The sequence below is a fragment of the Glandiceps talaboti genome, chromosome 17 (genome assembly GCF_964340395.1).
Source record: "Glandiceps talaboti chromosome 17, keGlaTala1.1, whole genome shotgun sequence".
Lineage (NCBI taxonomy): Eukaryota > Metazoa > Hemichordata > Enteropneusta > Spengelidae > Glandiceps > Glandiceps talaboti.
The window spans coordinates 11,581,270-11,653,358 of record NC_135565.1 but is presented as its reverse complement, the minus strand read 5'-3'; the positions used below and the strand labels follow the sequence as shown (position 1 = coordinate 11,653,358).

The following is a 72,089-nucleotide window of genomic DNA, read 5'->3' as shown; positions in this document are numbered from 1 at the left end:
TAATCAAGTGGCGAGGTAGATTATGACACTTACGTATTTGGATTACTTTTTTCCATCTGTTTCTTCAGTGAGTCATATTGCGTGTGCTGCATACGATTTTGAATGCGTTCGATGGCAACGATTTCGGCATTCTTTACGTGTCGACTGAAACGTTCTTCAACATTCTTGTATTCATCGGATTCTACACCAAGACGTACGATTAGAGGCTTATGGTTAGGTAGGTCTTCGGGAAATTCTGTCCATGTAGGTGGGTATGGTTCAACTGAAAAACAATATTGTGATATACAAGAAATTGGCAGTCCAGAAGCATACAGTAATACCCACTCTTCTACTTGGACAAGATGTAAACATTTAACAAGGATCATCAACATACCTGAGAAGTTTCTAATTATTTCACTATCCTTAGCTTAAGTTGTAGAGTTTGCGTCTCACCTGCCCAGTGAAATAAAAAGCTGGTACCACTCATACCCATTACATCTGAATGCGTTCTACTGGGTGACGTGTCACCTCAGCTGCTCACAGAACTCAAACTAGAATTTAGAGCTGGGGACGCGGTGTCGAGGCCTACATGTGTAACCCCTCTTTCAATTATTTCATCACAGACAGACAAACATGATCCCCTATATGATAACCAAGAGGGATATCGATATCTAATCTAATCTAATCTAACGAGAGTGACATGGCCTAATCCTGTCATCATGTGAAATTGACGGGCATAATTAAGTACAAAAAGAAAAGATAACCAACTCGGCTCCGCCACGTCTATTCTGTCCATTGTGAACATACAACACATGCTCTCGGTATTTGTTTTGAGATAACCCATGCAAGTCGACAAAAAATAAATGTACACTTATCTGGGTTTTTGCCTTCCGATAACATGGCCTCGGAGAATGTGGTAGGTAGCTAGGTCAGGGTTTTATTTTATTTTTATCTTTTTATTTGTGCTTTTTTTTCAAAAATATTGCTTTGACTCAAAACCAAACGAAATGTCAGTCAGAATACCCCTTCTGTGATAATTTGATGATATACACATGCATGTATCACTGGAGAAAGAAAACAGATTTACTCGACTGTCCAGAAACAAAGAATGTCTTCTCGTTTTGTTTTAAACGTTTGTTTGTTTGTTTGTTTGTTTGTTTGATGGTTTTTTTTAATGGGGTCGGAGGCTTAAGCTAGAGTCGGTCGGGTTATCAGAAACACACACTTAATTTTTATTTTGCCTAAGTATGCAGAGTATCTTACTTGCTTTCTTCTCACTCAGCTGTTCTTCAAGTTTTCCTGTCAATAAGATGAAAGTAACAAAAGGTTACCTGGAGGTATAAATCCCTGAAGGGTTTCGAAACTGGCAAACAAATACTGTACATGAAGTACTACATTGCGGCAGTTTTGACATGATATGGAACGGGGTCAAAGTTTCCTGTGCCCAAGATCTTTAAATACTGGTCACGTTTAATTACCATAAAGTGTCTTTAATATGTGATAATTATATTAATCACGATAGTTTACATTGAAAGGCGAGGTCAGGTTCCCAGGTCAGGTCAAACGTCAATGTGTTAAAAGAATGGTTACTCCTGATAATGTGAGCTTGGACATTGGAATGGAATCTCTATGTAGTACAGTTGTTGAGTTAAAATGCAGTCGTGATGTTTCACTATAGACATACATGTATAGCTATAGTGAAATATCGCTAGTGTTCAGTAATCTAAATGTTACATGACCAGCAAAAGCAGTCTTTAGTTATAATTCTCTTCTCATATATTGCCTGTGAACAGGATTGAGAATATTGTCATCATTTAAATACTACAACGTGTATAATGATAACTAAACTATTGCTTTATTTTCGCAAATGACCCTGAATGTCAAGGTCAAAAGCATGTCTTTAAAAAATATTTATCTGATAGTATGGGATGGATAGTTGAATGGAGCATGTACGTTTGTAACTGGTTTTGAGGTATGCAGTAAAATTGTATTTCAAATACAAATATGGCCACCAAAATAACAAATTTTCTTTTGTCGACAAGACAATTGAACTATATATGTCCTATTTAATATTAATTTGACAGGTTTGAATAACATTGGATATGCCATGTCTGAGAAATGTCCTATCACAGACGGATGGAGGAACCCATTGTAATCGTTCCCCTTTCGGGGAACCAATTTACAAACCTGTGTCCAATATGTATCTGTTAGCTATCTATTTCCATTCAAATACCATTTCTAACCTATCCGGACTACTTTTGAACACAAAATCAGTAGTGGAAGAACCTACGTATTGATTATCACTTAATTTTGAGAGAAACATCAAGTCAACCGTGGGGTTCCATCTGTGCGTCAGTCTGTGCATCCGTCCGTGCATGCGTGCACCCCTCCATCGGCAATACATTCTGATTTCTCGGACATGTAACACCTAATTCCTACAAACCTGGAACAATGGTGTCATCTGACATGGCGCATATGCACATCACTTTGTTCCCTGTCCCGACATATGCAACGTAACTGGCGTAATTTTCACAGATCTTAAGAATTTTTTTTAGTTGATCATGGTTTTTTAATTTTCATATAAAATACAACTATGTGGACACCGCGATTCTGCTCTGGCTTGGCCATGGATTTTTAATTATCAGGTCGCTCGAAAGTTGGGCAGTTGAGTTGTACAACCTTGGCCTGGGTATGTGATAGTTACAATGCTGTGGGGTTCAATGGAGTGGGTTTTTCCCATGTAATGTTCTAATCAGAAAGATTTCTGACCATATCGTACCTATCTTATCTGTCATAGTCTTCATTTTCTCCTCAGCTTCTTGGTCTTTTTTTCGGTTGTTTTCTTCCATTTCCTCCTGCAGCCATTTTGGGAAAATTTAGACTATTGTCAAAAACCATGTTCATGTATCATGGGTATCATTCACCGAAAAATCAGCATTAGGCTTTTAGAATATTTCGAACAAAAATGTCTCGCAGCAACATATTTTATTCGGACAGCATATACTACTGAGAAGTATGACATTTAATATTGTACCATTCGATCATTAAGGAACACATACTTAATTCACCGAGGATGATATATATATATATATATATATATATATATATATATATATATATATATATATATATATATATATATATATATATTTATATATATATATCATCCTCGGTGAATATATATATGTAACTATTACGCTCTGCCACTGCGGTATAGAGCACTGTCTTAGCAGATTGATACTCACCGAGTTATATGTATGTATATATATATATATATATATATATATATATATATATATATATATGTGTGTGTGTGTGTGTGTATTATATATATAATATCGTAAACCATACAGTGTTGACCCAAATAGTTCACCAATTCTGTCAAAGAAATCTAGTTTCAATACTCATTAAATACTGAAGACATATATACATATTTTGTGTACCAACTACAGAATGTTTCAGCATACACAAATTAAAAAAGACTATATATATACATATATATATATATATATATTATATATATATATATATATATATATATATATATATATATATATATATATATATATATATATATATATATATATTATTTTCTAATTAGTGTATGCTGAAACATTCTGTAGTTGGTACACGAAAAGATTGGTTTACCTTGAGAATGTTCAGTTTTTTCTCGTTCGCCACTTTCAAGTTCTCAAGTTGCTTCCTGTTTTGCTCTTTGAGACGTTCACGGTCTGCCTCTCGTTCGTCCTTTTCTTTTTTCAAACTTTCTGCAAACATGTTGTTCTAAATAAAAAAATAGTCATATTTTATATAACACCACTTACATTATTCCTTGTAATAAGGTCATGTAAACGGATTGTGCAAATTTTAAATCCTTCGACATCATTTGAAGACACTCCACGACCAGTTATAACTTTTGAACTAAATTTGATATTGTGCAGAATGAGTGAAACTGTATTTAAAGAGAAGACGACCTTATAGTTGAGACTGTGTATATTAAAATTAGTTTACTTTGTTGCATTTAATGTAATGAGATAGAAATGACACTGAAGAAATAACGAAGCTGGATTTTTTAAACTTAAATTTAATGGTTACTGTGTCCCAATATTGTTCAGTCATGTAACAAGACATGTTATATGTATCTGTGCAGCCAAGTACGAGAGAAACTATTTCTTTGCACATTACGTTGAATCAATAGTATATAACCTTAATGAATTTTATACGGATTCCATTCAATCACTTGATTATTGCCTACAATCGTTATATGATATAACCCACCTGTTGTTGCAGTTCACGTTGTTTCTGTTCTGTTGTTGCTAATTTTGAGCGGGTTTTCTCCTGCAATATTAATAAAGTTGTATGCATCAACATAGATTCTGAATTTAACTATTGAGTCACTAGCTACACGCAATTGATATCAATGAAAGCAAGACAGAAACTTTCATCTACAATTGTGGACTTGTTCAGTAGTGATGTGCTGGTTGGTCACATGACTCATCACTTAAATCATGTGACAAATTAAAAGAATGGGATTTCAGATGTATAAAAGGTGAAAACAACCCCGGCTCTATCTCTCAAGACTTTATTTAGACGTCCTAATATAGATTGCTTCTTTTACATCATGTTCAAATAAATGTCGGTCCTTGTCAAGTATTTTAATCGTGTGACTTATGTACACTGTGTCGAACCTTCTGAACTTGCAGTACTTGGACGTCGACCGTTGTTGCTAAGTTTGTTTGGATAGATTAATGTCTTTTCGAAAAGAAGACGGACATGGACTAGCGGACTATAGCATGCTTATAAGGATGAGTCACGTGACCCACAATAATCTCGAGGTGCACCCATTGGGGCTACAACTCACCAATTCCTCCAGCATACAAAGTTGGTGTTCAAACTTTTTCTTTCGGTCAGCTTCCATCTCTGGTGGTACAAAGCCATCTAGTTTCTGTAACCATTCAAGGTTGTCGAAAAATAGCTGCTCAATCCCCTGTTAGAATATCAAACGGTTCAATTTTAGCACACCTTACTTAAGAACAGCGGTGGAATGGGCATGTAGATCTGTATGTGTATTTGGAAATTGCCACATGTGCTCTGCCCCCTTACCAATCCCCAACGCAATGAACAAACATTTAGGATATAGAACAACAAGGACTGTATACCTGCATGAGAACAGTTCGTCTTATTTCTATTTTCTTCGGACCTTTGGCCATTTCCTCGTATTCAACATCAGCTTTCTGTCTTAGATTTTCAACATCTTCGAAAGATGAACATTTCTCACAGGAGAGGTTGTCCTTCATTTTCGACAACAACGAATTAGCAATATGTATGCAATGGCTAGAAGATAATTCGATGTTTTTGTCGATGCATTCTTTCAACAAACCCCCAGTTACACTATCACCACTGTATGTTGCCATTGCACCCTATTGATTGATAAAGAAATGTTTTAAAACAAAGACATTATTAATATAATTCACTTTTAAATATTGGATATTCCTTAAATAAAATAAACAAATAATAAACAATGAGAGAAACCGTCAACCCATTCAAATTTGATACGAGCTTGACGAAAACTCATGAGGCAAATCTCTACCATATCTTTGCTGTTCAAACACTTACCTTCGGTTCATTGAACATAATTACTTGCAAACAACAAATATTTTTTTCTCATCGCGTCTGGCCAGAAACACCTTTCTTAAATATATGGGTTTTGCGAACCAAGGTTGTGCGGTGGAAAGGCCTGACATTAAACTGGCATTGACTCATTATTTGAATCCTGTAATCACATACACTGACAGAGAAAACACTGACAGAGAAATATTATGTTATGCATACATAACGTATCAAGTTAGTGAAGAGAAATAAAAACAAAGTCGAATTGTAAGTTTGATCACAGAGTGAACGGGATATCGACTGATTCGCCAGTTATTTGTTACTTGCTGTATTTGGAAAGGAGCATTGTACCATCAACAAACTATTACAATACATTGTCTTCGAACAGAAACTATGGCTAATATACCACGGTCGATCAACATCACGGCTACCCGTGCCTCTATCGCTGTTTTTGCCGTGCTCGAAATACCAGTTAAAACCAAACCGCATTATTGTACTAGATGTCTAATGAATTATGTTTGAATAGGTATGTTATATTATTCCATAACATTTCTCTTCATTCAATAGATACTCGTGAACTAAGTGTTTGTCAATACTTGTCTAGCGTCTAACATCTCTCAGCTATTTCTTGAGAAAATGATGCTGGATACACCACACGCAGTCAACATATAAATGGTGTACGATTTTGCACAAAATATTAACCTCTAATAATGGTAGTCAATCGATTTCATTCGAGGGGTCGTTACGTACAAATTTTAATCCACAATTACGGAGCCTTCAGTATTTACAAGAGGGGTATCAAGCCCGGTCTGTGGCATAAAGTGCTCCTCCCCTAGTCCACAGTGCTGAAAATTGACCCTCCCTCGATTTATTTTCTTTAAAATATGCCCCCCCCCCTGTTTTTCCCAACTATTACCACCACCACCACCACCACCACCACCACATTGAGTTTGTTTGTATTAATTTAATGCCTGTGGTTGGATCTAATTGAGTGAGTTGGAAACCGGATCTGGAACTGCCAAAGACTAGATGAGCGCACATCTGACAAATGAATACCGCAATCCACTCCACCACATTATTCCAATATATTGCCACACTCTTCCAATTTTACTACAACTTTCCAACTTCACTACAATTTGTAACAGATGACTACCCCCTAATTCCCCTGGTCACCCCCTTGCAATTACTTAAGGCTCCATTATAAATTATTAACTATGAACATGAGAAAAACGTACTAACCTGAAGTTTCTCTAAATATTGATTTGTCATTTCTGCATCGTTGATATTTTTCGTATTGGTTTTGTATTGCTCCAGACAGTCACGATTAAATATCACATGTTTGTCTTGTAAAGTTGATTCTTCACATGGAAGAATTCCCTTTGAGAAGGAAGCCAGTTTACCTGTATACAAACTCAGCACCTCGTTATAAGTGTCCGTTAACTGGGCCTCTACCACTTGGTCCCACGTGGACTGTATGTTTGGTATGGCTCCGGGAATGTTAAGTTTATCGACATATAATTGTACGAGCTTTGCAAAGTCTGATGAGTAAGAAATTTAAAGACGTTAAATTTATGATAGATGTAAGGAAAATATAGTAGGTCGTTCTACGTCACTGCAACTCACGTTTTCGTAATTTCTAGTGGTGTTTGAAATATAGGTGAAACTTTTTTCCTCTATATCCTTACCTTCCATGAGAAAGGGCCATGTTATGCCCTATCTGTCTGTATGTCTGTCTATCTATATGTATTCATGATTGTCTGTCTGTCGGGCGGATGGACACACACACACACACACACAGATATATATATATATATATATATATATATATATATATATATATATATATATATATATATAATATATATATATATATATATATATATATATATATATATATATATATATATCTGTGTGTGTGTGTGTGTGTCCATCCGCCCGACAGACAGACAATCATGAATACATATAGATAGACAGACATACAGACAGATAGGGCATAACATGGCCCTTTCTCATGGAAGGTAAGGATATAGAGGAAAAAAGTTTCACCTATATATATATATATATATAGTACTCACGCCATCCCTTGACCATGCCAATTTTAGGCCAGGCGTTCTTAGCTGTCATCAAAGTTGACACCTTTTCGCAGAACAGCTTCACCTTCCTGATAAACTGTGGATTTATTTTACCCGAATTTCTTCGACTATTCAGGTCTTCTACTACCTTGGGCTCAACTGAAGGTGGGGGAAGTTTGAATGCGTTAAAATCCGGGAAGAACTTCAGGATTGACTCACCAACATCTCCTCTAAGTACCTGCCCACAAAATCATAAGTGAGAGAAATCTGATAATGTGTGTGATCAAAAGTATGCATAAGAGATGTGTGAAAATGAAGGTTACTCTGAACGATTTTGATACGTTGGCCATCTTGGAAAAAACGCCAACATATGAAAAGTACGAATTACCTGTTTTAGAAAATACGTCTTAGTATCTTCACTGTTATCTTCGGATTCATCTTCCGATAACTCGTGGGAGGTAATATTTTTGGACCTTTCCTCACTAGCGTCTGCATCACTGTCATAATCATCATCGATACTTGAGCCACTAGATTCGACTTCTCCTCCATCTCTACTTTCCTCCTTAGGTATTTTCAGAGTAACATCTCTCAGTAGCCATACGAAATTCGGAAAGAAATATCTGAAAGATTTCTTGGCAGCAGCAGTATCACAGTCCTCGGGGCTTTCGGGTTTCACCCCAATCTTCGTAGCTAGGTCTCCAATTAGTCTGTGTACAAGATAAAACGGCAACGTAGTGGTTGCCACTTACTTAATGAAGTCTAAAAAAAGCCTCTATTGAGGTCACACATTTTAATGTCACTTAAACCATGTATACATATCCCAAAATTATAATCTTTACATGTGCTTTTACAATACGTAAGTGTCATGATTTTCACACTGTGAGGAGGTGAAATTTAACACGTCTAGAAATTTGTTATATGTGTAAACATGCATTCTCTGGATGCAGATGTATTTTGCTTCCAACAAAAACTTAAAAGAAAGCGAAAACGTCACATAAACAGCTATTGATTTTATGCCATTTTTACCTTAGTTTCTGAAGATCGTTGGCTTTGGGTATATTATTGCTATTGTAGATAAGAACTGACGATATAAGAACACTGAGCGTAAACAATGGATCATCCCCTTCTCCCATCGTCTCAACAGAATCGAGGCCCTCTGTGTCTAGTAAGATCACGGCAGCCTCAGTCCCATCACTTAATGTCTTCAGAAATATCTCACCATTCATCCATATGCCTAAATACATAGATGGGGAAAACGAACACAAATGAAAGTAATACATTGTGTATAGACACATCATCATGTCGTGATATCTGAAAAGTAAGTATGGATTATATTCCCTCGCGTTCTACGTATACGTCACAACAAACCAATGTCGACGTCACTGGTTCTGCGGTGCTCAAGGTATGAGCCATGATCCTGACGTTCCAATTCGCTATTGTTGTATGTTTTATTTTTAATAAATGCTGCTCCAATAGTTTTTCTGAAAGTACTAACTCGTGATCTAAGAGTTTGTCACGACTCGTGTCACGACTCCTAGTGACAATGCCCCTTAGCTCACTTGTATTTTGCTTGACTGGATGAAAACAAACACTAGGGAATACTGTCTAAACATACCTATGGTATTCGCTCTCATGTCTGAAGAAATGTTAAAGACACACTTGTCCCGATGTGGTTCTTGCAACTGACTTAGAATGTAGGATTTTCCTGTTCGACGATCACCTGCGATGGCAACAACACACACTGGGTGGTCTTTTATTGACTCTATAAGTGAGATGGCTTCTTCACAAACAATCAGTTTTTCTCTTTGTACATTTTTAAGCGGTATAAGTCTCCCTTTCCTGCCATCCCACTTGTAATTATTTGGATAGCAGAGTGGTAGGGATTTGTAGCCTAAATAATAAAACATATATTAACCCTGTGAGATGTGTCATGTCAATGATTATATGTCTGCCAACAAATAGGCCTTTGAAAAATATGTCATTGTGGCGCTCTACTTCCTGTCTTTGTGTCCTTTAGGGGTATTCATGGCATAGGTTACTTGGTTAACCATAAAGCACTGCTGCTTTCCTCGATATCGCAACAATACGAAAAGCATACCTTATTTACACATCTACAGAATACCAAGGGGTAAAACTCTTAAGAAACAATGCTATGAGGTGATGATAACCCAATTCCCTGCTTACTGAAATTGCCTATAGAATATGGATCATGCATCCAAAATGCCCAGCTCAAACCTTATTGCACTCTAAAATATAAAGTGCAAGTCATACACTGAAGAGGATTTCTACTACTAAATATTACATTGCTCTTTCGAGATTAGAGTGTACAAACATGACTTACACATTCTGCAAGTAGCAACAATTATGTAATTATGTGAAATAGTATCATTTCCGTTCTATTGCTATTCATGCATTGGGGAGATTGTAACCTCTATGTGGAATCAAAATGACTGTTTTGTTTACATTTGAATAATTAATATTCACTCACCCGACTCGGCAATCACGCATACCTTTGTCCGACTACTACTGCCAAGCCTGTTAGCATCCGTCATTGCTACATAATAAAATATGCTATTATCAGAACTATACACATAACTCAATTTTAAAAAGTTTGTTTTTATTTTTAATTAATCAATATATAGATAAGTTGTTATTTTCATACAAAACTCCTCTTATTCTACTTAGAATGTGCATTAGACACAACTATACTTTGCATAAATCTGTCGTTCCTCATCGAACAAATTGATTAAAATGAGGGTAGACAATGTCAGGAAGTGTTGAATACAATATAGGTGTGCAAATGATTGAAATACGTGTCAGATAGGTACATATAATGGTTCACCTTCTGTTGTAATACCTTAGAATATCAAATTTTCCGACATAATATATTTTAACTGGATCTTAAACTACAATATCAAGTCAACATTACCAAGCAGAAAGGTGCCGGTATTAGTACCAGAGATTATTACACTGTTGTTTCATGATTTCCTACTTTTGTTTTCTTTTTGAAGTACCTATCAATATCACACCTACTTGTGTACATACCTAAACCTTGAAGATTGTCCTTAAGAACGTCAGTGGCGCCATGGAAATCTGTTTTCCGCAACTGCTCATATAATATACTGAATGAGTTACCAGGGGCTTCTTTCCACTGCCTAAACATTTGGTACTTCTGTTCGTCAACACTGGTTTTATGATCATGTTCAATTGCATCTAAATCGTTGTCTCTCATCTTGAGTATCGTTCGTCCGAATTGTTTCCATTGCTTTGGGGGAATTTGGTCTGACATCTTAATGAGTATTTCCATGTCCTTTCCTGAATGCAGATGTATAAATTTGAAAGTGTTGTCTACTTTTAGAAATTTTAAGGTTGGTAATATCGTAGATGGATTAAGAAAAGGGGTTATACGATTTAATCAAGCCAAATGTGTTAGTTAATTTACAAAATTCATGTAGGAAATGGTACTTCAATTGGGCTTTTATAATGGAACAAAGTTTGATATTGTGAATTTTAAGTAACTCCAGTGATGTACAGCACTAGCAAGACGAAAATAATTGCTCTTAAATAATAACGAAGTTATAAACCAACAATACATACTTTCTTCTTCAGAGAGCTGCATGCTTTCACTGTCCCCTATCAATTTTCGTCCTTCCGTGAATGACAATTGACGTTGACTGTGCCCTACCAATGATCTTTTTGGCTCATCTTCTGATACTTTGCTCGCATAATATGGGCCTCCTAAGAAATTGAGTCCGCAATATGATGACATGCAAAGTTCACAAGGCATAACTACGTACACCCATGTGATTTGATGCACGCGCTTATTTGCACATAGGTTATAATAATATGTTTGCTGCTGCGCCACAGAGCAAATGCAAATAGTATGCATGCAGACCATAGGAATGGGGTAGAATGAATCACTGGTACCATATGTACTAGCAATAATACTAACATATATACCAGATATCAACTCTTTTTACAATTGAACTGCTCAGTGTGTGTGTGTGTGTGTGTGTGTGTGTGTGTGTGTGTGTGTGTGTGTGTGTGTGTGTGTGTGTGTGAGCGCGCGTTCGTGAATCCGTCCATGTGTGTCTGCGTGTATGAACATCTAGAAATAATTACTTACTTTGAATAATTCCTCATGGAGCAATTAAGCGAAAAACACCACAATTCAAAAGACCAAAAGTAACACATGTAAATCTCTTTCACAATGCAAGATAGGGAACATTCAGGTACACTTCAACATCGACATACTAAGGTTGTGTGTAGGAATTCTATCTCTTAGTCATGGTTGCAGACTGTAAAGTAGTCATTTAAAAATATTTATTCATTTGTGATATTTTTGATCGGTTTGCCAATAAGGCGTCATTCAGGCGAAAACAATATTTCGCAATCGTTCGGTCTTTCGCAATCACACGGAACTAATTTTGTGGACAAACGGATAAAGCACAGTCACTACAAATCATTCAACCAATCAATAAATGAGAATGACACCCTTACGTATAATTAGCAGTCAATCTGATTGATTTGATTTGATTGATTTGATTATATCTTTAAGATTCTCGCTCACCGGTAGTAGAACTGGATCCAGTCTCCTGATGTATTACTCTACTTTCGGCTTGATGTTCGTCATGTCCACCAGCAACCTCTGCAACTGGATAATGTATATGTGATTGTTTGATATCTCTATCATGTGGCTGACTGATGTTAGATGACATTATTCCACTGCTCCCATCTTTGGATTTTGTGCGTCCCTGAAATTATAAGTTACAATATATTATACCACTACTTCGATCCGATTAGTGTAGACATCAGTATTTAGTTGTGCAAAAGAAGTGATATAACACAGTTGGCATTTCTCCAAGCGGTCATTAATGAGAATGGCTGTGGTTTACGAATTTGTTATGAATGTCGACTGCATTCATCATGGCCTCCGTATCACACCATCTGGTCGCCCACACAAGACAACGTCAGTCATGTCAGACACAGACAGTTTTCGTAGCTAGAGTGAAATGACCGAGATTCGGAGTCCAAGCGCCAAATCGACCGATATTTACTGGGACTGTTCAGAGTATATCTACCCCATTAATAAATTAGCATGAAAAATATGAAAAATATGGCAATAGTGTGTTAATAATACATTATACTCGGAGCAACTGTCTGAGGTTCTGTTAGAAAGGTGATTACATTATTATTCCTTTCGTTAGACCGTTACACCAAGGGGAGTGGAAGTATATTGCGAACCTTATCGAATGAAATAGCTTCATCATCAGTTGGGCATATTTCCTTAGCTCTATCATCTTGAGAGGTCTCTTCCTGAGCATCAACAAATTCTCCCTGATAAATGCAAAAAAAAATAAAATACCGTCAGACATTCTAGCACTGTGACAGCTGTATACTTCAAGTGCTATTTTTTTTTAATTTAAGCACAGTTGGAACTGGATGGGCTCAACAGAACACAATAATGTTTATATTCCCCATAACTCTACTGTTGGTATGGATCATATCTCCGTTGCTAGGTCAGGTATGTCAACCTTTTGAAAGTTTATCCACTTGCCTAATCGTTCTTCTTGTTATATAATAATTTTTGCAATATACATTACAATTTCACTGCTGCTACGGGCGTGGTCTTGTTGTTAGGCAAATGTGTATTCACATTTTAGATATTTATCCACTTACCAAACCCATAGATATTTTAATCATTGCAATATGCACCATCAATTGGCTGTTTTTATGGGCGTGGTCATGTATTCAAATGTGTCCGTTTTTGGAATGTCTCTCCACCTGTCTACTAATCCTTGTTATCTTTGCAATATACTTCATAATTTGGTTGTTACTATGGGCGTTGATTTGTTATCAGGCATATGTACATACAATTGTGTATGTTTGCAATACACTATAAATTGGCTATTGCTGTGAGCTTGGTCCAGTTGGTAGGCATACGCAGCACACATTTTGGAATGTTTATTCTCTTGCATATTAACAGCTGTTGTTATCTTTGCAATATACACCATAATCTGACTGTTGCCATGGACGCAGTCTTGTTGATAGACCTGCATACATCTTTAAATCTTTATACACTTGACTATTAATTCGTGTTGCTCTCTTTGCAACATAAATCATCATTGGCGTTTGTTATTGGAGTGGTCTTTTTACCCGCACTATGCCTATAGCACTACTGTGAACCTTATCAGTTCAGTTATGCTAATACCAATGTGACTAGATTAGCAATTGGAAAACAAAAGGTCGCAAGCTCGTCTTCATAGTATAGACCATGCATGCATGTTTTAAATATGCCATCAAAACGAGCATAGCTTTGGCGTGAGTTGTGAAAACATACTCTAGTAGTTACTAAAATTAGCCTAATTTAAATCATAACTAGTTTTGTGTCCATGTGTTAACAGTCATACATGAATTTTCAACCAATAGATATGCTCGGATATTAATATTCTTCAGTACAACGTACATTTTTTTGTATTATGTGACCTGAACGTATTACTCCTACCTCTTCGTCAGAATTACCAAAGTCCTCTTCTTTGGCCATGGGTGCCCTTTCGTCCGGCGTTGTGTCTAATTTACCTTCATCCTACAAAGTAAGTAATGACTCGCTTTATTTGCCTCAACAATTTGACAAATTTGAAAAATATCGTTGTCACACCCAATCCTAAATCAGTGTATATGTGTTACCTATAATACTTCCAAAATAACGGAGATCAAGCTAGAGGTCAGCATTTATGAAGTGTATATCATAAAATGTATCAATTTACAATGGTATTCTCCACGTTTCAGGGGTACCGTGTTGTTGCTATCTGTTGTTGTTGTTGTTGTTGTTGTTGTTGTTGTTGTTGTTGTTGTCAGTTTATTAAAGGGGCAGGTATCTAAAACAGGATCACCTAAGTCAAAAACACACCTGTGCCATATATACTTGTGAAAGTGAACTGTGTTTTACTCACCTCCACTGTCTCATCTTTATTTTGCTCGTCTCTGTCCATGGTCTACACTTTTAAACCACGTTTCCTCTGTCTTTAAGAATACAAAAGATATAAGTAAATGAAATGCAACAAACAAACACACACACACACACACACACACACACACACACACACACACACACATGTACACATACACACACGCACAGCACAACACAACACACACACTATATATTCCAAAGCGACTGAGCTGCTCTTCATCGATAGGTCTCCAGTTCTGTCACACAAATTAGTTCTGTGACAGAACCTAATGTATTTGACAGCACTGGGGAACCATCGATGAAGAGGAGCTCAGTTACTCCCAAATATTTGGGTTAGAAATGTATGGTTCACGGTGATATCATTTATAGATAGAATCTCTGTTTGTCTGTCTGTCTGTCTGTCTGTCTGTCTGTCTGTCTGTCTGTCTGACTCTCTCTCTCTCTCTCTCTCTCTCTCTCTCTCTCTCTCTCTCTCTCTCTCTCTCTCTCTCTCTCTCTCTCTCTCTCTCTCTCTCTCTCTCTCTCTCTCTCTCTCTATTCACCTTAATAAAAATGTTCGCAATGATACATTGTGAATTTAAAATCCATGCAAAATTTAGAGACACTGATATGCAGACACATGTACAGCTACTCTTATATGAGAGTTAAAGTTCATCCTTTGCCAGACGTAGTATATAAAAACATGTTATGTACTGGAATGTTACACTCACGGTATTTACGAGATTAACCGAGACAGAATAATAAATAACGTGACCGTACAGTCAATACCATTATTAGTATATCGTGCGATCGTGGGCAGTACGTGTGAACTATGCCCTGAGATCATTCATTCAAATAAACAACTTTAAGTTATTAAATTACGAAGTTTATCGATCGAAACCTAGCAGTGTGCATGGTTACTCAAAAATTCATTGTTTCATTGTACCCTGGCATTGACATCATGAATAAATCTACACATTTGTTTCTCTAGTCTGGATAATACCTTCAGGATAATATTATGTAGATAATTGTGCTGATTGGCATGGTACGATAATAACTGCACCTGGAACGTATTTTAAAAACTCTGTTGTTAGCTATAATGACTAAGTATTAATATCGTTAACCCTGATACTGAATCACGTGTTGGTAAAATATATTTGTATAGCAAACACATGAAATGGTTTTCTGGGTCCGCACCCTAAAATCAGAGCCCAAATGCCATCACGATTTCAAACTACTCCTTTACTATTTTGGACCTCTAATTCACATTGCAAGGTCTAAGTTTTAATTAATGGTCCCATGAATATATTGTTTGTTGTTTAATATAAAGAAAATGTCATATTACAGCCAAAGAAATTTTGATCTTCATATCGTGCACTATATGTCATTGGCGTTATAATTTACGAGAGCAATACAAGAAGTTTCCTGTAACTGTAACGAAATCGTTACGAATACAAGAAAATCTAATCCTAGGATAAATTCGAAAGTTTATGTGGCCTATATGGAGAGGGTAGTGGCATTGTTTCACTGAAAATATGTCTGGAAGCCCACCCCCCCCCCCCACCCCAATACAAAAACGACAGAATAACCCTTTTCTGTCGCTAATTCTATAAACACGATGAACTCGAGCTGCTATATTCTGACTATATAATTCTGTTTCCCGGATATATAGCATTATTCCATATTAGCATAAATTCGTCATATACACAGGTCAAGGATTTGTAACAAAAACTCGTGTCAAGTACGAAATTGTAGGTGTTATAATGGTTTGTGATCATTGTGTATTGTGTAGTTACTTAACATATAATCACATGTATATTACCAATATAAGGTAGTCAATAGCACAACTGAAAGTCAGTAGTGATAGTCTGGTCTGTTTGTCTGTTTGTCTGTCTGTCTGACTGTGTGTCTATCTGTGTCTGTCTGTCTGTCTGTCTCTCTCTCTCTCTCTCTCTCTCTCTCTCGTCATAAGGGTCATTTGATTGCAAAGTTAATTATGAACGCAGTAGGACAATGTGTTATAAAAAAATCAAGCTGTTATCTAATTTCACCAAAATATCTATCGTTTTGACCAATGGACTTCATTCTTAGTAATTTGGATTGGTTTTCAAATACCAATTGACTAAGCCATCATCAGGCGAAATTTGCACAGTGTTAACCATCTTCCTGGCGTCTCAATAACAGTACCATGTCAACAAATGGTTAGCCCTACGTAATCGATGAGAGCCCACAGTACAAGGATAGTCTAGTACAATTATTCGATAGGTATTGGTACATACATAACAGCTAATAGCGATGCTTCCGAGGAGTGGTGAGAGAGTCTATAGCAACCACAGCTGTCCTGTGAACTGTTGTGATAAATCAGTCAAGGGGTCATGACACTACTATATATATATATATATATATATATATATATATATATATATATATATATATATATATATATATATATATATATATACTGTTAATGGACATGACCATGTGCTATTATGCTAATATTGTCGTCTACCTCCCATCTACAAGTACTGTAAATAATTCTCAAAAAACAACCAACTCTCTTTTTATATATATATATATATATATAGTTTTGGTAGTACTGGAACTCTTTCTTGGGTGTAACTCGGAGTTTCACGCATATTGCGATCATCAGACACAGAGTGTCTGATGATCGCAATATGCGTGAAACTCCGAGTTACACCCAAGAAAGAGTTCCAGTACTACCAAAACTATTACGCTCTGCCACTGCGGTATAGAGCACTGTCTTAGCAGATTGATACTCACCGAGTTATATATATATATATATATATATATATATATATATATATATATATATATATATATATATATATATATATATATATATATACAACGCTCCGTTTTGGGTGCCTTATGTAAACAGTTTACGTTTCAATCTGATTACATGTAAATACATTCCCCATGTTTCAACTTTATCATGTCTACTGTTTATGTCTACGTGCGAAATTGTCTACTTCCCGCGTGACTGTTGATTATAATTCACTGGATTCACGTGCACGCTATTGCTCGAACAACAGATTCGACATATGGCGATCACCCCGATAGTGTAGATCGACCTATATATCGATATATAGATCGATATATATATATATATAAGTATAAAATATCATAGCAACAACCTTTGCACCACTTATTTAGAAACACCTTTGATAAGAACATCGTTTTATCAGTCCTGGACAATGAAAACTGTTTTTGAAGGTGCCGAAGAGTCTACTCCGTATGTAGATGACACACATGGATACAAAAACATCACCGGGTACTGCTGATGGTGGCGCGTTCGTGTCAATTTCATAGACTAAGTGTCGAGGAATAGACTGTGTTGGCATCTTCAAAGCCATACTTAATTGTTCACCATGATAAAACGACGTTCTGATCAATAGGGAACTTGCAATCCAGACTGAGCATGCTCAGACGCAAAGGACTTTGAGTTTATCGGTGGTTATTGTAATACCTAATCTGGAGCTACCGATAAAGAAAACCTCCCACAATAATCAGGGTAACTATTAATTGATCATTCGTGGTTGCGCACAATGTAATAGTATTGCTTTCAATACTAATTCATCAGTATTTGTTATCACATTTCCCATGATGCAACATTCAACATGGCGGGTTTTCAAGTTCCCTATTCCGTTGCTTAATAAATCATGCAAAGGTTATATTTTCAATCTCACATCGCCATGTCACTTCGCATATAACTAAACTATGTAATAAAAGACAACATTTTTGGGGTGAAATTTTCATGAGTGTGTGTGACATTTTGAAGGGACAAAAAACATGCCCCCATATAGGATGAACTTAATAATTAGCAAACATAGGGTGGCAAGGTTGACTACAACTTTCACGATTCGAAAGTGAAAGTAATACATATCAGGTCTAGTGTGCCTTTACATCTTCATCACAATATTATCTGAAGGTCGAAGGAATTTGAAAATAACACGTGGGGAGTTATTCTTATACTTTATATTGTAGTTTTTTTATTTGTTCAAAGTCCGTTACTGCATTGCCACAAAGAAAGATAACAACCCAACACTTCGAGTATCTACTAAATACAGTACATTGAATGTGTGCCACTTTATTTATATCATACTATCTGCACTTGCGCACAGGCCTCTAACCTTGCCCCTGACTGTTTTAAGAAACACGAAATATGTCCCCATGTCCTATCACATCAGCTTACAAGATCGTTTAGTACAAAGTAATGAGGGGGCTAGCTACTTACCTATATTAAACGTAGCAGGGTTGGTGGTTACAGCTGCCAACGTCCACTTTACAGCTGGAATGTGATCACCAATGGCGAGTCACTAAATCTATAACTGCCATCTGCAAATTTCGCTATTCCTTCGGATCACACCAATCCCCAACTAATCCACCAGTCCAACAAACGTTGTACAGATCTTAATTATCTTGATGTCTGTTTAAAATGGTGTCCACGGATTTTGAACTCTTTAAATATGTCAAAGAGTGGAGCGAGGTTATGGAGGACGTGACCGATGAGGGCTCCCTGCGGTGCAATAACATTATCATCCTATCTACTCACGTATCTTCGTATAACGAGGTGTTGTTGAAATAAATTAAACAAATAGGTTACCCTTGTTGTAATTAGTTGTGTGGGCAGGTATCGAGATTAGTTGTATGTGCCAATCATGCATAGTCACATAGCATATGCACACCTTGCACTATAGCTAGCTGACACTAAATCGTTTGTTTTTGAAACTGTTCTTTTAAACACGACTTACTGATAATTTCGTATACCCTGAACAGTATTTTATCACAGGGTAAATGTAAATGTATTTGTGTACCAGTAAACATGATATTGTTTACCCCCGGTATATATATATATATATATATATATATATATATATATATATATATATATATATATATATATATATATATATATATATATATATATATATATATATATATATACAAAAAAAACCCCCGAAAAGTCCTATTTACCCACCCTTTACCCTACCTGTGACCCACCTAACCACCATCTCTGTCCTGGGGAAGTACGAAACGCAGTACCATTTTTGACTGTCTACATCTTCCAGGAGAGAGATCACCGGGGGTAAATGAAGTCAAGGGTGGAACTTCGTCTCATACTCACCACATTTGCACATCCTCTGCTCAACATTTACCCGGGTGAAAAGACATGGACGACAAATGTTTTCGCTAAATGTGACATTGTATGATTCTGTGTTCGATTTTATTGTAAAAATATCGAATTACACAATTTGTACCATAGTTTATTCCATCTTACAATATATACTTGAGTAATGTAATTAAATGTTACCATGGAAACAAATATGACTTCCCCGTGCTTTCGACCCCTTATTACAAAATAGAAATGTTGAAGACTATTGACATAATACAAAAATCACATCGTCGTATTTATGTTGGAATTTGGATCACTCGGTATGAGTAGTTACATAGCCTGCTCGAACAAAATCGTACAAATATAAAAAAGTGGGGTTTTCAGTTGTTTATTGTATGTATTCTGGTATTCAAAATATATAAAACAAGATGCCTAACAACTACACAATCGTAAAGGAATAATTTGACCTTGACTGTCTCTTTTGTCACAGTGGTGGAATTTAGAATCAACACTAAAGAACACGAAAATCAAAATCTACACTATAATATAACTAAATCAATATATACAATTGCTTCTTATCTGTTAATACCAATACTGTGTGGATCTTGATCGTCTAGTTCCTGACGACCGTGTTCCGATTTTACATTATGTTATCTTCACACATCACGTCTAGTCAATGTCGTTACTATCGCACAGAATTATTTGCTACTCCCTACAGCATTCACATAAACGTGATGAAATTGTTGCGTCCCCACATGATTATAGTTTCAGCAGACTAAAGGTAGTGTTCGGTTGAAAATTTGCATATTGCATCAGTCCTAGAAAGGTCAACAACGTTTGACCTTTGATTTCCCACAATGCATGGACGATAAAAAAATGATGGATGCTTGTACCAGGAGTTTTTTGGAAAAAATAACAATCTCCGTAGGTTAGTGCATTCAAGAAATTCCCGGTATTTCGTCATTACGAGAAGACCAAGAAGAAACTGTAACATGAAATTAGGTGCTAAATTTCCGCAAGTCAAAACAGCTGTACCAAATGAATATTAATGAGAGATGAGGACAGGCTGTGAATTAGTGATGGGTTACTACTGTCATGCAGCGTTAATCACGCCTACAGTAACGACATTGACTAGACATAATGTCTGAAGAAAACATAGTGTAAAATCGGAACACGGTCGTCTGGAACTAGACTAGGATCTTTACAAATGAGATTACATTTAGGCAGACTTGTATTATCATGATCATGTACACATGTTTGCTCGTTTAAAATGCGCATATCTAAGTACGAACTGAAATTCGAATTAGTAATGCACATCCCCCCGCCCCACACACACACACGTTTGTTGGGCTCATTCAGGACCTATTAAATTTCCACATTTTATTTACTTCTGCCTGCCTCCTAAGAATGAGATGATGTATTCTGGATACGCTTGGTAGTCAGTGAATGTGCCGAAGAATCCGGGATTTCGCACATTATCTGCGATAGTGTCGTATCGAATTTTCCTGGCTTCATCTTTGTATGGTGGCTTCACCATATCCCTTTCCCCCTGGGCGTACTCTCCGATAAGAACCCGTACTTGAAACATCCATTTAATCCCCGTTTTGGAATCCGGAAGGCTATGATAGTCCAAGGGCAAACCAGAATTCACAGCAAAGTAACATGCTTTACCAAAATGAGCTCCGACTACGAGAAAAAAAAGGATTACTTGATAATGTGCATGGGAGTGACCAATGATCTATCATTGCATATATAATACTATAAACCAAGCCATGTGATGTTAACCAGCTATTTTTAGAAGTCATCAGGAATTTGGATCTACTAGCCTGTTGGGATCAACATGCTAGTATTATCACAAACAAGCAACACTGGAGTATAGTATGAATAATGTTGAAATATTCGTTACATTATCTAATGATTAATAACAATTGTTCACAAAGATACTAAATGTTCCAGAGGCTCCATACTTATGGCTGCTGTCTATTCTTTGTAACTTACTTTTAGATAAGTTGTCATAAAAACAACACTTTTGCGATAATATGTATGCGCTGGCAACAAATCCAGAGGCAGATTACAAGACATGCGCCTGTAATGCCATATAAGGTCCTGTGCAAATCCTGTAACATGTACGGGGCAAACTTTATATAACTAAGTGCCGTTGCAGGGGGCATGTACAGTTTGCTAAAGTTCACATCTGTAATCACAGACATGTATGTAGCGCAAGCATGAATACAGGTGGGTAATTTGTGACTATGTACGTATACATAACTGTGATTACGTGACTGAAACAATATACAGATGTGTATCAAGAGACGTTTGTATAAGTTCTGTCACAGCTCTGTAAATTTTGCAGTATTTCTTGACTGTATACACGTACATGCAACAGGTCTGGTGGTACAGGTATGTGTATGAATGAGTAATTCTTCAGACTATCTTAAAAGAAGGCAACAGTTGCAAAGTTGTAAGTGCATGTACAAAAATGGGAATTACGATAAGTTCAGATCAAACACACCTGAGTCCACATGTAATGTGTACAGTCATGTAAACTCATACGGGTACTGTCACTTGTAGAAAAGGCAGACTCTGGACACCCCCCTCACACATACCCCAGCACACATCAGTGTATGAACAGTGTACCCACATTACCCAGCTACACCTCGTATGACAGCCCGGTTTAACAGGTATACACATGTAGATGCAGCTCTGTTATAACCTTGTACCGTCTTCTCTGACATGAAGCTGTGGGTTTACATAGGACTTTGCCCGGGGGGGGGGGACAAATTGTATTTGGTGTATTTAACGTCGTTCATACTCACTACCTAAATAATGCTGGCAGTAGAGGTGTTTACACCATTTTACAACTTACCTCCAGTTCCTGCAAAAGCTCTATCAAAACGGTCATAGGTAACAGGATCAACCCTTTCTCCTCTGGTTCCGTGGTATAGAATCCGTTCGTTTTTACTGTAAGTAACAATGACAAGAAACTAATGATCATTATTCACAAAGGTACACATCAATATACACTTCATTTCATCACATACATTTGACGCCGGATTTCACAAATGTTTTCACACAATGTCTTTCACGAATGGAAAGTAAATATTGTACTATAGATAATACGAAAAAGCAGCTAAAATCGTTGCTGAAAAAGATAACCACGAAAAATGAAATTCAGGTCGTCCAAAAATTTTATAAACATTTCATGCCGAACTCAATTGTCCGTATCATGACCATACTCTATAAGAAAACACTTACGTATCGGTGGGATTTTTCTTTTCCATTGCTTTTTTCAAGGAGTCATACTGCTTGTACTGGAGACGATTTTGAATACGTTTAATAGCCGTAATTTCAGCACCTTCTACATTTTTGCAGAAACGTTTAACAACCTTCTTGTATTCACTAGAAGATGAAAGAACTGGCACACATAGAGGCACATCCTCAGGTTGTTCAGCTGGAAAATCAACCCATGTGTCTGGATACTTTACATCTGTAGAGACAATATATAATACCACAATTGACATTGAATCACAAGTTTATATTTTAGGCCAGAATCAAGGGGATTTATAATTATGGAGGATATTATTGGTTAGACTTTATTGGTATCGTCACTGTGGTTATCTTTGTAAATTAAGCTGAGCATTTGTGTTAGTTATTGTCGATTATATGGTAGCTATGTTTATTGATGATTATCTTAATGATTATTAACCTGACAACCTGTGTATACATGTGTTATACATATATAGGCCATATAATTATGGAGGATATATATATATATATATATATATATATATATATATATATATATATATATATATATATATATATATATATATATATATATATATATATATATATATATATAGGCCATATAAGTTTATGACTTACCTCTTACACTGAATTAGTATATATATATATATATATATATATATATATATATATATATATATAGGAAGTCAGTGGTAAGATTTGTCCGTAGTACAGTGCTCGATACGTCTGCACGCAGAGCGGAGTATATGTTGAGGGTAGAAGAAAATCAAGTCGGGTTTTTCGTCTCTACAAGCCTGTTTCGTGAGTAAATCACTCGTCAGGAGATGTTGATGTACATCAACATCTCCTGACGAGTGATTTACTCACGAAACAGGCTTGTAGAGACGAAAAACCCGACTTGATTTTCTTCTACCCTCAACATATATATATATATATATATATATATATATATATATATATATATATATATATATATATATGTGTGTGTGTGTGTGTGTGTGTGTGTGTGTGTGTGTGTGTGTGTCTGAATGTAAGTGTCTCGCTGGAGAGAACAGTGCTCGATGCAAATATTAGTAGCAGAGAATTATAGACTTAATTCAAAAGAATAAGGATCCGATGTAATACGTCGTTACTCATCCAGATCGCTCGAAGCGTGAAACTCTGAGTAACGACTTATTACATCTTATGCTTTTGAATTAAGTCTATATATGTCTGTGTGTGTGTGTGTACGTGTGTGTGTGTGTGTGTGTGTTAACAACGAAGGCGTATTTCTGGAGAGAACAATACCGAGTTCAATATTAGCAGAGCATACCAGACATTAGGAGGACTTGAGCCATACCTCGAGTTTCTCGTTTCCGTGCGGTCATCAGATGGCTAGATCCTGATCAGTTTGATAAGGTATGTCATTAGAGCTAAGACATCAGAGCTGATATGGAAATGCAGACATTACAACAAATGCTGTTGCACATTTCAGCGATCATCAGATCACTACTAAATCAGCTTGCTAAAGTCTGAAAGTTCACGTTAGATGTTTGCTAGCTCATTGCATGATGGTCGGACTAGTCTTTTTCATGTTGTTTTCATGTTTTTTATGATGTGGGTAGCGAGGTCGAATGTGTTCTCATGCCTACAATTTGAAATCAGCTCGGATCACTTGTTGAGAAGCTTCTATAGCTATGGCTTAAAACCTTACACACACACACACACACACACACACACACACACACACACACACACACACACACACACACACACACACACACACACACACACAGATATATATTGACGGATGGGTGTGAGTGTCGTTCCAGTGTATGGGTGTGTACAAGTGTGCATGAATGCATATGTATGTACATTTGCAAATTAACTTACGAAATCATTGAAAGAAGTCACTGAAGTTACTGTATACTCACCCCACTCACTTGCTAGTAATGCTATATCGAATTACAGTTAAATATAAAAAATAAATATATAATTTAGTAAGATTATGATAGTTCAGTTCTCTTCAGTCGAAATCATAGCATTGCATTCACTTTGAAGAAAATGTAATGGCAGGCATATGAATATATATCCAAATTATATATATATATATATATATATATATATATATATATATATATATATATATATATATATATATGTCTGATGATCACGCAATGCGTGAAACTCCGAGTTACAACCAAGAAAGAGTTCCAGTACTACCAAAACTATTGCGCTCTGCCACTGTGGTATAGAGCACTGTCTTAGCAGATTGATACTCACCGAGTTATATATATATATATATATATATATATATATATATATATATATATATATATATATATATATATATATATATATATATATATATATATATATATATATATATATATATATATATATATATATATATATGTATATATTATAATAATACATAATAATGAACAGGAAAGTGTCATTGCTTATGTGCAAGTGAAACTGCTTATATATATATATATATATATATATATATATATATATATATATATATATATATATATATATATATATATATATAAAGTTCAAAAATTTCATTTCACGTGATATGGATGCCACAGTGACGGCATTTGAAAATGTTATCCCTTAAACCAATCTATTGGTTGCTGCTATCGTTCAACTCTGTAGCCCCTGTATATATAGAAGCACTCAAAAAAAGCGGGTATGAAGATGGTATGACATATATAAGGAAAGGTGCTGATAAAGTAAGAAGGGCGAAGAAATACCATCTGATTTAACCCACCATACAGTGAAAATTTCAAATCAAATATCGGAAAACAATTCCTCCGCCTAATTGACAGGTATTTCCCAAAGGGCTCTAAGGTGCACAAATTATTCAACAGGGGTAAAGTTAAAATGAGCTGTAGCTGTATGGGGAACTTGGCATTCATCGTAAGAGCACGCAATGAAAAGATCATCAACCCCTTGAAGAAAGCAACGAATATAGCCTGTAACTGCCGGAACAAGGACAGATGTCCCCTAGGAGGAAAATGCCTATTCAGTAACATCGTATACAGTGCTAATGTCAAGACGGGCGATAGCAGCAAACAAATCATTGGTTTAACGGATAACACTTTCAAAACCCACAAACAATCCATCACTAATAAGAGATACCACAGCTGTACTGAGCTATCAAAACATGTACTGACATGTCTGGGGGCCAAGAGTATAGCATTGACTGGTCAGTCATCACACATGCAACTTCCTATTCGAATGGATCGAAGCAGTGTGACCTCTACCTGGCTGAAAAGCTATGTATCATATATGCTAACAAATCTAATTTATTAAATAAACGTACAGAATTAATATCAAAGTGCCGACATCAAAATAGATATGTATTGATCAATTTTCACTTTGGTACCCATATCACGTTAAATGGAATGTTTGACCTTTGAAATTGGAACTTCATAGAACTATACCGTTAGTAGTTTGATGATCGCAACAGCGTGAAATACTGTGTAACGTCTCCTATGTATCTTACTTGACACTGTATATATATATATATATATATATATATATATATATCTATATATAAATAATATCATGAACCATACAGTTCTAACCCAAGCTGTATGGTTCATATTATTTATATATATATATATATATATATATATATATATATATATATATATATATATATATATATATATATACACATAAACGATAAACTTACCAATTTTATCTTTCTGCTTACTGCTTTCTTCCTTATTTCCTGATAGTATGAGATGGTAAATATATTAATTCAAGTAATTATTTAAAGTCATCTTCGTATTACTACAAACTAACTTGCTTACATAACAGATATTTTGGATCAAGTTTGCTTTCGCATTGCCTAACAATTAATCATTAGTCATCATGGAAGGTAGATGTTTCGAATATTATTATGTAAAGTAATACCAAATATAGATAATAGTTGAACACCTTCTGATCTTCATTCTGACAAATCTTTTAACTAGTGTCCATTGCTTTGTTCAGATGTGATTTTAATGCGTTCAAAGACAACAGTGAAGCTATGATACACGTGGAGAAAACGTACATACCTCGACTAATTTATTGGCAAATCTACACAGCTATTTTAAAGTTTAGGATGCAACGACCAAACATTACATTGAACCTATTACACGTATCAATCGTGGTTTTATCTTTAATTGTCAGATAGATACAAACTCAACAAATGTTATTCGAAAATGAGTGATAACAATATCCCGCTGTGTTGACAGAATCATCTTGTCATCAAAATGGTGCAATAACGAGACGTTCGAGAATGTACACTGACAAATCTTGGAAATCGTCAGAAACGCCACCATACTTTGAATATAATTAAACCATGATTGTTCATTCAGTAGCTTACATGATTATATCAACACATCTTCAGCATTTTAGTTCGCTTCCATCCTAGCTAGGCAAAACCCTGATTGTCGTTGTCATAATGTGTAGAGGGGATGTTTCAAAATGTGCTCCTTTCAACTAAAAACTGAATGTGAATGACACATGTCCATGAAGTGTCACTGTGGTATGAGAGACGATTAACAGTAGACAGTCCACAACAAGGCATGACCAAAAAAAATGCCCAGAACATTTTCCACCAATATTGAATTAAAATGTATGCTATATAGCAAGTTCAATACTCACGTTCTTCCTTTTCTTTTAAATCATTCGTTACTGGAAATAGATAGGGAATAAAGAAGACAAGTTGAGGAAAATAAAAGACAGTGAACTAGATAACATACGAAAGGCCATGTCAACACACAAACAAACAAACAAGCAAACACACACACACACACACACAAAGGAAAGCAAAAGATGAACATGTCACTGAAATAACCTAGAGCCTAATATATATATATATATATATATATATATATATATATATATATATATATATATATATATATATATATATTGTATATATTGTATCAATTACGTTGTCAGTGGAGTAAATATTGATCATCCGCAAATGCAAACCTGCTCATCACATGACAAGTTAAGCATTCCATGTACGTCAAACGGGAATCTGAATGTAATATTGAATTGCATATCACCTAATTGAAACTTACGTTTCCCTATGTCCACTTTTCCTTATAAAAAGAATTAAACTAGATCGAAACTGAAGGTTCTCACAGTCAATGCAAGGTTTAGGTATATCAGACTATTCGAAAATATATACTTACTCTTTTCCTGTTCCGAAAGCTGTGATCTCAGTTTGTCTGGAAAACAAAAAGTTTCATTTTATCAAATAATCATGTTGTAAAATGTTCTTTGCTTCATACACAAATTTCACCATGAACTTTACCCGATTCCAACTATAAATTACATCAATTTTTTTATTCTGACCGTGCAGGCTAATGATATAGAGGTATATTAGGCAGTCAATATAATATTCACTTATTGTAGTTATAATAATGCACATAAAATAAAATAAAAATAAATAATACAACAGTGACATATTTTTAAGTGACAAATGTGGTCGCCATTTTCCATTATGTGTAAAGGCTGTGTAAAGGTTGTAAAATAAGGTGAGGTGTAGTGGTCATTCGTGGTTTGGTCAAAGTGTATTTGATTTCTGAGATATGTCCGTCCACGGAGGGTCGCATTGATATATGTACGGCAAAAGGACGAGAACCATTCTCACTTCCCTTTCTTGCGTTTTAATCAAAACACAATTTAAGATTACAAATCCACGAATTGCTGGCTTACCGACTTCGTGTGTTTGTGTTGCAATTTCTTGATCATACTCTGTAGATAATCAAAAGACAAAGTTTAAGTCTTGTTAGAAAATCAAGAAACCCCCCCACACACACACACTCTCTCTCTCTCCCTCCCTACCCCCCCTCTATCTCTCTCTCTCTCTCTCTCTCTCTCTCTCTCTCTCTCTCTCTCTCTCTCTCTCTCTCTCTCTCTCTCTCTCTCTCTCTCTCTCTCTCTCTCTCTCTCTCTCTCTCTCTCTCTCTCTCTCTCTCTCTCTCTCTCTCTCTCTCTCTCCCCACACGTTGATATCTCCCGACCATAACAAGGTCTGGTCATAGTTGCTAGGTATGTATCACATGTTTATTTTTGTATCCACTTGCCAATCTATACCAGTTTTCTATGTAAAACACACTATATTTGTCCTGTTTCTAAGGATGTGATCTTGTATCTAGGCATTCGCTCTGCTGTTGCTTTGGGCGTTTCCATGGTCGGTAGCCATGCAAGACTGAATGTGATCATTTTTGAATTGTACCCACATGCCTGTAAGATCCTGCCACCAATTCCTGATGGTATCATTACTGTATACACAATGATTGTTACATTTGCAAACATAATGGATTTTGGTTGTTGCTAAGGGCGTGGTCATGTTGCTAGGGTCAGTTGTGTCACTATATCTTGAATGATATCTGCGCTTAAACACTTCTAGAAACACTCCCACCAAATGTCAGCCCCATCTACTAAGTAGATTTTGAGAGTTTTTCAGCAAAATTCGTTGACCAAAGTTACGTTTTACTGAGATAATCATGTGCTGAACGTTTCCTCATCAACACATCCCTATAATTATCCAACCCAATGTTAAGTTCAGCTCAATCTTCAATGAACTCTATGTATTGAAGTTTTTTTTTAGTTATGCAGCTATATATTGATTTGTTAATCCAAATATGTCCGCCATTCAGTCAAATGTGATATGAGCACTAACAATAATGATAAATGACCCTGAAGGTTAAGGTCAATGTCAATGGTCAATGTCTTAAAATAATATGGTGGTAGACACTTGATTGGAGTATCTATGTATTGGAGTTTTTGAGTTATGCTGTAAATATTGAATTTTAACTACAAATATTGCCACCATTCATCAAATTTGCATTTCTCACGAACAAAGTGACATGTACACATGACATGTCGCCTTTGTGCAAGGTTTGAAAAAATCGGATATTGCATCTCTGGGTAATCATGCATTACGGAAGCACTGGTGGACAGATGCAAGCACGCACAGAGTGCATTGTAATAGTTCCCCGTTCAGGGGACAAATTAGCCACGACCCACCTTAATTGCAAGTGCTACTTCCAAGGGTTTTTCTAGTCCGAGTTCACCAGTAAAGGTTATATACAATTTTACAAAATCATATCCGTTAAAATGACCATACCTTGTTTTTGTGTGTTGAGCTCTGTAAGAAAAAAGGAGTGGGAAGAAATTCATACACATGATAACAATAGACTCATATGAAAGATTAGATGTAAAAAAAACATTAGGAAGTAAGAAATGCGGTCTGATTTGTCATTTTGATGTCACTTTAAAAAGATTGGATATCATGCGAATTTGTCAAGACAACTCCATAATTCAGGTTTGATTATATTATGAAACACTAAAATTATAGTCATTCGTGCTTACTTGCCAGTTTTAAGTGGCCATATGGTTGAAAATTAGGTGATTATTTTTAAAAAAACTTTTTTATTGGTTTAAAGTTTTATCATGGCAGCCTACTTGCAAAATGAACGCGAAACAACATATGTCAAGTCCTTGTTTGTAACTCAATAATTTGTAAAGGATTTGAAATGTGTAATGTTTTTGTTTTTATAAATACTATGACCAAAGATTTTACAAAATTTTTTGCAATGTATTGTGTTGCAAACACAGACTTGATATATTTTGTTTCATATGATTTTTCAAATAGGAACCAATGCTAAAATTGTTTTATAAATCCAAAATCCAAAATAAATAGACACTCGTAATCCATATGGCCCCTTTAAGTGCATGACGTGTACAAGTGCCTTACGTTGTTCCTTGTCATCCAGCTGACACTGCAGTTGTCCTGAAAAGAAAGTGGAAAGAACATTGGTAAACAGGCAGTACTACTATATACATGAACACAAAGTATGGTCTGTCAAACTTACAATATTATTTGGTTTCTGCCAGGTAGTTGTCAACGAGGTGTAGAAATAATTGACTATGGTCAAAGGAATTGAATTTATAATCTATAGGATACTCGTTCGGGCGAATAATGTGTACCGTTTAACTCATAATTTATATTTCATTACCAATTTCCATAAAAGTGCACGTGTCTTTCCTTCATGATCGAGAAGATGGCAAATATTGGATCATGAGTTATTATTCGTAAATATGTGTCGTCTGTCGCTGTAGAAAACACTCGTACACTAACGGCTAAATGAAAAAAGCCGATATAAATATATGCAAAATCTTAAATGTGAACTAGATGTAAACTGAATGCATACCTTAAAGGCAAAACCATTGTTGGAATGCACAATTCTGGGTTATAGTTACACATGAAGTTTTAAAGCGTTAATGTATGTGTGCGCTTTGTTATGTTTGAGGTTCCATGTAAAAAAAATATGAAATTTGAAGCCTGCATTCTACAATAAGGTCTAATCATCAAAACATCATTAATTATGCACATAACATATCACTATCAAAAACTATATAACACATGTGCATGTTGTAATCATTAATGAATACATCAAATTATATGAAATCTGAAGCTTGTGTTCTTAAGATACATACTAACTGCCAAAAATCAATAATTTATGCAAATCATTCATTTAAACTAAAAGCTATGTGAACAAGCTTTATAGAAATAGGTGCGCATTATTATAGTTATGTCTTCCAAATTACAAGTATATGAAATTTGAAACCTATGTACCGTTGTGGATACATTATATCAATACTGAAACTTACCGAGATGGTGTTCCTGTTCTTCTCTTTCTTGTTTCGTTTCTGAAATGTAAAATGTAATCTTACATATTAATAACGAGGTTCTAAGCTGTGATATCTCTGAAGTATGATCTTTGGTTCAGCAAACATATTGGAATCGTTGGCATATTCATGTCAATTGGAAAAATAAATAATCCATATACTCATTCAAAATTCACAAGGTACGCAGTATCGGGTGCCCTCACATGTCTGCCCACCAGTTGAAGGCGGGGCGACACATAGTCTTACGTTCGAACTCCTTCCCAGAAGGTTATAATTACTCCAGCTGTCAGAATGTGTATGTCGTCAATAACAATTGATAACTTACTCTCCCCATCTTCTCTCAATGTGTCCATCACTGAAAAAAGTCACATACGAATATCAAACAGTCAAACTAAAGGTATTTGTTAAAGTATGTTGGGTGTGTATATTTAGCAAATAAGGCCTTTGCATAATATATTATGCAATATATATATATATATATATATATATATATATATATATATATATATATATATATATATATATATATACATATTCGCAATAATAGACATAAGATTGTTGTTTATCAAAGGCCCCACATACACACTTGCTCTAAATTACTAAATAAAAAGAACAGTAACTGTCATAAACAGTAGATTGAGTGACAGGTTAGTTCAGTATGAAAAAAATTCGCGGGTCACCACATTTGAGACAAAATGTTCTGATCAAAAATAATTCCTTTTTTGGAGTCATATTCAATATTCCCTTCATATGGCAGTAAACCATCTGTATCTAAAATGGTGATGACAAGACTAGTGAATATGCGACTAATATTTAATGTAATTATGGTGTTTACATAGTCTGAGTTAATTCTCTAAAGTCCAATCGATCCGAGTACACAGGTTGAAATGTGAGAGTGACTTGAGTATAGTTACATGATCTGTCAGCTGAGTGCGAAGATCAAAGAGTAGCATTGTCACTACTTATGAACAAAGTTAGGCCTAAAAAAATTGCTTGGTTCCAGTTACCCGACCCTAAACTTTTTATACACATTCGAGAGAAAAATTAAACAAAATCACAAAAAAAATTGAAGTCTCGCGAGAACTAGTGGACGTGGCAACAGATATCAACTTTAAAAAAAGTCAAATTGAATATTAAACTGTTCTTTCAATCTGTAATGGTTGTATATCAGTTGGAAAGAAGCCAATAACTCAGAGACCATATTGAAAATAACGGAAAACTAGACACTCACATATGAAAAAACAATCTACCCCACCTACGTTAAATCTGAACGTAATCGGAACCACTCAATTATTTTAAGGTCTTAACGTATTGCTAGAGATATGAATTCTGTGGTATGATTTTATTGATCTAACAGTTCTTGACCTCAGAGTAATTAAGTTCCTAAAAGCGCAGCAAGTGACATTTAGTTTGGCTACTGATTATTTTGGAAACTGAATGAAGAGCCGATAGTAGAAACCGCTTTACTTATTAAATAGATATGTGGACATAAATTTATTTTAAAATTGTTATCAAAAGGCTAACATTGACGAGTATTTCATTATGTATACATAATACGTAATGTCCCGCTATTTCTCTCTCATCTCGGACTCGTGTATTTTCCCCATCGGCTCGACAGGGTACAGCCATGATGAAGGGAATCATGCAATAGTCGTCATCAATCAAATACTAGGAGGTCGTAAAAAAAGAATGTCAGCAAAGTACGCAACTTACACTTTCTCTGATTGTCCAATTCCAATTCCAGTTGCACTGGTTACGAGATATATAGAGAAAAAAAGTGACATTTGTCAGTATAATTCTTAGGCATATTTAAAAAATATAAGATATTTTTATAAATTGAAATAAATTGCACACACACTTAAGGTTTTGTTTTTACAAATACATAGGCCTTGGAACCAAGGCTTGCACCTCAGTCCACTAACGTCGTCTGAGTTTTCACTTACAACACTTAACGAACATATTAATATCTGTCAGCAGTTAACAGATAAATCAGGGTATACATTTCTGTTTTACAAAGCTTAATGTTTCAAAAGAATATTACGCTAAAATTACATGTTACACTCTTTGATAGAAACTACACTTAAAACTTACATTGCTTTGCTTCTTGTTTCTTCCTGTAGATCTCATACTCTGTGTAAAGATTTTGAAATTGAAAGTATGTCATGTTATGTACAAACACAAACATTCAATCATTAATAGATGTATGTAAGCACGTAATCCATCCACCCCCCCCCTCCCTCCCTCCCTACATAACATAACATACATACATTACATTACATACATGCATATATACCTACATACCTACCTACCTACCTACCTACATACATACATACATACATACATACATACATACATACATTTATATCTTTTATCGGCCAAAGAAACTGAAATGTCACTTACCTATACAACATTATAATAAAGAGAAGCTCACCTTTGACATCTTCTCTGTACTTATTCATATCTACAAGAAATTAAAATGATAGTAACATTTAAATTAAGGGGAACATTGCAGAAAACTTAAAGTCCGAAATACTGTGTGATTTACTATTTTTATTTTGCATTTTTTAAACTTTAGTAAAAAAAACCGTTTTGTTGGAAATACATTTGGAACCAGCAACTCTGTATCGTTCAATAATTTTTGAATGGTTGGATACTTGAAAAAACATCAGGTATCGACAGCCTACAAGAACTATTAAGGATTGAAGATCTGGGCAAACCGTGTTCACCGATGGGTTGTTCCTAGATTTAGTAACCCATGCAACTTAAGGAAATTCCAAAGTATAATAAGAAGTGTTGCTTACTTTCTCTTTGTTCACTTAGACGAGCTTGAAGGGTCTCTGGGGAATAAAAAACAAAATGAACATGTCAGCATTGGTTTTTTAAGATAGTAACTGAACGAGAGGACAAAAGACGCTTTATCGTATACCTATAATCACGTCCGCTACAAGACACCGAGAGAAATATCCTCGCTAAATAAAAGGCAATCGACCTAATGGTTTTGGACTTTAGGTGTTAGTCAGACAGACAGACAGACAGACAGATAGACAGACAGATAGACAGATAGATAGATACTAGATAGATAGATAGATAGATAGATAGATAGATAGATAGATAGATAGATAGATAGATAGATAGATAGATAGATAGATAGATAGATAGATAGATAGATAGATAGATAGATAGATAGATAGATAGACAGATAAACAGAGAGATGTTTTACCACATGTCTACATATCATTTACTGAACCTCTGCTTAAACTCATGACCAATATGTCAGTTTCACTCTATTTTGTGACAGGCTGAAATGACGTAGTCCATTGCATATCATAAATATGGCCGTGCAAATCAAATGCAAAGATGAATACTGAATAATTGTCTATTATAACAAGTTATTGGGTAGTCATTGTTAATGATTTGAGAGAGGAATACTCGTGCAAACTTATTTACCAATAGTCTCTATCAGTTTCTTCATCTTAAGGTTATTTTGGTGGTCCTTTTCTTCATAATTCTTCTCTATTTCTTGCTGCATATCTTGTTGGCGTCTTTCATACTCGGACTTTCAGAATGTCAGTATGTCAGTTTATTGTATTTATGAAGGAAGGAGACATAGATATTGAGATAATGTTGATATATTAATATACAGGGAATATACACAGAAAGAATGTCTATTTCCAATTATTATTACTTCTAGTTAAATTATATTTGGCACTCTTGTTGAATGGAAATGGGATATTAAAACGTGACTGTGACCCATCGCTATGTAGCACCTTGATAGAATATGGCTTCCTTAATATTTTTACATGTGTACCACTGTGTATCTTAATGTGCAGTGAGAAATAAAACCGGTATTTTCAGTGCTGATTTTGCAAATGTGATCAATTGAGATTTAAAAAAAAAAGCCTTATGAAAAACCAATCTTAGGAAAGCCTGTTGTGCCATCTACAAAAGCAAAAAATAAAAATATCTCGAGCCTTCGAGAAGATAAGCCGTGCACGCGAGATATATCTTGTGCACTCAAGAAAATATCTCGTGCAGTCGAGATATTATCTTGTGCGCTCGACATGTTATCTCGAGCGCACAAGATAATAAGTCACGCGCACGAGATAATATCTCGAATGCATGAGATATTTTCTCATTATCTCGAGAAACTACCTCATTTTTGTTTTCCGAAAGCAAACAAATTAGATCGAGATCTCAAGATAGTTTCTCGGGATAACAAGGAAATATCTTGTGTGCTCAAGATATTATCTTGTCACATGCCTTATTATATTGCTTTTGTAGATGGCACTAACAGGCTTCCATACAATCTTGATGAAAATAAGCAAGTAGATTCTTTTGTTTTGGCATACACTTTCTGAACAAATTTTTGATCATTTATTTCACCAAGTGGCAGTGGTGGTAGGATGTGGTAGCAGTAAGAATTGAAACAGTTGGCAGTGGTGGGATAACACCAACATCACAAAATAATGCAATGATAGAATTAAAGATGTCACCCTCCCCTATTTTCCATTTTCTAAAATATGGCCCTCCCACGAGGCCTGTTGTGTAAAAAGTGCCCCCCCCCCCTCTAACTTCCCTGATCCTCCCCTTGTAATTACTGAAGGCTCCCTGAGTAAGCTTCGATCCGGGTCAATTACTTCGCATTCGAAACGACTTATAACCTCATATGGGGGACTGGCGAATCGACTTCGATTTGAATTACATTTTGTAATTCGGACAAGATAATTATGTACACAGATAAACGGAAGGTGAGATACTACAGTATATCTCTATTACCATGCATGTTATGGTAATAAGGTGGGCTTACCTTTAGCTCGTCAATATTCTTCTCATTCGCCAACTTCATGTTTTCCAACTGCTGTAGACTCTGTTCTTTTTGTTGTTCTTGATCTGCCTTTCGTTCTTCTTTTTCTTTCTTTAAACTCGCCTCATAAATCTCTATCTAAGTATAAAAAAGACAATCGTCTGTAGCAAACAAACCCATTCAAATATGACACTTTATCAGTGTGTGATTATCCTTTTGTTACTTGTACACCCAGAAAGTAAACGTCAAGATGATACATAAGAATACTAGCAGTAAGGTTAGATACCCGAACTTAATGCCAATGTCTTGTTTGTTGTTATGCTACTACTGTACGTACAAAGGGCAAAAGTGTTATTAGCAGCAAAATGATATAAGTGTGTATGTCATTTGTGTTTTATCAATTTGTGCTACAAGTCTCAAAAGAAAGTGGTCACACTTAAATGCCACAAACTGTCAACAGATAGCACGTCACATTATGCAAGAAATGACTTATTTTTTGTAACTGACAATGAAGGTCAAATTGATAGGTAAAGGTTAGGTCTTCAATGATAGCTTTTCACTTGATGATCTAGGAACAAACACTGCGATGTGACAAAACAAATTCAAACGCATATGTCCCCTGTGAATATGCCACCTTTGTATTACTGTTTCAAAGAAATTAAACGTTACATGTCGGTTGAATTACGTATTACGGACCGACACACGGATAGACACATGGAAGGATGAAGGAAGCCCATTGTAATAGCACGCCCTTCTGAGTGGACAAGAATATTATGTTACCTGCTTTTCGGCTTGGTGACGCATCTGGTCCGTTACCGCTGATGCTTCTTCCTTTAATAAAGAAATGACAAAACATGAGACTGAAAAAACTCAACTGTTGAAAAATTACCTTCCTGGCAGCGAGGCTTATTTTGAGTACATTCAAATACACTGCACTAGAACTGCCAGATTTAGAGTTAATGATTGACGTTGAAATATTCTTCACTTGGTATGTTTTCACACAACACTAAGGCCATTATGTTTTGGAAAGTTATTCACCTATTCACCGGTCGAAATGTTCACGGTCCATTACGGACAAACACATTATGTTAGTTTCAGAGTTCAAGATTAAACAAACAAAACATGTTTTACAACTTATCGGAAATTGGGATGACATGAGTAGAGTATTTCCTCACGCCACTTACAGGCGTAAACACAAAGACCAATCTATTTTCATAGAAAGTAATCAGTATTTAAGATCAACTCTTTCGTCCCAAAAGTCACATCTTATCTCTTGTGCATATCAAATAGGTCTAGCATATTCTGAAAAGCAGTTTTGTTGGACACTTCTAGAAAGTTAACATCCACAAAATTAAGAATGATGCAGCCGAGTAGCTAATGTTTGATTGATAGTAACTTTAAGACCAACTCCGTTTCCTAAAACTTTATACATACAGTGCAATAGTCAAGATCACAACGATATCCTGAATGGAAACCCTAGAATACCTAAGTTTTCCAAACACACACACACACACACACACACACACACACACACACACACATACACACACACACACACACACACACACACACACACACTCACACTCACTCACTCACTCACGCACAACTGAACATCAGCCCATCATTTCTGCTAAAACTAGTTCAATGCAGAACAAATCGATATAGACATTCAAATATTGTTTACCAGGTCCTCTAGCATACGCATTTGCTGCTCAAACTCTTCTCTTCTCTCAGTTTCCATTTTTGGTCTACTGAAACCTGGGAGTTGTTTCAACCATTTGATATTATCTACGTAGAATTTGTCAATGCCCTAGTGAAATAAAATGTAACAGACATTTCATAACGTGTTAACTATATATCAAATTATTACTTACAGTACAGCCACAGTGCAAGATTCATTTTCCAATGTGTCATAAACTTTAATTCATCTACAGACAATGGCCAATGCCAAAATGTTATATATTACAGACAATGACATCATAAAAGAACAAGTCTGTACATAGGAACGTATTGGTTGGAATTCTAGTTCAGAACAATTTCGTGCCCAGGAACGATAACACAGACTGGCACGGAATTAATGTCATTACCCTCATTGTCAGACGTGGTCACTCGCCTGATGTCATTCAGAGCTATGCCTTGGCTTCAGCCTTCAATCTCAATGTCACAAAAAAAACAAATGACATTTTAACACAACCTTATAGGTCATTTGTTCCTGGTTGATTGTGTGTAATAATTCTTTGAATGTTTATCAATTTCCTTGACCATTACAGTTATTGTCTTTGTAAATTACACCATCTGTTCACTGTTGCTATGGGCGTGGTCGTGTTCCTAGGATCAATTCTTAATCTTTTCTATTTACATGCCTACCAATCTCACTTGTTATCTTTACAATATACACAACCCTTATACTGTTTGTTGCTAAGGGCGTTGTCTTGTTGCTTTTGAATGTGTAATTACCTGTCTGTCCAACAAGTTTGTTATCTTTGGAAAAAGTACTGGTATTTGGCTGTGGCGTGGCCATGACTGCAAGCTCAAGTTATGTCAATTATTAATGTGTTTTGAACAATATCAGCAGAATAACTCATTTCCACCAACTTCCAATCCATTCACAACATATGTTTTGAGATTGGGATTGTTAAGAGTAATTTGCATAACTATCACGGATGGGACTATCATGTTGTAACATCTGAACTTTTAATTTTATGCTTTACCCAACTTACTGTTTATTACAAAAGTATATGCAAATGAATTAAAATGAGATTAATTACCTCTAACAGCTTTTTTCGTCGTATTTCTGTTTTCTTTGGCCCTTTGCCTCCTAGTTGATAATCATCGTCGATTTTCCCCATAGCATCCTCCACGTCTTTGAATTCTTTGAATTTATCTTGGGTGAAATTACGTTTCATCCCGTCAAGTAATTTCTCTGCAACTTCCGTACACAGATCAGCCGATAACTTGGTGTTGTTATCAAGGACGTCTTTCAACAACCCCCCAGTCACACTGCAACCTGAGTATGTTGCCAACTTGTCCTATTATTCAAGAGGAGAGGGGGGAATTTCAATGATCATGACATAGTCATGTAACGTTTAGTTACACGGTACTCCTTTTTTGAATAGCACACATACATACACAAACGTATAGAAGATACATATTGAATACATACATACATACATACATACATACATACATACATACATACATACATACATACACACACACACACATTTGTTGGTTAATATTCATTAACTCCACTTTCATACAATGTTCCTACTCCATTCATTCACAGGCCTAGGCATACATTTAGTGACTATACCATCGTCGTTTAGTATTGGCTTTGCAATTGTTTTAGATTACCCACCTGTAGTTTCTCAAGGTATCGGTCTATCATCCCTGCGTCATTGATATTTTCAGAATCAGCCCTATACTGCTTTAGGGAATTATCAAAAAACAGTGAGTGCTTGTTTTGTAAAGTAGATTCCTCACATGGAAGTATTCCATATATGAAATTGTCCAGGTTCGCCCTGTAGAGATCAACCGCCTTGTTGAAAACATCTTGCAGCCTTAATTCCACTACCTGGTCCCATATGGATTGGATGTTTGGTACTGATCCAGGTTTATTCAGTGTATTTGTATATATCGTTACAAGTTCAGCAAACTCTACGGGATAAAAAGTAAAATGACATAACAGGGTATTATAATCAGAATCCGGACAGAATGTCTCTCATAGGTACACGTTCACAGACCTAATAAAAGATAGATTTTAATGAAGATATTTAAATTGTTCCTTTTAATTAACAAGAGTCGTCTGCAAGATGTGTTATTATAACAAATGTGCACATGGCTATCTTTCAATATATTTTAGAAAATCATAACATTTTGTGTCTGGTCGTATGCATGCAATATAGCCTACATGTAGACTTGAAGGATTTGCGCTACCACTCTATTCGCTATCTTAACTGAGATTTTGATTTTGAATTTCACTGTCCTAACTAACATTAGCGAAGTTTGGATAGCATATGACGTGCATACTTAATTAAAGTGAGATCGCATTTCCATGACGACACCTAATTGCGGATTTTAGCAGTGAGCCGATGGCATACATACAGGAATGCCATTCGAGACCACTGGGACACAGCTATCATCGTGGACAAGGCCAGCAAAGACAGCGAAATTCAAAATCAAAACGTCAGCTAGGGATAGTAAATATAGTGTTAGCGCTCGTCCTTCGAGTCTACATGTTGGCTATTGCATACGCAGTGTTCAGCCACTTGACGACTGAGACTGAGCTCAGGCAAAATGTCAAATTGTCAAAATATGAAAAGTCATATGATGTAAAAATATGCTAATGAGGCAAATTAATATGCATCATATTTCCCTCATAGATATCACGTATTCTGTGGCACAAGTTTTGACCACTGCCAAGTTTCTTTTTAAGTGTTCATGTCACCAGTAGATATAATACTCACGCCATCCATCCACGTTTCCTATTTTAGGCCAGGCCTTTTTTGCCGTCATCAAATCAGTAACCTTATCACAGAACATCTTCACCTTTCTGATAAACTCGGGGTTGATTTTATTCTTGTAACGACTATCTGTGATGTTTTTATTCACTTCTTTATTAACTGATGGTGGTGGGAGTTGGTAAGCATCAAACACTGGGAAGAACTTCAGAATTGCTTCGCCAATGCAGTGCTTTTCTGATATACCTCCTTTGAGAACCTATTTGACAAGTTTTGGAAGATTAAGCAGTTTGACACGCAAATAATCTTAACAACTTGTACTTACAGGACATATATTAGGTACGCTTTGGGTATTTGTTGCCGATGAACTTATGTTAAAATGATTGTATGCCCCTTTCTGCAATGTCATCAATGTATTTATGATACTTTATATCTGCAATGTTGTTTATACATGCATATCTACAATGGTTGTTTATACATGCTCAAGTTGAACTCCCTGGGAGACTGTCCTATAATCCATCATATCAAATCCTTCACTCGACAATGTCTATTCTACATTTGCCTTATTACATAGTGCATCAAACAAATTCAAAGTGTCAAACAAATGACATTTGATCGAGCTATAATTTTGTTCTAATTATTTGTACACCAACGCCATACTGGTAAAGACAGAACTGCCCTATTTAAAGAGGATCATGGCTAATCTGCAAATGTAGGAAATTCAAACTGTTGTACAGAGCACTAGCTTCTGGGTCTTGTTTTCGGCATTTTTTTGTGCTCCCAGAAACACACAGGTCATGTATCATGTACAAATTGTTTGTGAATGTCGTAGGATGGTAACTTGATACACAAATTAGTTTGTTTCATAGAATGAAAAAAACTTTCCAAATGAGACAAATCCCCCCTGCAAACAGCTGCATAGATTACGTGTCATTCAGGATTATTCAAATATGCGGCATTTGCATGTGAAAAACCCAGATATAGGGAATGTTTATATTTTGGTGATTATTTACCAGTGAGTCATCACAAGTTCTCCACCTCCAAACATAAAGTCAGTCATATGCAAAATAGGGTCCCAGGCGCCGGCAGTTGTCTGTTTAACATCGCGGCTTCTGTGTTTGGTGTTTACCAATGCATCCTGAATTGAATGTAATGTCAAATCACTTACCTGTTTAAGGAAGTATTCCTTGGTATTGTCGCTGTCATCAGTTATTTGCTCATCTAATAAGTCAGAAGAAACACTTTCTCTGCACTTATCCCCACCACTCATGTGACCCTCATCATCATCATCATCATCGTCGCCGTCGTCGTCGCCATCCTCCTCCTCCTCGTCTGAGGATATGTTTATCTCGAGGGTTACATCTCTAAGTAGCCACAGGAAAGTAGGAAAGAATCTGTAGAATTCGTTGGCAGCGACATCGTCACATGCTTTTGAACCTTCGGATTTGACTTTGATTTTTTTGGCTAGATCACCAATGAATCTGAAAATTCAATTTTAAAAAGTACCTCACTAAGAAGTGTGTTTTAGCTTAGTCAATGTTAAACAGTCAGCAACACATGCTGATTTACACACAGTTGTTATTTGAATTGTGAACAAATAACAGTATATGCATTAACACCTAACAGTAAATCATGTACGTGGATAGAGTGGCGATATGTGATAAGCAAGCCATTGCATGGCAGTGATATGACTAGTGTGTGTGGACGCACACAAAGACACAGACAGACAGACAGACAGACAGTCAGTCAGGCAGTCAGACTGACGCACGAAAGGACGAGTAAGATGCATAGTAATAGCACCTTAAAGTTGTAGTCGTGTAATGTCCGGAAAGCGCTAAAAGAATTTTTTTTTCGAAATTCGATTTATCATTGTATGCCAAACTAAAGAAAATGCATGTGTAATATCATGGGAGTCTTCCTAAATTTGCATAGATTAATTCCTGCATACCTTAACTTTTGAAGATCATCAGCTTTGGCTATGTTATTGCTGTTGTAAATAAGGACTGAAGAGATAAGCACAATGAGCGTAAACAAAGGATCGTCCCCTTCTCCCATATTGTCGACAGATCCGAGTCCTTCTGTATCTAAAAGAATAACAGCCACCTCAGTTCCATCGCTTAATTTCTTCAGAAATATTTCACCACTCATCCATATACCTGAATATAAGAAGAATAGAGAACACAGTGACACATTAGACTGCCGAACCTATAGTATTTATCGAATAATTATGCGTGGTGTGCATATTGGAGAAAAGGTTCACGAGAATATGTGTCAGTGAGCAACATATTTCTGGACAGTGAAGGATAGGTGGACAGAGACATACAGACAGACAGACAGACAGACAGACAGACCGACAGACAGACAGACAGACAGACAGACAGACAGACAGACAGGCAGGCAGGCAGACAGACAGACAGACAGACAGACAGGCAGGCAGGTAGTCAGACAGACAGACAGACAGACAGACATGCAGGCAGGTAGTCAGACAGACAGACAGATAGACAGACAGACAGACAGACAGACAGACAGACAGACAGACAGACAAGTTGACTAAAGAACCCTTGACTTTGGGGAAAACCCATTCATTGACCTTATTTGCCTTACAATTCACAGCATTGTTACGGGTAAATTTCAACCCACCTATTGTGTTCGTTCTCATCACTGGCGAAATATTGAAGACACACGTTTCCCGAGGGGGTTCTTGTAGTTGACTAAGGATGTAGGATTTCCCTGAACGACGATCACCAGCAATGGAAACAACACACACTGGATAGTCCTTTATCGACTTAAGTAGGGAAATTGCTTCGTCACAAACAACGAGTTTGTCTCGTGGCACGTTCTTCTGTTTTTTAAGTTTTCCTTTCTTGCTATCCCATTTGTAATTGTTGGGATAACACAGTGGCAAAGATTTAAACTCTGGATAGAAAGAAAATAAAGAAGGGAATCAAAATGCATATTTGCTTAGCTAATCTTTCCACATCTATCAGCCAAATGCATGGCTTCTATTGCAACCATTGTATATATATATATATATATATATATATATATATATATATATATATATATATATATATATATATATATATATATATATATATATATATATATATATATATATATAACTCAGAGAGTATCAATCTGCTAAGACAGTGCTCTATACCGCAGGCCTTTAATGTAACGAATCAAGGCTAATGACCCCAAAAGCATAAAATGTTTTACACTGTCTTAGTCGTATTATTTAGGAAATGTAGTGATTATTTTACAGTTATGATGAAAGGAGTAAGACTAGGTATTCATCCTGTAAATTACTACACTCACTCCTACTTGTGCTAACATATATTTAGCCTTAGCATTCTCACGTGCCCGTAAACAATAGAGGTTTTCATCCATTATGTGTTCAGCAATAAATATAATTACTACTTACTTGACTTCAGTAATGTTCTCGATGGATTCTTACCAGAGTTATTTGCTTCCATGATTGCTACAAAATAAAAACGAGTCTAAATGAACATATACTGAACATATATATAGTATTATTTGTATATATGTGAAAGTGTAAGATCGTCTCATAAATGCAATCTATAAAGGTTGCTGTCCTGGTCATCGTGCTATTAAAGTCTCTTCTGTAGGACTACAAATTTGAAAGTCAAAAAACAGATTACAAGACATGCCTGTAGCAAAACCGGTGCATGCAGATCTTGTAACCTGGTATGTGAAACAACTTTTAATATTTCAAAGGTATTTGCGTAGACATGTACGAGATCTGTTGATACGGGAGTGTACTTTCTATATTACAGTAACCGCATGACTGAAACAAATGTATATCCAGGTAAATATCACGAGTTGTATATACGGGTTGTGTCACGGTGTCTGTAAATTAGGTAAGATTTCCGGCCTACAAATATACATGGTACATTTAAGTGTTGAGTCTGTACATTTATGTTTACGTGTACGTAATTACTGAGAGTATCTCACAAACAGGTTACAACTGCTGACGTTAGACTGTGGACGGAAGGATCCTGTTACAAACAGGGAAAGCAAACAAATGAGTTGGATTTATAACACTTGGTACAGCATGTTGGAACAGCAGAGACTTGCATTACACACTATAGTTTGATAAGGAAGTTGTTCGGCCTCTGTATGTGTACATGAAATGCCAGGGGAACTGGTAATTTGTTTGTGAACATGAACTACTATGTAAAATGGCCATAAAACTGTTCTTATCAAGTAATTGAATGTAATACAAGTCTCTAAAGTTCAACCATGCTGCCTCAAGTGTTATCGAATTCAGTTGTTTACTTGCCCTGTTTGTAACATATTTAATTTGTCCACGGTCTGATGTCGGCAGTTGTACATGAATGTTTTGAATGTATGTATAAATATATGAGATTGTGATAAAATCGGACCTGTGACACAAATGTGTATAGATCTGTATACATCTTAGTCATTTACGCATGAGAAGTACATGTTTGAAAGGCAACCCCTGTGACGTGCCTATACTCAACGATTTTTATAGTAATAAAACCACAGATATGTTGACAGGCATGTGGCTACAGCTCTGTTACAACCCCGTGTCATGTTTGATGACACAACAGCGGCACTTGATTCAGGGATGTAACAGGGTCTTCACAGAGACATGTTCCAAGAATGGCGTTTTACTTGTATGAACATACAATTGTGTTTATCTTTTTGATGTTAGTCGATTGATAACAACTTTGATATGAACTAATGCACAGAAATTGCGGGGTTTCTTGATTTTAAATATCAAATTTCCTCAGATGTTTGATTCAAAATCATTTTATAGAAAAATTGTATTAAAAAGCATACATATACATTCATTGTACGTACCCAAACTTGGGTGGGTTTTCTTGAGAGTTTCGGCAACTACTTTAAAACCTGCAGCTGAAGACTTCTGAAATAGGGTAATAAACCAACTAGAGACATCCCCGACTTCATCCTTCCATTTCCTAACCATTTGGTACCGCTGCTCGTACGCATTCGACAAATTGTCCTGCTCTATCTCATCTAAGATGTCATCTCGCATATCGAGTACCTCTCTTCCAAAGCGTTTCCACTCCCTTGGTGGAATTTTATTCGTCATATCTGTGAGACAATCCATCTCATCACCTGTAATTTAAAATTAATTGAAAAACGTGCTTTATTATTTATGAAACCGGACGTTTATTCATTTCAAAATTTGTATTTACCCACTTAACATCATTACCACGTAGCTTGATATTTTAACACATTTGACCAGTTTTGTCAATTTTACTATACGACTTACGTTAGAAGTGTACTATTATGACAAATCACTGTACGTTGACGTTATGCCTTGAAAATATGATGATATATATATATATTCATTATATGAATATTTATTACATTTATACATGGAATGCACACTTACGGGTGGTGCATAATCTACCCGTTAAATCTTTATGCATATATTAATGTATTAACGTTTATATATTTGTGTGGTTATATATATATATATATATATATATATATATATATATATATATATATATATATATATATATATATATATGAGTGACATTAAAAAACACAAAACTAAAACGAGATTTCCAATCACTATATACGCAATGAAACAAATAATACATACGTTCAACTTCAGAGAGCTGTGTTGATAACTGTCGTTGACGATGGTAATCTGCTGACTTGGGCTGTTCATCTGTTGAACTGCTAGCAAAATGTGGGCCACCTAGGTAATTAAATGTATAACAAAACATTTAATTGATGGGAAAAATAATCATTGATGGTTTCAGGAGACAGTGTGTGAACATTGGTATCTTGACTGCTTGATGGAAGATGTGTTCGCTGAGCAGTCTGTCAGCCCTTGACTGCCCCCATCCCGTAAGAATTTTTGTTCATTTTGTCATTATCATCATCGTCTTTAAAATATTACAAGAAATATAAATTTGTCGTCATTGGATGCAGCAAGTCAGATGAAATGTGAAGCATGCATTACGATATTGCCTTGATAATGCAAATGAACTAATTCAAAGTTATATGAACAAGGTGTTTTGGACACGTGATTTGTTATTGTCGAAATGTGTCCAAATTACATTATATTAAATACAAGGCGTATTGTTTTCTGATTTTGCCAAAATCAATTATGGAAATAGCTCATTTAGATTAAAGCCTACATCATTAACCTAACTTGGACATGTGCTTCTTGTTATCAACAGCGTGTACCAAATTCCCAGCAAATGTCTGCCTTACCCATCAGGTAGGTTTTGAGATATGACCTTTTGGTAAAATGTCCCATTATTACATCTAGTTTGCATAGTAGTGTTGAGATCATTATGTGGTCAATAGTACTTCATCTACACGCCTCATTTCCTCTTGCCTCTAATGAAACCTGCATTGCTTGTGCAGAACGAATTGAATTTCTGTGAATTTCATGTGGACTGAAAAGTATATATTGTTATTGCTCTTATTATTATTGTTATATATATGCATAGTATTATTATTAGTAGTAGTTTTAAAATGATTCATCTAACTCATGGACAATTTATTGAAATGTTCACCTGTAGTACTAATTGAAACAGTGCTTTTCTTCTCCATAAATACAGTAATTTTTGCCGGCGTTTCATATTCACCAACATATTCTGCACCAGCACTGCGTGGAGATGATAGTTGGAAATGTGTCTCATGTGACTGGCTGGTACCAAGTAACATGCTTTTCCTGTCTCCCTCTCCGATTTCTTTATAACCCTGAAAACAGATAGCAGTTGGTATAAGGCACAGTGTCATCTTTATATATATATATATATATTTTTAAATGCAGATGATTGAATTCAATGAATTTCCAAAAATAAAGATTTAGCACATGTGTCAAAGTAGTTTCATCACACGTTAAGTTGTTTATAATTACAAAGATGACCTTTATAAGCCATACTCTACGCTACTGACCTATATTCTGTTCAAAGTGAAGTTGGTGTTGGTATGAAAGGTAATAAGGAATATGTGCGAAGACAATGGAAGTTGTAGCAGGCTGGATGGCAGACCTGGCAAGGTTATTCAGCCTGTCAACGCAGTATATCAAGTCTAGTATTTTGGCTACTGCCCTATCTGCGATCCCTGAAATGATGAAAACGGTGCAAGAATCAGAGTATCCTACGGTGGGCTAACCTTTTCAAGTGACATAGCTTCAGCAGCAGTTGTGCACGATCCTTTTGCTCCATTATCAAAACACACCTCTTCCGGAGCATCATAAAAATTGCCCTGTCAAGTATAAAATGCTGACATGTGACAGGGTTCACTCATATACAAACTGAATTGATCTATATTTTAATGACTTTTTGACTGCTATTGAATATACTACCACACATCTGGTATGTGCACTCACCTGTATGTACTAGCGTGCCGTTATTTTGTAATTAGGACCTTGATGTAAGGCCTTTCTACGGTAAATTTGTAATGTGTACATACATTGACAATCTCTCTATTGTCTATAAAACATAGTACCAGTGCTAGAGTAGGTTCAGTACATTTGTATTATTCTGCAGAAATCAAGTTAAAGAGAAGTCACCCTCAAATTCATTATCACATTTTGTCATTTTTACAACACATCGGTAATAATGCATGAATGTTTATCACCATAAAAGATAGGCTTTCATATCAACAGTAATATATTTGATTAACTAAATCAAATAGCATCACACTAACATCTTCGTCAGAATTTGAGTCCTCTTGTGTTTGTTCTGAGGTTTCTTCAAATTCAAATACCAATGGTGTAATGTCGCCTGTTAAGGGCGCCGATCCGTCTTCATTCTGCAAAGTAAGTATCGCATTATTATGTATGTATCATCAAAATCAGACATGGTACTATTAATGTAGTTCAAATGTAAAGTTGAACATATTATCTGTGTCAGTTAGTCCCTCCATTGTCATTTACCGTGATTTATCGAGTCACATTCTTATGTAATTGTTGTTGCTATCATAGTAGTATGAATGTTCTCAGCTATACATTGAAACGATTCAGTGTACACGTGTTTCTATCTGACTTTATAAGACGTTAAGTCGGTTTACATGGTTTATTTGCATAATCGCCCATATTTAGAGAAGTCGCCCAATGCAGAGGTGTTAAAAGTGACAACTAAAGAAATAAAAATCAACTTAACCTTTAGTCCCCTTTTTATTTTATGTTCAAAGAAAAGTGGAACAAAAGCAAAGAGAATGTCTTTCGCTCACCTTCATATATGCTTTCCGTTTTTTCAGACTAGGGAAAGACCACTTTGATGTTTTGGAGTCCTTTTTTCGATTTGGTTTGTCCATAATCCAGTCACTCTCGTTTTCTGTCTTGTTACTTCAAGAAGACAAACACATATATACAATATTTATACCATGCACGAGCCATTTCGAGCAAAAATATGGAATATTCACTCTAGTCGTTCACGTCACGACAACTTGCGACTATGTCACAACAACGTGTGCCTACGTCATTGGTTCGGCTTTGATCGAAATATGAGTCAAAACGTTCAAAAGTATCATTGGTTCCCCCAATTTGTCTTTGATATTACTGACGCTGGTATAATTATGTTATTCTCCAATATTTTTCTTCATGAAGCCGGAAAATACTCGTAAGCTAAGGGTTGACAAGTAGTGACAAAGACACCTTATATTTAGGTCACTTGTATTTTCCTCTGCTAAACGAAAAAAATATTGAAGAATAACACATATACTGTTTTCTGGAATTTATTTGGAACATTGTTGTATATGATGATTCATGATAGCAATGCTACGTTTGTGTTGACATGTAACACAATGAACTATGATTTCATGTTTGATGTAAGGTCTCTAATAACAGACCACACAAAGTTCATGCTTCAGTGGTCAAATGTTATGTTTTGGAATGAGACTACACAGTACTTAAACAATATAATACATTTCCAAAGCAGGAGTAATAAACTTTATGGTGCTATCATGGGCAGTGCACTTGCTTGTACAGTCCTCAATCTGAACTTTGCCCAGAGATCATGCGTTCCACTGTGACCAAATAATAACTTATTGAATTACAAAGCTTATTGATATAGCAGTGTGTAGCTAGAGCAACTCTGATGTAAACTCACACGCACATTGTTTCATTCTACCCTGCCAAGGATATCAGGATAACAATTGTATAACACAGTGTATTAAAGTGGCCATATGGATGAGAATTTGGTATTCATTTTGGATTTTTATTTGATAAAACAGCTTCACTATGTTTTTCTACTTGAAAAAATAATGTGAAGTAACATATACCAAGTCCATGTTCATGTTCACATCTCAATAAAAAGCAAATCACTAAATAATGTGTAAAATTTGTGTTATTGTACGTACAATAACAAACTTTTTTTTACACTTTTTGCATCTTTTTGCAATGTATTGAGTTATGAACATGGACTTGGCATATCTTCTTTCGCTTTATTTTTTCAAGTAGAAAAACATAGTGAAGCTATTTTATAAAATAAATACCAAATTCTCATCCATATGACCACTTTAACTAGTGCCATAAAAACGATGGCTGTTTCCTTTCATCTTTTATTTTATTAAAGTCACGCTACACGTGTCGTTAAAATTACCACATCAATAACACGGCACCACTGATATAGAATTACAAATAGATTATGAGAACTTCAAATAAACACCATGTCTTCAGATCACCAATGTTAAAAGTTCAAGTATGATTTATTGGATGAAAGAAATTGTCCGATGTTAACATGTTAACTCGACAGTCGTTCTGACTTTTTTTATTTTGTAGCTGATGCAATAGAATAAAACGTAGTAGTTTTTAGAACTCCGTACATGTAGTGTTATTCGAAGAATATATACAATACACAGTAAAGGGTTTCTAACAAAGAGATTAATTCGTCATATACATAGATAAAGAATGTTCTCATTACAAATTTCTTATAATAAATGTGGGAGAGAAAAAAGTCTTTCTTACTTAGTGGCAAACAATTTAAATGTTAAATGTTTAACGATTAATAATACTAAATTGACATTGTCTCAACTAATGATATGTATGTAGTTAACATTAATTTGATTAAAGACAATTTCGCCAAATCGTTCATACCTTCGGTGAGTATGTTAATTTTTCTTACTTCAAAAAGACAAACAGAAGACAACATTTTATAACCAAAACTTTCGGATCATCCGCAAATAAGGCCTCTATATATGGTTTGTTAATGAATGGCAATATGACATTTTCAAACCTGTAGTTTCAGTGATTGCCAAGTGTTACATTTAACGCAAGAAGAGAAAATATCCACTTCGCAATTCCTAGCCACATAATAGTTGAGTTACATTGGAGTTACTGCTGTGATAAATTACTTTCAGGGTCGCGACACTTAACCTTCCACCCCGATGTAATGTGTTACCAACGTACCGATGCACCTCGAATGTCAATGTCCGATATATATACTTAGTCTAGTCTACGTCTCGAGTACGACTATTGTAAACAATTCTCCGAATTCAAACAATTCTACGAACCGCTCTTGATACCCCAATCATACGACGACATATACCTTAGCATATCAAAGACACACTACAGAAAACACATTCATCCGGTCCTTGTATTGATCAATACACCAACTAGTCTAGTTGCTATACAGTATTGTTACCATTTACACCTCCACTTACAGTCTAGTTGCTATACAGTATCGTTACCATCTACACCTTCACTCACAGTCTAGTTGCTATACAGTATCGTTACCATTTACACTTCCACTCAGTCTACTTCCTATACAGTATCGTTACCATTTACAGCTCCACTCACACTCGCAGTCTACTTCCTATACAGTAGTGTTACCATTTACACCATACCTCAACTCACAGTCTAGTTCATATACAGTAGTACACCTCCACTCACAGTCTAGTTCCTATATAGTAGCGTTACCATTTACACCGTACCTCCACTCACAGTCGAGTTCCTATACAGTAGTGTTACCATTTACACCTCCACTGAATCCGGACTACACACCAACCGCAATGACGTAGTCAAAAACCGTCGTTAAGAAATCACCTTTGCCCTCTAGTATGAAGCCAAGCGTTTTGTTATTTTCTACACGTACCTACACTACCATAATACATGTTGGCAAAACTGTATAACAATCAAATAAAAGGTCTGCATATTGTAGGGATGTCCAGTTCTTAGCGAATTGTAAAATATGCTAAAAATAGCACTGCAACCATAGACAGTGGAGACGGAATGCTGCAATACTTCATAATATTACCTTACATATCAACTTGGTTAAAATTATAATATTATCCGTCTTGAAGTGTGAATGTGAATGACGTATGTGATAGTGAAAGTGTATATGTTGCGTCAGGCATGTTTGAAGTTCATGCATGTTTATTGCTGGCTGTCTGTCTGTCTGTCTCTGTCTCTGTCTGTCTGTCTGTCTGTCTGTCTGTCTGTCTGTCTGTCTGTCTGTCTGTCTGTCTGTCTGTCTGTCTCTCTCTCTCTCTCTCTCTCTCTCTCTCTCTCTCTCTCTCTCTCTCTCTCTCTCTCTCTCTCTCTCTCTCTCTCTCTCTCTCTCTCTCTCTCTGACTCTCTCTAATCTAATCACAGACCTGTACAGTTCAATTTTATATAGTAAAGATATTTAGATACTAAACGATTTCAAACCCTGTCCACTTTTACGTATCGTCCATGCTACCACATTAAAATATGTTCACAATTGAGTTCAACGCACTATATCAGGCTATGTGCTTACTCGTTTTATAAAATTACAGAAACGGTCATTCTTATGGGCTATACACTATACGTTGTTTATCAATACACAAATGCAAAATGGTTAATTTATATGCCAACTTCGAAATTCAACGTAACTGTTGTCTATCTGTTCATAGAACAATACACGAAAATGCAATACAACGTTTTAACATAGTGGTTTGAATACCTTAGGTAAACAGATGCATGTAACTTTTGTTCAATTTGATTAAATGGATAACCAATTCAAGTTTCAGCTTTATCGCGAGTGACTTGCTGTCTGCTACGGTATTTGTCTACGTGCGAGGATGTCTACCTCCTGTGTACTATTGCTTAAAATTCTCCGAATTCACAAGCACCCTATTGTTCGAATACATTCGACATAAGACAGGTCGATTACCCCAGTAGTGTAGAACGACCTACATAACACGCGTTTCATGAGCATGAGTTTTATAAAAACAACTTCATTCAGTATTCATACATTTAATACGTAGGTGCCATACTCATATTTTATTTTTGTCAATTAATTGACAGTTATATATAGAGAAGATAAGATAAGGAGTTTAAAATGTATAAAGGTGCGACCTGCCAATTTAATGGGTATGAGATGTTGGAGAACGGATTACGTGCCCAGATATCCGTAATGGCAAGAACTAGGTGACGAGGCTGATGTCGGTTTACTATTTCGAAAGTGAAAGTAGTAATTTCACATACTAAAAGTATTAGTGTGCCTTTCATAGAAGACACCATGTTTACTCTTCACCTGAAATTTAAGATAAACATGTAGCTGACCGGATTGAGTTCCGCCTCCCCCAAATTTTTAGTCTGTCATTGCATCAAGAATTGTACATACCAGCTGCATTGCTATACTGTCTGACGGGGCTGATATCGATTTACTATTTCGAAAGTGAAAGTAGTAATTTCACATACTAAAAGTATTAGTGTGCCACTCATAGTAGAAACAATGTTTACTCTTCACCTGAATTTTAAGATAAACATGTAGCTGACCGGATTGAGTTCCCCCTCCCCCAAATGTTTAGTCTGTCATTGCATCAACAATTGTACATACCAAATGCATTGCTATACTGTCTGATGTCTAGACACGGAAAGACAGTTCTACCCAAACCTGAATGCACCTAATGGACTTATTGTGTCACTTCGTTTATACTTCATATCTTGCTATCTGCACTTGAAAACGTACACTAAGACCTGTAACCTTACCGCTGGCCATGTTGAAAAATGTGAAATGTGACCTCAGATGTCCTATCAATGTCGATTTATGAGATATTTTAACACATGTAATAGGGCTACTTACCTATATTAGACGTAGTAGGGTTACAACTGACAATGTTCACTTTCCAGCTGAATGTCAACAATGGCGAGTCACCATATATCTACAATTGTCGTTTGCCAATTTCGCTAATCCGTCAGGTCACATTAATCCCAACTAATCCAGCGATCTAACAAAGATTATCCAGACCTTACTTATTGTGATGTCCTTAAAATGGTGTCCACGGATTTTGAACTATATAAGTGAGTCACCGAGCGAAGCTATGGCGGATATGACCGATGAGGGCTCTCTGTAGTGCAATAATACTATCATCCTACTGATGTGTCATATAGTCTAACTGAGGTGTTGTTGAAATAAATCAAACAAACAGGCTACCCCTTTTGCAATTAGTTATACGTAGTGATACGTTCATAGGTGGGTTCAAAACTGCACTAACTGCGACTGGATCGTTTGGTTTTGAAACTGTTGTATTAAACACGACTTACTGAACAGTATTCCATCACTGAGTAAATGTATTTGTGTACCATTATAATACATAGTATAGTGCAATATATTAAATTCATTTTGGGGTCCGCACCCAAAAATCAAAAACAGATGCAATTAAGATTCTAACGTTTTACTGTACTACTTATGGATACAACTGGCCTCTTATTAACATGTACAGTATCTAATTATTGATATTTTATTGATCGACAAAATAATACTCAAAATACAAACAAAAGTATTTACTTTGCAATTCCTATCATCATAAGAGGTGCCCCATTGGCGTTAGAGTTACTGATGTGGTAAATTAGTTTTAGGGTAACTTATACCCCGATGTTATAATGTGTTACCAACGTACCGATGAATGTAATGTTAATGTACGTATATACTTAGTCTACCCTACCTCTCGAGTACGACTATTGTAAACAATTCTCCGAATTCAAACAATTCTACGAACCGCATGTGAAACCGCAAATATATGACGATATATAATTTACCATATCGAAGACATGCTACAGAAAACACATTCATCCGGTCCTTGTATTGATCCATACACCAACTAGTCTAGTTACTATACAGTATTGTTACCATCTACACCTCAACTCACAGTCTAGTTTCTATACAGTATAGTTACCATCTACACCTCCACCCACAGTCTAGTTGTTATACAGTATCGTTACCATTTACACCTCCACTCCCAGTCTAGTTCATATACATTATCGTCCCCATTTACACCTCAACTCACGGTCTAGTTCCTGTACAGTAGTACACCTCCACCTACAGTCTATTAACTATACAGAAGTGTTACCCTTTACACCTCCACTCACACAGTCTATTTCCTATACAGTATCGTTCCCATTTACACCTCCACTCACAGTCTAGTTCTTATACAGTAGTAAACCTCAAATCACTATCCACTTCATATACAGTGGTGTTACCGTTTGCACCTCCACTCAATCCAGACTACACACCAACCGAAATTGAGTAGTCAAAAACCGTCGTTTAAGGCATCACCTTTGCCCTCAAATATGAACCCAGGCGTCTTCTACTTTTCTACACATACATTCACTACCATAACAAATTTTGACAGAACTGTTTAACAATCAAAAAAGGGAGGGATGTCCAGTTCTTAACGAATTGTAAAATGTGCTTAAATTAGCACTGCAAACATAGACAGTGATGACGAAATGCTGTAAATCATCAATAATATTACCTTACATGTCAACTTGTTGAAATGTCAATATTATCCGTCTTTAGGTGTGAATGTGAATAACGTATGTGATAGTGAAAGTGTACATGTTGCGTATGGCATGGCTTGTCTGACGTCCATCCACGTGTATAAAGGTTTAAGGTGAAATATACAACTTGAGAGTTGTTATCCAAACCTAACAAGTAAACACCGGTGTGTGGATACCCGGACGTGGCCATGTAATTTGGACGATCGCTGCCGTGTACGAAGCAGCAAGCTTTGGATAGACAGAGTAGCATTTTGACACAATATAACAGACCAAACCGAGCTAATATTATTCAGGATTTAACAATCTTCATGTTTGAAAGAATGATGGAACTTGTGAATTGAAGAATTTAGTATCAACCCGTTTATAAACATAACATACTATGCGCAACGAAAAGGAATATTTGCAGTAAATGACCACTCATCTCGTGTTTAATATGTTTAACAAAGTGTGTGTTAATAAAGGACATAAGTGGCTTGTTTGTTGGTTGGTTTGCTTTTACACATTCCAATGAATGGAAAACATAGTGAATATAAAATATTAAATTTTTCACTCATATTAATGGTCACTTTTAATGTTAGTTGGCCAATGGGTACATTCCTGACATACATATCATAGCTATATATATATATATATATATATATATATATATATATATATATATCTCTCTCTCTCTCTCTCTCTCTCTCTCTCTCTCTCTCTCTCTCTCTCTCTCTCTCTCTCTCTCTCTCTCTCTCTGTTCAGGGTATGTATTGTGAACCTGTCAACTTCCTTTACTAAAATTCAAGAAGTTGGAACAATACTGTATCATAATTATAAAAAAATTATGTCAACAACGGAAAATAGTATCATCGGAAGTCTAAATTATTAACCAACCAAGAAAGGGACTACTTCACAAAAATCTAACCCTAGACCTGTACAGTTCAATTTTAGATAGTAAAGATATTTAGCTACTAAACGATTTCAAACCCTGTCCACTTTTACGTATCGTACATGCTACCACATTAAAATATGTTCACGATTTAGTTCAACGCTCTATATCAGGCTATGTGATTACTCGTTTTAGAAAACTGCAGAAACGGTCATTCTTATGGCCTATACATTATTAATTTGTATGCGCATTTCGAAATTTAACGTAACTGTTGACTTTCTGTTTATAGAACAAAACACAAAAATGCAATACAACGTTTTAACATAGTGGTTTGAATACCTTAGGTAAACAAATAAATCTTTCTTTTGTTCAACTTGATTAAATGGATAACCCAGTTTCAGCTGTATCGTGAGTGACTTGTTGTCTAGTATGGTATTTGTCTACGTGCGAGGATACAAATAATGCAGAACGACCTACATATCACGCGTTTCATGAGCTTGAATTTAATAAAAACAAACTCATTCTGTATTCATACATTTAACAAGTAGATGCAATACTCATATTTTATTTTTGTCAGTTAATTGACAGTTATATGTACAGAAGATAATGAATTTAAATGTGTAAAGGTGCGACCTGTCATTTCAAGGGTATGAGATTTTGGAGGACAGAATACCTGCCAAGATATCCAATGACCGTAATGGCAAGAACTAGGTGACGAGGCTGATATCGATTTACTATTTCGAAAGAGAAAGTAGTAATTTCACATACTAAAAGTATTAGTATGCCTGTCATAGTAGAAACAATGTTTACTCTTCACCTGAATTTTAAGATAAACATGTAGCTGACCGGATTAAGATCCCCCTCCCCCAAATGTTTAGTCTGTCATTGCATCGAGAATTGTACATACCAGCTGCATTACTATACTGTTTAATGTCTAGACACGGAAAGACATTTCTACCCAAAGATGCATGTACCTAGTGAACATACTGTGTCACTTCGTTTATACTTCATATCTTGCTATCTGCACTTGAAAACGTACACTAAGACCTGTAACCTTGCCGCTGACCATGTTGAGAAACGTGAAATGTGACCTCAGATGTCCTATCAGTGACGATTTATGAGATAGTTTAACACATGTAATAGGGCTACTTACCTATATTAGACGTAGTAGGGTTACAACTGACAATGTTCACTTTCCAGGTAAATGTCAACGATGGCGAGTCACCATATATGTAAAACTGTCATCTGCAAATTTCGCTAATCCGGCCGTGAGGTCACATTAATCCCAACTAATCCACCGATCTAACAAAGATTATCCAGACCTTACTTATTGTGATGTGTGTTTGAGATGGTGTCCACGGATTTCGAACTATATAAGTGAGTCACCGAGCGAAGTTAAGACGGATATGACCGATGAGGGCTCCCTGTAGTGCAGTATCATCATACTTACGTGTCATAACTGAGGTGTTGTTGAAATAAATCAAACAAACAGGCTACCCCTTTTGCAATTGGTTATACATAGTGATACGTTCGTAGGTGGGTTCAAAACTGCACTAGCTGCGACTGGATCGTTTGATTTTGAAACTGTTGTATTAAACACGACTTACTGAACAGTATTTAATCACTGAGTAAATGTATTTATGTACCATTATAATAAATAGTATAATGCAATATATCAAATTCATTCTGGGTCCGCACCCAAAAATCAGAACCAATTGCAATTAAGATTCAAACCTGTTACTGTACTACTTATGGATACAACCTACCTCTTATTAACATGTACAGTATCTAATTATTGATATTCTATTGATCAACAAAATAATACTAAAGTTACAGCTAGTTCAGATTTGATAATACTTAGAATATTAAAATCCATATCTGTGTTTGATATAACTAATCAAATTTAAATCAATTGATCGTCTGAGCCATATATTCTATTTTCTGGTAAAATACTTTACGTGGGACAATAGCGAACTTGCAAACCAACCATTTTGAATGTTGCATCATGGGAAATGTGATAATAAATATTAATTAATTAGCATCGTAAACAATAATGTTACATTGTTTGTAACCACACATAATCAATTCATAGTCACCCTGACCATTGTGGGATGTTTTTTTTGTCGGTTGCTCCAGATTAGGTATTGTGATAACCACAGACAGTCCCATAGTCATTTGCGACTGAGCATGCTCAGTCTGGATTGCAAGTTCCCTATTCATCTTGATTTCATACAATTTTCTATTTTCAACCGATTCCACACATTTCAACCCGTTGTTAAGTAACTATACCTGAGTCATACAAAACGTGCCCATTTTATAATGAAATGTCCATGTTGCCTTTAAATCATCCAGCAGTGTGAATGGTCTGTGTTTGGCTAGCCTGGTTGCAATGTGGACACGCACCTCAGATCAAGTTAAACCAAGATTGGTTTGTTTACCAGCACATGGTCCATATCGTGCTAAATGTGTATGTAATAATATAGGTGTCTCAACATTCTCTCCTTATCTGAACCCAGTCAAGAAAGAATGCAATGAAAGAGACCTACAGTACTATACAAATAAAAGGGCAGTACTAGTCGTTTTGTCGTGGACTGTGATATGCCTATAGATAGAGTAATAGGTATACAACACTTTTAGGATTATGTTAACCATAATAGTATAATTGAATACACAGTTTTCCAGTGTTATTTTATTCATTGATGCATACCTTTATTGCATTCACAACGTTAACAGTTCAATTTCGTATCCAATGATTTTTCAACAACTTAATAATTAAGGAGTTAAGGAGCTTTTATTTTCAAATCATAATAGTAATTATGCAATTAAATTATTATGCAATTCTTTGATTTATATGTACAAGTGATTGTATTATCGGTGTTTGCATGCAATTGGTATATTCATTCAAGTGCAATCATGGCCGAAAGAAAAAAAATATAATTGCATATATGTATGCAAATGAGCGAGAGATCAGACTATATTCACGAGATCGCATGAAGTTAGGAATGTATTTGTGACGAAAGTTGGTTTTTGTGATCAACATATGTAATTTAATAACAGAACCGCAAGAGGTGTGAGTTATAGTGTGGGTACTCAGGAGTATTTGCCACCCGTACTTTCGATGTTTCTGATTATTATAACTTTCGCTATTTTTCTCGCGGTCGCTGAGACAACATCGCAAATGCCCTAAATTACACCATATTTGCACTCAGACGCCGACGTCATGGGGTTCTGTCATATTATTGAATATTCTTTGAATCTGTGTGAACCGATTTCAAACTAAACATTGTCCGTCTTCTTGCAGTAAAAGGTATAATTGAATTTTCCTGATTCTCCAGAATCGATACACTTGAAGCCATTCTCAGCAAGAATTTCGAGTGCTTTTTCCTGACCCCACATGGCTCCTAAGCCAAATCCGCCTTCCGTGTACAGTGACGTGGGCATGCAACGAAAGAGACTTACAGTATAAAGAAGTGGTGCTAGAGGGCGGTCTATATTTTCAGCGTGTTTGGTATGGCCGGCAACATCTTCCATGATGAAATATCCATCATCTTTGACAAGTCTCCTGATTTCTTTGAGAAGTAGGTCAGGTCTACCGACGTCATGAATGACATCCATGACGTAAACAATGTCAAACTTGGAATTCCAGTCCTGCGACATCACAGTTGCGTCACCAAGGTGAAAGGTCACGTTCGACAGCTGCATAGAATCTGCGCGAGATCTGGCAGCCATGATGGTTTTCTCATTTATGTCAATGCCATGAAATTGAGATTTAGGGAAATCACGTGCTAAATAGCAGAGTGCAGCACCACTACCACAGCCAACATCACAAACTGTAGATGAAGTTTCTTAAAAATGAAAAAAATATGTGTTACTACAGTATGGTTGGACATATATCAGTAGTACTGAAATTCATTCATTCATTCATTCATTCATTCATTCATTCATTCATTCATTCATTCATTCAATCATTCATCCATCCATTCACTTCATTCATTCATTCATTCATTCACTTTTTCATTCATGTATGCATCCATTCATCCATCCATCCATCCATTCATTCCTTTTTCATTCCTTCTTTTGTCCAATTTTTATTGTAATATTTATTCATTCTTCTGAACAACTATGTCTGTCAAAATTGAAACTTCAAAACATACCTTTATAATGATAGTACAGTATATATTCTTTTAAATCTTATTGAAACATTTATGCACAGTCACATGATCAGTTGTCGTACACCAGAATATATATGGATGAGATGTGTACAAAGCTAAAACTACTGCTACAGGTATACCAAGTAAACCTTTTTAACTTTCCACTCACCCAAAATGTTTCTGAATTTCTCCTTGTCGGTCATAAAACTCGGTGGCTTTTCTTTCAGTCGTCTAGTTGCAATGCCGTCAGACCAGGGTGGATGTAGTGTATACTTGGTGTAAGGCACACCTGTGGAATTATATTTAAGAGATGAATTATATATTGTTGTACAGTGCCAACACACACCAGCAGCTGGATTGTCATCTAACAGCAGTGTTACTTATAAATACAAAGAAAGGGGACAATTATTTGTTTTGGTTTGATTTGGCAAGGAGATGGTCCAGAGCTGCCTACATAAAATTAATAATCTTTATTTATACTGGATAGTTCTTTAAGCATATAAACACTTGTCTCCCAAGAAGTCCAGTGAGGGCCATCGCTCATGGGTTCAGTGTTAATGCAGGAGGAAACCGGAGTACCCGGGGAAAACCTGCGTCAAACTGAACGACACTCTTCTTACTTACAGCGTGGTAAATTTAATCGAACCCTGAATGGGGTTCGAACCCCGACCGCAGTGGTAAGAGGCAAGTGGTTTAACCACTCAGCCACCGACAACACCACAAAATTAACATAATCAAATAAGATTGCAAATGTGCCAAATAGGAAGACATGAAGGCGAGTATCAAGTGTGATTGTAAGCATCGTTTGAGTTGATTTTGTTGAGACCATTTAGTTTCATTTGACAGTGTAGGGAGGGGGGAAGGGAGGGAGGGGAGTCAGACAGGCAGGCAGGCATTCATGTATGTATGTATGTATGTATGTATGTATGTATGTTTGTATGTATGTATGTATGTATGTGTGTGTGTGTATGTATGTATGTATGTATGTATGTATGTATGTATGTATGTATGTATGTAAATCATTAGTAAATACGTTAATCATATGTTCACCAAGCCATCTACATACATATAGTTTGTACATTTTACCTTTTGGCCCATCTTTCTTGAAACAATTCAAAATTTCTTTATAAGCCTCGCACACCATAGGTACAGCTTCCGTCATTACCGCCATTGTACCTTCTCCACCATCAGTGCATACATGCCTGTGACGATGTTGAGGCAGAATATACCTTTCAGCATCAGAGTCTGACTCAATATCCACAATTCCACCAGTTACCATGGCACCCAACCATTCTCTAACATACCTGTGAGGAATGAGCTGGTTAGTTATTGTTTATCGAGATGAAATTCTTTGAAAATATTAAAAACGAGACCATGAGATCAAGCCATACATGAGATTTGAAGATTTACAAGTTTACAGACTCACTTCCAATTCTAATGTTATGCCTTAGCTGTCCTCTATGTGGTCACTCGTATCTACATATGGCCCGCAGCCTTCTTTAATGTCAAAATGTTATGAGCCATCAATATGAAATTTCTATGGCAACGTTCAAATGATTAAGTTGATGCAGACACTGTGACCACGCAATATGTCTCATACAATCATGCACTTTGCAGTTTCAGCTAACTGGGCCTTGCACGTGTTCTATTTAAACATCCAGATTTAAATAGTCTATTTGAACCGTGACTGTGGTGACCTTTGTGTTTGTTTCAACTGGTATGCAAGTACTCGGGTGCTGGAATGTCAGCCACAATATGTCGGTTATTTCAAAGCCGCGGCTATATGCTGCAGGGTAGGGCATAGACAATTGATGGCTTATCTCCCAATGCATTGCCTACGTGTGTACATGCGTTGTTGAGGTATTCATCCATGTCCTACGTAGTTATAACTGAATCACTGGGTCTGTCCACAGGCATTTGTTTCCCGAGTTATGGCTCAGAATATTTCTATCAGAATACATTAAATGACGATAATATCGTTAATATTGACGTATTAAACCAACACTATATGAAAGGGGTAAAATTACACTTGTTTCTGTGATCGCGCAGTTTCACTAAATGCGAAGGAAGACACAAGGTATGAAAGGCAGCCACCATTACCGTACGTAAACATGAACGTTCAACCGGCCGTTGTACTGGGCAAACATTTCGAAGATTTTACCTTCCGTCACTTCCTGGTTCCTAAATTTAATAATCTTCCGATAAATCGTGTCGTTGTTACAATCGGACCACGCTTACCAAAGATATCAACGGATTTCTGACGCCATGTAGGGGAATTGGAGCAGATGTTTGCCCAGTACAACGGCCGGTTGAACGTTCATGTTTACGTACGGTAATGGTGGCTGCCTTTCATACCTTGTGTCTTCCTTCGCATTTAGTGAAACTGCGCGATCACAGAAACAAGTGTAATTTTACCCCTTTCATATAGTGTTGGTTTAATACGTCAATATTGACGATATTATCGTCATTTAATGTATTCTGATAGAAATATTCTGAGCCATAACTCGGGAAACAAATGCCTGTGGTCTGTCCGAGAATTCAACTACATGTTATACGGATTGCAATGTTCATTATAATGATCACCGTTGTAGTACAGCCATGTACGCAGGCGTAGAAATGACCGATGTTGCATGCTAGTACCCCCCCCCCCCCCAAAAAAAAAAAAAAAAAAAAAAAAAATTGTACACCCCCGGTCGGTCTTCATATGACCGTAATACTAGTAAAGCTGGGAGAGGAGTTTGTGTCGTAATGCATTGTTCGTGTATCACGAATAGATAAGCATGGCAATAATGACTTTGCAATTTTACCAGACCCACCTTTCTTTCAATCCTGCAGCGTCTGCAATTTCCTGCGAAGTTTTTGGCACCTTAAACGTTGCCATGGTGTTAAAAAGACCAGTGGCTGATCCTACAGCTATACCAACTGATGTAAAACCATTGCTGACTATCTCACCCATTCGTTTTCCGAACGATTCGCTGGTCTCTCCGGTCGCCATTTTTGTGCATGCGTTTGTAATTGTAATGGATAGTCAGCTGTAGCGCTGTGTATTTACCCCGGACGGTTCCCTTTATCTCGTAGAGTTTAACAAACTATAACCTTCTCATGTGAACTTTGACCTTTAACCAGTCATACTGTATGGAAATACGTGATCCGATACAATGTACACAAGTCGTGCAATTTTTATCGATATCGTATTCTACCAAATTGTACAACGTAAACGGTACAACGTTAATGTCGAATCAGTTTTTCAATGATCGTATCAATGGTCTAGATTTAATAATATGCATTTCCAATATAACCACGTCAAAACAACACCCCCTCCCCACCCCACCCCACACAAACACAACAAATTTAGATCCATCAACCCGCTGCCGAAAAATTAAAGTCACGCGACGTGTAGATATATCAAAAAGCATGCCGTGTCCATGATATTGTTTACCCTCACCCCTATCGATGACTTACCAGCTTCTTTTGTTTTCAATCCACGTTTCATATCGATTGACTCGAACTATTTTCAATATAGAGTATTACCGGTAGAGAATATAACACGATATATACAACTTTTCACATGCGCAAAGGAAACTTTTTTTTTCAGTTAGAAACTTCATGTTTTTCTTTCCTTTTTTAATAATTCATCATGTAAATTATCATACAAAGGTCAAAGGTCAAAGATTTGCAACGACCGGGAGGATGTAAACAGAAATACATGTTGAATTGACATGATCGGAACTGCGATTATTATTTTTCGATATGCTGTATTGGTTTACAATTGGTGATATAATATATACACACATACATACATACATACATACATACATATATACATACATACATACATACGTACGTACGTTCGTACGTACGTACGTACGTACGTACATACGTACATACATACATACATACATAACATACATACATAACATACATACATACATACATACATACATACATACATTCATACATTCATACGTACGTACGTACGTACATACATACATACACTCACATACATCCATACATATATACATACATACATACATACATACATACACACATACATACATACATACATACATACATACAAAACAACAAAATTTAACAAAAGCAAAACAAATAATAATTATGAAATAGGAAAGAATTTATACCTTTATAAATATGCGTTTGAAAGCAACTAATTACGCAATATCTTAAGACTGCATACTTCAATTTCAATATAATTTAGTATATTCGTTGAACATAACAACATACATTTGTCCTATAAAATTCGTTGATGTATCTTACAGCGTTGATGAATAATTCGGTAATTAGGCTATATCTTAAGACTACTTCAATTTCAATACAATTTAATACATACGTTAACCATAACAAAGCGGATATGTCCTATAAAATCTTTTATATACCTTAGTTTTAATGAAAAATTTGCATAATTAATGATTTTAGGTAACTAGGTTGTATCTTAAAAATGCAAGCTTCAAATTTTGTATAATATGGTACATATATCAACCATAATAATACGCACCTGTCCTATGAAGTTGTTGCTACAACTTTTACCTTTAATGAGTATTTTGAATAATGAACGATATTCAGTAATTAAGCAGTATCATACACTCTTACATACATTAACCTAACAAAGCACGCTTGTCCAAAAAACAAAGCCTGTTACCATAGTTTTTTTAGTTTAATGACTTATTTGCATAATTAGTGATTCCCTTACAGGAGGCATTCAGTTTAAATCTGATTACCTCTAATCCAATGTTTACATGAATGCTGTTCAAACAGCAAGAAAAGACGTTGTTGCTGTCTTTGGTGATTGTGTTACTAAATCGAAATCTTTAAGATAATTGAAATTTTACAAGAAAGTTTTGCAAGTTATTTGAATAAAAACAAACACAAACAACAGGAAGAGTATCGTGATATATATTATATGATCGATGTAAAGTCTGACAAAATGAAGGTGAGTAGTACAATCTTAATGTGGAAGGTATGCACAACATATACAATGGAATGTATAATACAATGCGATACACACATATTAAAATGTAAAATAATAAACATACTATACCGTGTCATACCTTGCCATATAAGTCAATACTATAATACGATACAGTAGAGTACAGTACAGTACAGTACAGTGCAACACAATACAACACACTATAGTTATGAGCAGTGCACACAACTGTAATGCAATACAATACAATACAGTACAGTACAGAACAATGCGATATAAAGCAGTACAGAGCAATGAGATACAATACAATATGACAACACAACACAGTTCAGTACAATGCAATACAATACAATACAATGCAGTAATGTGCAATGTAAAACGATACAATTGAATACAATGTAATACAATGCAATACAATGTAATGCAATGCAACACAATGCAATACAATACAATACAATGCAATACAATGTAATACAATGAAATACAATACAATGCAATACAATACAATACAATGTAATACAATACAATACAATGTACATAAATTCAACTGATACATATCCCTATTTAATAGGTACAAACTTTTATTATCCGATTCGAATAAGACTAACAGTTCTAATGTTCTAAAACCTTTATTAAGTGAAATATTTTTTATGAATAACTGTCTGAACGTTAAAGATCAATACAATAATGTAAATGCATCATTTCGTATTGCTAGTACAACAGAGTCATTGTAAGTATTAATATTCGGTTGACGAATTTATTCCAGGATTGGTAACACATCGCCGCCAACGTCGAGTTCTAGGAACAATCGTATTATTGATTGTTAAAAACGTGTATTTTTTGTCATCATTGGTCGCTATGTCTGTTTTCCCATCGTCGAAAACGTCTAAGCCTCTTACTTACAGTGAAAGTAAACTACCCTCAACCAACCCCATATAGCTAGCAAGAATGCACTTTATATATATAACACCATTGCAGAAAAATGCCTTAAACCATTGTCGTAACGTATACGCAACAGGTTTGATATTAAAGTTAAACAACTCACTGAGTAATACTACTACATACGGTAAGCAATCTAGTGGTGCACTAGGATAAATACAAACTAAAACTACTCTTGTTGAACGTGGTAGATTACACAAGTAGGTGATAGTGGTGTCTTTAAATTAGTTGTGAATATAATCACCCTGTAATCAAGATAGTGTAAACACTGGATGAGGTTGAATGTGCAGCCACTTGAGGAAATATTGCGATCAAAGACACCACCCTTCTGTGGATATAATCACATAAATGTTTGTTGACTGCTTGTACAAATGTGTTGCAATAATATTTTCACTGAAGACATTTATAAAACCTAGATAAATTTACCAAATTTGTTTTCTTTTAAAATTCCTCACCAATTATTATTATTTCAAGTTTGTTTTGCACTTTTATTAACTGCACTATTCTTAATTATAAAAAAAATATCAAAAACTAAAATTTTAAAATTCGGCTGAAAACTGGTCACGTTTACAACGTATAAAGAAATATGTCTTGTTCGGTAGAGTTTGTTTATTTGCTGTTGTTTGTGTCTTTGTGTGTGTGTGTGTGTGTGTGTGTGTGTGTGTGTGTGTGTGTGTGTGTGTGTGTTTCACTTGCTCAAAACATTCGGGAAAAATCGGTAATGTAACTTCTTTTTCACTTTCCTCATAATACCCTTGCTGCTGTAGTCCCTAATAGCTCGCGCCATTTTCTGATACGTCATACGCTTTCTATTCTTCAAGTTTCCCCACGCACGCGCAAACTCTTCCTTGTGTTTAGATATGAACTTAAAGGTTCCGTCTTGCTTGTCAACCCACTGTATACATTTCGTCATTTTCTGTGTTGTCAGACATTCAAGTATAAATTTCCACAGAAGTGGTTGAGTTTTTGATTTATTGCCTGAAATAAAATAAAATGAAATAACTAACTTAGTGTATTATCCCTGGGAGTATAGCTTTAGCTATTACCGGACATTTTAAACTTTTATGTCGGCTGTTGGACGACATTTCTTGTTCTAAATGTGATAGAGTATTAGCCAATGGACGAACTCCTTGCATAACCTGAGCTTTATATAACACGCATACCATAGACAATAGTTTAATGTAAAGAGAACGTCAGAGGACATTACATTCGAAATGACAAACTTGCGAAGATTTTACGTAATTTCAAGTTAAAATTGTCAAGTATCAATATCAATCAATAATTATGCAACTGTATTTTTCCTCAACATGGGTTATTGGAAATTGTAACTACACACTAAACTACAAATAAATATGTCATAATAAATATAAAGCGAGTTTTTCAATAATCGTCATTTCCATGTCAATCAAACGCTGATATATGCAAAGGCATTAATTAAATTATTCATGTCATTGAACGACCCATCACGAATTCAGGCTGAGGATACATTTCCACAATTATTAAATTCTGATACTGTTAAAACTATTTTTTTCACAATAAAACATCCGTGTACTTTCATTTATTTTCAAACATACACAGTTCGATGATTGCGTTATATTACACACGTGTACCTGTGTGTTAGAAGACTGTGGCCAATGACAAGTAGTACTGTGTCCGATTGTATAGGTTATTTGTGCACACGTGACTTAAATAAATTTCAATTTAACGAAATGTATACACTTTTTCTACCGGTATTACAATGCCGCTTGAAAGTACACATTTTTTTTTCTCTCGTGTTGCCAAAATCGAAGTGCATACTCTCCTATGGTGACAAAAGGTGTGGTATTTAGCAGAGAACAATAGCGAACATAAACAATAGAAAAAAAAACAATATACACATACTACTTACGTCTCAAACTGAGGCATTCATTTGAGTTGGACGATATGAGAGATGGTGAAAAGTTATATGACAACTGATTTAGATGATTGGCTATCCCGTTTGTCCAATTGCCTTCATGTCGTGTTTTATTGAATGTTTGATGAAATGGTACTGTCAACTGTGTGTTTCCCGTATGGACCATTTCATGGTTCGGTTCGTGTAGTGGATAATATTGGCAGTGGCCCTGACAGAATATAAAGTAAAATAATACACTGATTTAACTATATATGATTTAACTATGCATACATACATACATACATACATACATACATACATACATACATACATACATGCATCATACATGCATACATACATACATACATACATACATACATACATACATACATACACACATACATGCATGCATACATGCATGCATGCAGACATGAATGCATGCATGCATGCAGACAGACAGACAGACAGACAGACAGACAGACAAACAGACAGATAGACAGAGACAGACAGACAGACATGCATACATACATACAGACAGACAGACAGACAGACATGCATGCATACAGACAGACATGCATACATACACACACAGACAGACGGACGGACGGACGGACGGACGGACGGACGGACAGCTAGACAGACAGACAGACAGACAGACAGACAGACAGACAGACAGGCATGCATGCATGCATGCATGCATGCATACAGACAGACAGACAGACAGACTGTCTGTGTGACATAGACATACGCAAATTCGCACGCAATTTAACAAATGCATTTACTGGTTCGTCAGTCTATGACAACAAGTACTACACGAATACCTTATATAAACCGTTCCAATCACTCTTGGGGTGTTCAGAATTACTGATTTTCTCGTATGGTAACTGTTCGTCGATGTTCTGTGTAGTGCGTTCTGTGTTCTCCAGTACTGCGTTATCAAGGACACGCACTGCAATCGCAAAACAAATAAAGAAATAAGAAAATGATAGTATCTTAAAAAGGTATAAAGTAAAGTCTACTTTCATAGATATGTACATACACATACGTACGTGCGTGCGCACGCACGCACATACATACATACATACATACATACATACATACATACATACATACATACGCACATACATACATACATACATACATACATTACATACATACATACATACATACATACATACATACATACATACATGCATACATACATACATACATACATACATACATACATACACACATACATGCATGCATGCATGCATTCATACATACATACATACATACATACATACATACATACATATATACATACATACATACATACATACATACATACATACATACTATCATACAATCGCGCGCGCATTGATAGCTATAAAGTTTGCTTCATGACGTAAAGTAATTTTGCACAAACATTCAAAACGTACCATTTTTCCAGTATTGCAAAGTCTGGAAGACGATGTCGCTATTGTCAGTAGAAATACCAAATATAGATTTAAAGTTTTGTTCTGTCATGCTACATAATATCTGTCCATGGATCCCAATTCTGATGACGTCACTGCTATATGTGTCTTCAAGACCACATTTTGTCGTCATCCATCCGAACCAGGAAGCACACTGCATTATCGACCATTCTTCGACATCTTTAACCAAGCAAATCGTGAAATCGGTGAAAATGCAAATTAGATATATTCATATGCAAATACTTCATTCAAAAATAGTAAGAATCTCAGGAAAATCATCTCAATCCTGACAATGATCAATGCCTTGGTTCTAAAACAGAATAACTTTCTCTCACTGGCAGAAAGACAGACGAACGGGCGGGACAGACAGACATACATACATACATACATACATACATACATACATACATACATACATACATACATACATACAGATATACAGACAGACAGACAGACAGACAGACAGACAGACGGGTGGGTGGGTGGATGGATGGACGAGCTGCCGCACACGCACATAAGTCTCTGTACTGTCATTTCGATTTCTACTCAGACAGACAGACAGACAGACAGACAGACACAGGTGGATGGGTGCGTGGGTGGGATGGGTGGACGACCTGCCGCACACGTACATAAGTCTCTGCACTGTCATTCCTACTCAGAACACTCCGAGTAGAGGTGGTGTGTCATTCCACGTTGAATGTTATACATACATGTAACCTTTGATGCATGCTTCATAAGCTAGGCAAAATATGTACACACTTAACCATTTCATGCACTAGGTACTTGGGTTACACCTGTCCATAATAACTTAATTTGAGTGATCAGGCAGTCTGGCTCCCCTTGCCCTCCCCATTGCAACCAATCAGCTCATGGGATTATTTTCTCATCTCATTTGACATAAGATTCTATGTATACGTAGGCGTGATTTTTCACAGATCTATTCAGTGACGTATACAATCTATAACAATAGTAGCAAGACGAAGCACCCGTATCAAGTAAGATCTATTTAACATTATACTAACGAATTATGTATGATTTCATACTAATACTGTATCAAAGTATTACAGTTTAACGTGGATTAAATGTTAGATGATGAATACACTGGCTGCCATGCTTTGCCTTTAAGTAAAGTGATGGACTCACCAGCAGATTGTTGTATATATATAGGCGTACTATATACCAAATGATTGATCACTTACCAAGGGGTAGACCGACTTTCTGGAAATATTTCACTTTATTTTCAAGAACATGTTCTCTCATTTCACGATCGACAATAACACATAGATCATACATGGAATCTTCATCGAAAAGAAGCTGAAGGAAAAAAAGACAGACAAACGATCAAGAACAGTAAATGTCAACTCTATGTTAAAATGTGTAAGTTAAAAAGGTAGAAGCTGTGACATGTTATAGCATATCTGACGATGTATGTATGGTGGCTCAAATATAGAAATCGAGTATACATCAAACATATTATACTTCAGATCTAGATTACAATTACAGAAGCTGACAACGCAGCGTAAGGGCATTTGGTTTACTTAGGGGTTATGAAGTGCCAGCCGTCGGTCTGAGAGGCGACGTGTTTTACTATGAATTCCTTAAAGTTTGGTCATCTATGTTATTGCTATGATGTCATCTATTTGTTGTAAACATGTGACAAATTGGACACAGTGATGGAAATGTCATGATTCCCTTAAAGTGAATTTTGTCTCGCATGTGTGATAAAGAGCTTAATGTCTGTTTGATTTTATAAACCAGGACGATATACTTTGGTACATACATGTACTATAAATCAAATTTACATATATGGTTTACTCGATTATTTACATACTGATTGAAACATGACAACGGAGATTATAGTTCAGCGAAAACATAACACACATTTAATCGACTATATTTAAAATATGAAAGAAAAAAAACATTTCTACAATTCGAGTCTACAATGAATAAAAACTGGTCTAAAAAATGTACAGAATAACAACTTATAATAGTATATAACTTAGGCAGGTAAAAATGTTGTATTTTTTAAATGTACCGGATCTTGATCGTATGAAAGGCAGAATTTATCTGGTATAATGTACGTAGGCGTGATTAATGACTCAGAACGGCTTATTAAAAGTGCTAAAGTACACATGAACTAATCAAAGTTTACCAGACTA

The 72,089-nt window shown here is 35.8% G+C and overlaps 2 protein-coding genes across 7 annotated transcripts; both read right to left on the bottom strand.

The window, feature by feature from the left end:
- Positions 1-19,852: 19,852 nt before the first annotated feature.
- LOC144448548 (uncharacterized) lies at positions 19,853-54,143 on the bottom strand. Of its 6 annotated transcripts, none has more exons than XM_078138821.1 (34): positions 54,004-54,143; positions 49,187-49,301; positions 48,662-48,766; positions 48,125-48,217; positions 47,521-47,707; positions 46,593-46,691; positions 45,818-46,096; positions 44,394-44,450; positions 43,610-43,885; positions 42,918-43,125; positions 42,138-42,450; positions 40,976-41,228; positions 39,868-40,166; positions 39,278-39,538; positions 38,194-38,319; positions 37,290-37,340; positions 36,513-36,647; positions 35,153-35,261; positions 34,507-34,542; positions 34,137-34,166; positions 33,797-33,835; positions 33,419-33,454; positions 32,031-32,060; positions 31,688-31,726; positions 30,771-30,806; positions 30,141-30,161; positions 28,724-28,762; positions 28,198-28,233; positions 27,659-27,688; positions 26,700-26,738; positions 24,925-24,945; positions 23,000-23,231; positions 22,611-22,705; positions 19,853-21,430 (listed from the first exon to the last, which is right to left on the bottom strand). In XM_078138821.1, the coding sequence occupies exons 2-34, from the start codon at positions 49,268-49,270 to the stop codon at positions 21,129-21,131; spliced, it is 3,996 nt and encodes a 1,331-aa protein (XP_077994947.1). In that variant the 5' UTR covers positions 49,271-49,301; positions 54,004-54,143; the 3' UTR covers positions 19,853-21,128. The 6 variants fall into 6 exon arrangements, with proteins under 6 accessions (XP_077994947.1, XP_077994944.1, XP_077994948.1 ...); XM_078138818.1 differs by lacking the exon at positions 54,004-54,143 and adding an exon at positions 51,887-51,970; XM_078138822.1 differs by lacking the exon at positions 54,004-54,143 and adding an exon at positions 51,897-51,955.
- Positions 54,144-59,445: 5,302 nt separating this feature from the next.
- Positions 59,446-63,728, bottom strand: LOC144448527 (S-adenosylmethionine-dependent methyltransferase Rv2258c-like). The gene is made up of 4 exons (XM_078138795.1): positions 63,536-63,728; positions 61,806-62,023; positions 60,889-61,008; positions 59,446-60,413 (listed from the first exon to the last, which is right to left on the bottom strand). Exons 1-4 carry the CDS (start codon positions 63,712-63,714, stop codon positions 59,845-59,847), a joined length of 1,086 nt encoding a protein of 361 aa, XP_077994921.1. The 5' UTR covers positions 63,715-63,728; the 3' UTR covers positions 59,446-59,844.
- Positions 63,729-72,089: the final 8,361 nt, after the last annotated feature.

Excerpts from the sequence above, each read along its gene's own strand:
- LOC144448548 (XM_078138821.1), bottom strand. The coding sequence starts at position 49,270 with ATGGACAAACCAAATCGAAAAAAGGACTCCAAAACATCAAAGTGGTCT. Across the intron at positions 33,836-34,136 it reads GTACAGAGAAGATGTCAAAG|AGTATGAGATCTACAGGAAG; the intron begins GTGAGCTTCTCT and ends ATCTTTACACAG. Across the intron at positions 31,727-32,030 it reads ATTGAGAGAAGATGGGGAGA|AAACGAAACAAGAAAGAGAA; the intron begins GTAAGTTATCAA and ends TTTACATTTCAG.
- LOC144448527 (XM_078138795.1), bottom strand. The coding sequence starts at position 63,714 with ATGGCGACCGGAGAGACCAGCGAATCGTTCGGAAAACGAATGGGTGAG. Across the intron at positions 61,009-61,805 it reads CAAGAAAGATGGGCCAAAAG|GTGTGCCTTACACCAAGTAT; the intron begins GTAAAATGTACA and ends ATAATTCCACAG. Across the intron at positions 60,414-60,888 it reads GAAATTCAGAAACATTTTGG|AAACTTCATCTACAGTTTGT; the intron begins GTGAGTGGAAAG and ends TTCATTTTTAAG.